A 72,089-nucleotide genomic window follows, 5' to 3' on the forward strand; every position below is an offset into this window, starting at 1 on the left:
CAGCGCACAGTCAACCTGTGGAACTCCTTGCCTGAGGAGTTTGTGAAGGCTAGGACTATAACAGGGTTTAAAAGAGAACTGGATAAATTCATGGAGGTTAAGTCCATTAATGGCTATTAACCAGGATGGGTAAGGAATGGTGTCCCTAGCCTCTGTTTGTCAGAGGGTGGAGATGGATGGCAGGAGAGAGATCACTTGATCATTACCTGTTAGGTTCACTCCCTCTGGGGCACCTGGCATTGGCCATTGTCGGTAGACAGGATACTGGGCTGGATGGACCTTTGGTCTGACCCAGTATGGCCATTCTTATGTCCTTAGGCTGCTCCCTAAAAACTGAGCGGCACAACTCACCCCAGCTTACTCTAAACTGGCTGTCTACTAACTGACTGCTTCTGGGCCCAAGCAGGGGCCTGCTTTCCTACAGAGCCCCCTAGCCTGCCAGCAGGAGCAAGAACCCCCTGAAATTTAAAATGACAACCTACAATTTTAAAATAGGGCAGCAGATTTTACCCTGGACTTTCTCTGCCCTGTGCTGATTGGCTGTTTGTGCCAGTCCTCCTCCAGAGTCTCTTCCCCTCAGCTTCACTCCACACCTGCCTCCTGACCCTTTGCTCCCCAGCCCTGTCCCCTCACCTCCCTTGCCTTCAGTGTCCCCTCTCCCTCCAAACTAAGCCCACCAGAAATATATATATATATATTTTTAAAGTCATTGCACTACATGCCATTTACTGCCACCACATTGATCACTTCTGCACATGTGTTCTACCCCTCTCCCTTGCCTGTGTGTGGCTGGTCTATTTAGATTGTAAGCGCTTCAGAGCAAGGACTGTCTATTATTCTGTGTTTGCACAACGGGGCCTCATCCTTGGCTGGCCCATAGGCATTACAGTTATAAACACGATTAGTAATAATAACATGAAATGGGTCTCATTATATTCACCTACCTCGTGGGAGCTGAGGAGCTAAGTTCATTAATGTTTATAAAGTGTTTTTTTAGATCCTTGGATAGAAGATACATAGGGACCCTTTCTATTGACTTCAGTGGGCTTTGGCTCAGGCTCTGTAGAAATGTACAAAATGTTATTCTATAGAGTAATAACACATGGAGGAAAGAACTGCCCAGCCTCTCAGTTTGGGACATCTGCTGTCAGTTCATATACTCAGTTCTCTGGTTTGCACTCACTCACTGGCTCAAGCCTGGGGTCAAAGGTTTCTTTTTCAGCGTACACACTTCTGGGTAATGATTTTCCAGCTCAAAGAATCTTCTGATGGTAAATGTGGCAATTCTTGTCCATTATAAACTGCCTTTGGCAAATTCAGTATTCACTGCCCCTATTCAAGCACTGACTTTGTTGTTTGTTGATCTCTCCAGATCAAGCAGAATAAACCCACAGAAAGGACTTCACAGAACGTAATTTATATTTGGGGACCAAGGCCCACAGTGTTCATGGTCATATGAGATCCCATCCTGGATGAGCAGAGATGTTACCATTGCCAAATTCTGACTTCAGTAGTTATATTTTGTCTACAGTTCCCCACGTGAGAGCCAACTGGAGAGACCACTGCCCTTCCTAAAAGCCCCCCAAATTAGTGGATCATTTACATTAATTCAGTTGGGGCCCAGCCTACCCATAAGGCCTGGTCATCATTTTGTTTTAGACCTGCAAGAGCAATCTATTCACAAGAGTATTTTGCATCATCAAGAGCAGCTCTTCACTGCTGTGCAAAATCTTTCCAGTGAAGCAACAGACCTTGATGCTGTGCACGACGCTGGGAAAACTGGCTGGTTTGGGGCAGGACCGTTCTTGTCTGGTCTCTACTCTTGCAGTGCCACAGAGCAGCCGGAGCAATGGCAGGCTTTGAAGGCCTTGCAAGACGTGCCCACTCCTGCTTGGTGCACACTGCTCAAAACTGGAAACGGAACTCACCTGGAGCCTATTCCTGCGGCATATGGCAATAAATCCAAGAGAGGGAGATCGCTCCTTTGGGCAGCTCAGCAAGCTAGCTACCACAGAATCAAAGTGAATTTTAAAGGCTGCTTGCTGCAATTTCTAGTTAGTTGCGATTTGGTGAGCTATTAAGAGTTACACAACCAGTGAACCCCGCAGATGGAACTCTGCCCTTGATAAGCCTGAGCAGCTCTGAGCAGCCCATCACCTCTGCTCTCACCCTGGCCTCCCTACCCCGACCCCTCCATTTCTCACTCACCCAGCTTCTCTCCTCTAAGCTTCTCACTCCCAAACCTCAGCTTCCCTCCACACTTAGACTCAGACTATAAGGCCAGATGGGGCCATCGTGATCATCTAGTCTGACCTCCTGCACATTGCAGGCCACAGAACCTCACCCACCTGCTCCTGTGATAGACCCATAACCTCTGGTTGAGCTACTGGAGCCCTCAAATCCTGATGTCAAGACTTCAGGTTACAGAGAATCGGCCATTTACTCTGGTTCAAACCAGCAAGTGACCCGTGCCCCACGCTGCAGAGAAAGACGAACACTGGTGTTATTTCCAGAGGCTAGACAAAGAGCGGTTTCCCCAGGTGCCATAGCTTGTCCTTAGCAGATCACTTCCTGCACAAGCACACAGCCAGGCAAGTCTTGTACGCAGACCTGAGAAGAAGGATGGTCGTGTGTGTCATGTATTTCAGTATCAGTCAGAAAGCAAAAAAAAAAACTGACAAAAAGGGGATGCAATGCATGACAGTTCGTTAGCAAAAGTTAGGCTAACTGTAACCCTAATAACGCAAAATTTGTAAAAGCAAGAATTGTGTAAGGCAAGTAAAAAAAAACTGTGTAAAAAGTTGTTGCGACCTTATATAAATAATGTGTAAAAAATATTGTATGTAGACTAAAGTCAAAACAAGTAAAAAAAATAAAATATCAAAATGGCCTATGTATAAACAAAATGCAGCTGTTGCTTATTATTGTCTGTAATGAAAGGTATAAAGGTTTGCTGTAATTGTTTACCTGTAAAGAGACCTGTTTAGCTCTCTCCCTCTACGCAATTGTTAAAAAAAAATAAAGTATCTAACGTGCTGTACCCAAACAAAAAATAAAAACTCTGTTATTCTCCGACAATCTGGGGGCTCGTCCGGGATGGCAACGCCCGCAGAAGCACCGGCAGCTGCTACGGATCGTTCCCCTTCGAAGCCCATGGCGCCACAATAAAGGTAAAAGACCTTTTGAAATCTCTATTGGGGTGTCAAAGAAGGACTGTCCATGGGGCCGTCTGTCCCTGTTGGGCTCACGCCATCCGAACTTATTGACTGTGCAGCAAGGTCAGATGCAGAGCGGTTCTGGGGAATTGTTTTGCCGCCCCCAATAAGGTAGTTGTATGCGGTTCTGGGGACCTGTTAGTTTGGCCGCCCCCATATATGCATATGAGAGATGCATAGGTATGCACCGGTGCTGAGGGGTTGTTACAGCCTCAAAAGGGGTTGTTACCACCTCATAGTGTGTTAAGTCCAAACAAAGGGGTTGTTTACCGCCTCAAGAGGGGTTGTTACTGCCTCATAGAGTAGATGCATCGTGGTACTTGGAAATAGTACCTGGCAATAGAGGCCTTGGTGTGCGTGTGTGTATGTGTACACCAGTGTAAATTAAGAGTTACCGGAAGACGCCCAAAGTACTCTGCGAAGTTTTTGGCTCGTGACCAGAACTACTCTAACGCAAGCCCGGTAACTAGAGGATCTTTTAGGAGATCTGACCCACGGTGGTCTAACTCGGCCTGGCATCGTCCGGCGAGGAGGCTACCTGGGTCTAGGAGTGTGTGAACCCATCTTCCCTCCCCTTTTCCTCTCTGTGTGAGCCACTGACAGTCTGATCATCTCACTGAATGCAACAGAGTAAGCAGCGCCGTCTCTCTGACACTAGCCGACGCTCTTTGCTAAAGGAAGGTGTAGGGGGGTCGTGGCCATCCTCGTTAGTCTCTCCTGTGTAAGTACCCTGTAGAAAGAAATCCTTAGTTTATAAGCCGCTAGCGCGGACAGGGCATCCTCCCCCCTGTGTGTGTGATTGGAAAATGGGTGGGGGACAGTCTAAGCATTCCCTCTCACCCCCTAAGGGTACCCCAGCTTATTTCATGTACGTACATTACGGTCCGACAACCTGCAGATATTTAAATAATTGGAATCTTTACACGCGTGCAAATCCATCTAAACAATGCCCACTAAAAGGTACCTTCGATTTAAATAAACTTACATATCTCAAAAAAACCCTGGCTTCTCCAAAAGCCTCTAATACGCAGTGGAAGCAATTTGTCTATTGGTGGAAAAAAGCAACAAAGAGACTCCACGAGTCTCGGGTGCGGAGCCTAAAAGACTCCCAGAAAAAATTAAAAACCCAAGTACACAATTTACAACTTAAATGTAAGGCAGCCGGATGTCTTCCTGCTCGAGCAATTCCTTCTGCTCCTCTTTATCCCCAATTAGTTAGGGCTAACAGTAAAAAAAAAACTGCTAAGGACAATGTAGATTTTGTAGACTCTGTTATTCTCCAACACCAGATAAGGACTGGCTACAGAGCTTGCTTACACACACCAGATGTGTTCATCAGAAGATCCTTTAATGCTCTGCTAGACACGGCTGAGGTTCATTTAAATAAAGTATTTTACACATAGGGCCAGTTAGTGGCTGAACAGTATAATACTCCCTTACAATGGGTTTCAGACACTAGACTAGGACTCAGGAGATGTGGGTTTAAGTCCTGAGTTAGCCACAAATTTCTTGGGCAACTGTGGGCAGGTCACTCCATCTCTTTGTGCCTCATGTCCCAGTCTGTAAAATGGAGGGCTGATCTACACTGGGGTGGGGGGGATCGATCTAAGATACGCAACTTCAGCTACGTGAATAGCGTAGCTGAAGTCGAAGTATCTTAGATCGACTTACCTGGGGTCCACACAGCGCGGGATCGACGGCCACGGCTCCCCCGTCGACTCCGCTACCGCCGCTCGCTCCGGTGGAGTTCCGGAGTCAACGGGGAGCGCGTTCGGGGATGGATATATCGCGTCTTAACGAGACGCGATATATCGATCCCCGATAAATCGATCGCTACCCGCCGATATGGCGGGTAGTGAAGACGTAGGAGATATGATATTGATCGCCTTTGTAAAGCAGTGTGAAATATACTGATGAAAAGGGCTATATAAGAGATGGGTATTATCTGTAAAATGGGGATAATATTGCTTCCTTTTCTCCCACAATCTAGCTGTCTTGCCTAGACTGCAAGCTCTTCTGGGCAGGAACTAGCTCCTAGGGTATGTCTACACTTGATACGCTACAGCAGCACAGCTACAGTTGCGCAGCTGTAGAGTAGGCAGTTACTACATGATGGACGGGAGGGGCTGCTCCGTCGCTGTAGTAAATCCACCTCTCTGGGGAATGGTAGCTAGGTCGATGGAAGAATTCTTCTGTCAACCTAGCGGTGTCTATCCTGGGGCTTAGGTCGGCTTAATTACATCGCATAGGGTGTGAAACCTAACTTTGTACTCTAGACCAGCCCTTACTATGTCTATATATAACACATAGCACTATAGAGGCTCTGATCTTGGGTGGATCCTTAAGTCGCTACTGTAAACAATGGCCAGCGGTTTATTTCCTCCTCATAATCTTTTTAAGACTCTTGCTTTGCTTTGTATGGCAGAGCAAACATCTATCACCCTCTGGATCAGCTTGTTCTCGGTGCTTTTGCTCTTCCAATAGTAAGCCACCTCTCTTCAGTACGCAATTCGGTATACACAGCATGTACCCTAACCAGCAGCCTATTGAGTGGCTGAGTGTATGGCTCTGACGCTCAGACTGATATATGGCTGCAAAATGCTTCAATGAGACAGCACGTTTTGGTGAAAATGTTCCAACCAGCTCTGCTGAAATCTGGATTAGCCCCAGTGTTTTTCTAAGTAAGAGACTTTATGAGGGGGGAACAGCCTCGCAAGGACTGGCGGGAGCCATGCTCCACTCTGCTCTTTAATGCCAGCTCTCTGAGTCGTGGTGACCCTGTTCTCACCACTTACTTTTAATATTTAATTGGAGTCCTGCTGGGGGACTTTGCCCACCTAAGTTCCTAGCACCAAAGAGAGTGGACAAGAATAAGGATCAGCTGCATGGTTGCGAGGCACATCAAGAAACAAATTATATGGCAGAGTCATATCCCGGGCTCAGACCAGCATTCTAGCAAGTAAGTGACTTAACTCTGAATTCTCCCCAGAACTATTATTCTGTACTGTGATGGATTGCAGAAAGCTGAATTCACTCAGCCTAGAAATTACTGTGTAGTCTTGTCAGCTGGGGGGCTGCATTGCTCATATGAGAAATGTTTACCGTGTTCTAGAAAGGTAAGTAAAGTAGGAGCAATGGGTTGAAATTAAGAAAAGGGACATATCATCTGAATCTCAGGAAACATGTCCCTAATGGTGAGATCAAGCTGATCTTCCAAAGGACCGCCACTGTGAGTCATTTAAAACTAGACATAATGCACCGCAAAAGTATACAGTATGGCCTAACCCCAGACTGTCCCACAGCAGATGGGACTAGATGATCTAATAAGTCTTTTCCTTCTCTAACGTCTATGATATTTCATTGAAACATCCTTGTATGTGAAACGGAAAGCGTTGTGGCCAAAGGTTTCAAAAGTGACTCGTGCTTTGGGTGCCCCACTCCTTGGGGGCCCAGTTTGAGAGGCCTTGAGGGGGACAGATTTTCAGGAAGTGCTCTGCCACCAAAATCAGGTCCTTTAACGTGTCTTCAGTTGGGTACCCAAAATCACTAGTTTCTTTTGAAAATCTTGGCCAGGCTGTTCTTTTGGAGAATGCAAATGGCTACTGAAATACAGTTTACAAACAAAGTGGAGAGTTTTAATGTGAAAATCTAATGTAGGAATGGTTTCAGTTTTTCCACAATCTTGTATTGTGAATTGTCATTGTAAATAAATAACTTACACCCAAACTGTAGCCAGTTATTGTTTCTATGAGAGCAATGTCTAGAGGACCCATTCAAAATCAGGGCCAAGAAGGTTCAGTACATATTGAAATATCAGTTTAATGATCTATAGACCAGTGCCTGATACTTTTGCTACTTATTCTTGGGGCTTGAATACAGCCATATCTAGTTAACAGACATTAAACTAGACAGACATATTGATGGCAGCAGAGGCATACAAATGCTAAATATCACCTCCTCCAGTTACCACCTCAGTTAAGGAGAGGCAATTGGAAGATCACATAACATTGGGACTAAAGGATGGACTAGACCAAATTGTGCCCTCAGATACAGACACAAAACTTCCATTAAAGTAGTTTATTTTTGCAATGATAAAGAACTCTCCGTCTCTGGTATGTCTTCATTAGGGGATCTCTACCTTACTCTGGCAGAGGGATGGACATGAAGATCCAGTAGGGTTCCAGTAGTGAGAGATTGAAATGACCCAACTCCTGCATCAGACTTAAATTGGACGTAAAGAGCACCTTTTAGCTGGATTTTACTTTGTAAAAGCTAATGTCGCAAAGAATGAGAAAAACGAGCACTGTTCTAGTTTAATCAGTGTTGCCGCTAGCCCTTGCCGTGCCTAGCACACTAGTAGGTACTGTACAAATACTATATTTTTTATTAGTAGCATTTCCCAAAATTTGAACAACCTTTCCCAAATGGTTTCAAGAGAGACAGACATAAAGGGGGAAATCCTGGCCCCAGTGAAGTCAATGGGAGTTTTGCCACCAACTTAAATAGGGCCAGGGCCGGAATTTCAACCCAAATATCTCCTGATGGAGAAAACTCCAAGGGTGAGTTACTTTTACTTCCTCCCTGTAATTTACAAGCAGGCAGCCTGGATAGAGTATGCACAATATCCCAGCCTTTGCCATCTCTCTCCCTTCTCTCTCAATTCCCTCTTTCCCTGCTCCTTTTAATCTGATTGAAAGTGTGGCTGTTTCTAGCAACTCTCAACACCAGGGGTTGGATGAGGATTCACACTTCAGGGTGCATAGCCAAGCTGGGCAGAGGAACTTTTGTATTTTCCTCCTCATTTCCATGCATCTGTAACCATCCTCAGGCTGTGCACTGAGGCCCCAGGTCAGGAAATCATCCTTCATCAAGGCAGAATTTAAGCAGGTGGGATTAACTTGAAGCATGCTGACCCGCTTTCCTGAATCAGAACCGTAAGCCGTGATGGGATGTACAAACCCCACTCTGGGGAACAGGGGGTTAAGGAGCAGATCTGGTCACAGGAAGCTCCGCCCAGCTGCGCCTGCTGGGAGTGCTCTCAATGGAGGTGGGTTTAAAAAGCGGAGCACACTCAGTCAGGGTAGTCATGCAAGCAAGGAGCCCTGCACTGCTCTCCACTCAAAGCCGCTAGCCACTGCAGAAGAGACAGTGGAGTAGCTGTTCGTGAGTGGGGAAGGGAATCTTTTAACCCTCTCCTGGGGGGATGCTGTAAGCCAGGCCGGCAGCATGCCTCAGGAGAGGCCAGGACATGGTTAAAGTAACCAAGGGAATAGGCTGGGTGATACCCTAGCCCAGGTCACATTCCTGAACTACCTGCCCCAGGGTTTCAACCTGCAGGATGAGAGTGCCCAGGTTCCCCTACCATCAACTCCCTGAACTTGAACCACTAAGCACTACTGCCAGCTATGGCTAGCCAGTGCTCTGACCACTCGGGGACAGGGTCTAACAAGATGGTCCCCATCACAAGCTGCACACACTGTGGTAGTATCAGAAAGCTCATGATCTTTCCTATGATATTTCTATCCTGTGACCAGGGTCCCGGGGGAAGTTGAGGTCACACAATTAGGGTGAACTGCAAAGAATGGGGCAGACAATCCCCCAAAACTGGTGGATATTCCAATACTTAGGTTTACCAAGCCAGCATAAAACAGCTTCTTTATTACCCCATTGGTTTCTAAGAAGTCAACAACACAGTTTCCTTAAAGAAACCCAGCCCCAGGCCTCCACCTAGTTACCCAAGTCAGATATGATGAGGATTAATGAAAATCTTATTCATCAGATAAAAATGTTCTACCAATCCCAAAGGATCAGACACATTACCTCTCAGGCTAATAAATATTCCAGATCTTACCCAAATACATGCTTTCAGCCAATTCTTATGAACTAAACTAAAATTTATTAAAAAAGAAAAGGGAGAGAGTATGGTTCAAGATCAATATACAAACAGACACGAGTTCAATTCTTGAGGTTCAGATTCATAGCAGAGATGGTGAGCTTTGTAGTTGCAAAGAGTTCCTTTAGAATTTAGTCCATAGATTATAGTCCAATGTCCAATATCATATTCAGGGTGTTCCAGTTTAGGACTGGGATCTCAATCCTTATGGCTTAGACTTCCCCTGCATGAAACCTTAAGCAGATCTGAGATGACAGGATCAGGACCCAAGGGTCTCTTATACAGTTTTGCTTGACCACACAGTCCTGGGTAAACAACAGGCTTCTGATGTAACCTTCTGTTTTCTAAACCTCACCGGTAATTAACTACATGGATTAACATAAGATAATTTATCCATTAAGCAGTCTATCACAAACTTCAAAGAGATATATAGACAATGACATTATTTCACCCAAGATTCATCTAAATGTTAATATTCCCTTTTGATCGCTGAATCAATGGCTATAGTGACAGACAGGAACTGTCTGTTTACATGGCTAACATTTACAAGATTAATAAGTAAGCACACAATTAGTATCACCTTTAATTTCTAACAATATAGGTTTGCATTTCAAGATTCTAGCCTATCTAACATTGAATGGCCCTAATTACCATTCACATACTTTCTAACATGTCTTTAAAGGTCTGCTTTGGGTTAGTTAGCCTGCAATCTGTTTAACCCTTTCTGGCCATGTGTTATACTTTGTATAAGATTCGTTGCAATTATATAACAGTGGTAGCAACAATGGTTTGCATGATTATATTTTAATTAGATGTCACATGCCCCATTGAATGCCAGAGTATCTATAGAGCCCCATGTTCAACCTTCCGCTGCCCCCATTCAGTCCAACTGATGTAAGGAGTTTGCAGAAGTGTCATGGAAGGTAGCGCTTAGCCCCTATAATATACACTGCTGCACGGTATAAATGGAATGGAGAGATTTTCAAAGGCTTTCCCCAGACTCACGGTGCATTGATTTTGCTTCTTTTCTCTGCTGCCAGCAGGTAGAGAGTTGGAGCAGGTACGGAGGAGAGCATGGAAAGGGTTGATAAGCCGAGGCAGCCTCAGTCCTTTCACACTGCCTTTGGCTCTCCAGGGAGCAGTTCAGCCCACCGAGCAGTGGCTCTAAGAAGAAACTCTGTCTCAGCATTAGTGGCCAGGTGAGCAGCTTTGTTTAACAAAGTCTAAAGATTCTAGAAGTAGCATGCAAAAGATTTGGAAACAGGGGCTTACATGTAAAATAAAAGCATACCCCGCTTTCTAGAGCCTAAACTTAAGACATCCTCCTGTCTCACTAAAGGTAACTCACCCAAAGCTTTTCACACAGGGTTAAACTGCCAGACCAGCTGTGAACCTCCATTCATAAAATAAGCTGGCTGGCAGCTTGTCCCCTACATGAAGGATACCTGGGTGTACCTCTACACCCTCAGATATAGTTCCAGAAATCCATTGTCTTCACTTGTAAACAGGGTACCCCTTGCTGCTTGTTTTTTACTAGAGAGAATCTCCCCTTGAGACTTCACAATTTCATGATTAGCATTTGCTCAGCCTTTAAATAGGTGTTCATTGTGAAGTATATAGTACTCAGTTTACATATAGCCAGACACGTAGATAAGCATCTCCCAACTGTAAGGAACTGGTTTATCACCTTTTGGTGCCCAGCCCCAACTCAGACCTTAAGAACATATAGATACATGACTTCTTACGAATTATCTGCACATACATTTCACAGTGATTGTGATGACCAGTGTGACACAAGCTTTCAGTAGAGACTTTACATGCTACCCTTTGAGGAACTATACCAGACCCATGGGATCCCTGTAACCCTATGCACCCCTCTGCCCTTTGGCACCAGGAGGTCACTGGGTGGCAATCCCAAATTCAGACCCATCCCTTTATCCAAAATTCATATCAAAGCCAGAATTAGTTTTTCATGAAACCTGAGTTTCAAAGGTTTCAGAGCCCCTCTGCCCCACCAAGACCTTTGAAAAACTGGGCATTTCCTGTACAGGAAAAAAATGCATGTATTAAATGAACTGTATAGAAAGGAAATAAAGTGCCACATTCTGTCTTTTGTGTAGGTATCAGAACATACTGGATTGTGAAAGTGCCACATCAAAGCAAGACAACTGCAAGGTGAGCTACAGGCAAACTGGTTATTATACGAGGGATAGAAGAGAGTACAGGCTGACACACTCTATTGTCCTAATGAATGAAAATCAGGCAATTCATAGGAGCTGGCTAGTGCCCTTCTCATGAGGGTTCAATTCAGCTCAAGACTTGGTCACATCATTGGTATGCCCAATGCCCAGAGAATCAGACCCAGGAAAGGACACATTGGGTATGTCTACACCTAAAATGCTACAGCGGCACAACTGCTGCACTGTAGTGTTTCTAGTGTAGATGCTTACTATAGCGTCGCTGTAGTAAACCCTCCTCTCCAAAAAGCAATAGGTAGGTGGATGGAAGAAGTCTTCTGTTGATCTGGTGGTGTCTACACCTGTGCTTAGATTGGCTTAATTATATCACACAAGTAGTGGAATTTTTCAGTCTTGAGTGATGTAGTTAAGTCAACCTAATTTTCTAGTGTAGACCAGCCCCTAGTATTCTATAACATTTTCCAAGTTTCCTTTTATAAAATTCAGTTGGTTTTGATTGAATATATAACAGGCTTTAGGACCTTGCAGAATCCTCAAACTATTAGCAGAATTTCCCACTGGCTAGGCAGCTGGTATGCGGTGACTGCTGTTTATCATGCTGTGATGAGTATGGTCTCATTGTTGACTTGTACTCCCCCATCTGCCTGTATCTACCTATTGTCTCATCTTCTACTTCGATTGTAAGCTCCTTTGTTCTGTGTTTGTACAGCACCTAGTGCAGTGGGGCCCTGATCCATGACTGGGGCCTCTAGGAGCCAGGAATACAAATAATAAACCCACACCAGGGAAACCATTCAACTCCCGTTGAAGAGAGAGAAAGATTTAACTACCCTATTTTCACATGACTAAATTCAAGATTTGAACCCATGTCTGAAGAGGTTAGTTGCTGATCTTGCAACCTGGGCTATACCCATGTGTATTTTTATTTTTTAGTAACTTAAAAAGGAACAAGAACGCAGATCTTCCCTTCCCCCCTTCCATCAGTCAGCACAATGCACTGGTCTTTCTGCATTAGGATGCAAGCAAAGTGTATTTGAACTCAATATTAAACAAACATTTCTGAAACAAATTATTTATTGTTATTATCAAGCATTTAAACAGTACTGGAGATATAGACTCTGATTCTCTTCTCACATCAGCCTTATTGCTTTGTAATTTGATTGACTTCAATGCTGCCATTCCTGATTTACACCAGTGGAAGAGGGAATAGGATGTGGTCCAAACACAGCACTTTACAGAATGCAGAATAAGACAGTCCCTCCCACAAAAAAATATACTCTAGCATAGACAAGACAAAACATAGGACCACAGTTCAGGAAAAGGTGAGCCATGTGCAGATCAGGGTCGCTAGGGTTTATGGAAGGAGTGGTTTCTAGGGAGGAGCGGTCAGAAGGACAGGAGGAGAGTGATTGATGGAAGACTGTTCCAAGCCTAGTAACATGACAGAAGACATGAAGCTGAGAGTGGGTGATGGGGATCAGGACTAGGAGTAGAGTATTACGATCACAGTGCACTCCCTATGGACAGAGCTATGTGGGAGTCTATTTTGATGTATTTTTTAGATCATGGTGAGAAATGTTCTACAACAGGCTTCAGGGGGAAAACCTTCCTTACCTCAAGGCCACATCAACGATGGGTTAAGGAACAAATCCATGGAGAACCTCATCTTCCCTCAAACCAGTAGCACTGCAATGAATTCCAGGAGACTTCAGACCAGCTTCGACACCGGTAAAGCTGCTCCCACTTCACGGCTTACGGCTTTCCCTTTTGCTACACTGCAGACAGCATCTTTCAGTGGCAGTTTTAGGAAGAGTGAAACGGAGTCCAGCATAGTGACAACCACCCAGCCTCTGACCCAGGGGGCTAAACTCTGGACTGAATTGTCCTCTTCATCCCAGAGCAATAGCAGGAGGCAACAATGGAGTGCTGCAACCTCCACAGGGAAGGAATCAGCCAGAAAGGTTAGTGAACTCTCTTCTTCCAAACCTCCCAAGAAATGTATTTCCCTTTGGCCTTCAGGGCCGAACCCTGCTGCCTTTGAACATAGTGGTGAAATGCCAATTGTTGTCAGTGGGATAGGGAAGCACTACTGTAGAATGGTGAGCGGAACTGAGGAAAGGAGATCAGGTTTCAGGAAGGACAGATATTGGTGTGACACTAGATGCTCAGAAAAGTAGGGCTGGGGGTTGCTCCCGGGTGTGGCTAGGAGACAAACAGCAGAGCCTAATGCACGCAACGCTGGCTTCTCTGCATCACTAACACCATGTTTCTTATAACTCACAGTGCTTGCTGCAACACGTATTGCTAGTGAAACAAGCACACTACCAGCTTCCCAAGCACATACCATGTTTCCTGTGGACCAGTTTTTGCCACCTGTACTTACGTGCTCCATGAGCCGCCCCGCTGGGTTCAATGGAACTACTTCTGGAGTATGGTACTACTTCCTGGGAATAATAGTGGCAGAATCTGGCCCTTCATTAGTAATTGGTGGTGTTTGTAAGGGGAAATTTATTAGCTTTTTAGCATTAATTCATGTGACCAGTGAATAACACTGAGGAGAGCCAGGAAATATCCACTGGTGAGAACAAACGCACTTCCACTTGTAGTTTAAACTAGATTTGAACCCTATTCTGCAGCGGGTACAAATCCACTGTGGGACGAAGTCCCCTCCTCCACAGCCCTCCTAATCTAAACCCACGTCCTTCTGACCCGGAAACACAGCTCAGCCTAGGCCATCCGGGCCTCAGTGATTTCAAACGGGCTGTTACCAGCAACAAGGGGCATGTGCCCCAACATCTACTAAGTACCCTGAAAATCCTTGGGTGACCCAGAAAACACAGTCACACAAACGCACTCAGAGTACCTTCATGACAGTCATAGAACTGAGGCCGTACTGGATCTCGTTGTGCATACTCTTTCTGAGACCAACCAACAAAGACAGGGGAGCTGCTTGCCCAGTTTTCTACACCGCTTGGCAGCAGAGACAGTGAAGGAATTGACTATAAATCAAAAAGTCTTGGAAGAAGGGAGTTAATGAGCCTTGACACTTTGGCGGAGGGGGTGGGGGTGAAGCACAAACCCGTAAGCCCTATAAAGAGAGTCAAACAAGATACTATTGCTAGTCATTAGCATCAAGGTAGACGACTCGCCATAGTACTGCTGGATAAGGCCCTTTTGAGACCCCCATGTGGAACAGAATGTAGCGCCGCTGTAGTGTAGAGCATTACTGAGCGTGATTCCACAGGGGGGAGAGGATTCCCTGACTGAGGAGGCAACAAAGGACAACAAAGATAATTCCAGGCATGAGAAATCTACATGCCGTAGGGCCAGGTTAAAGAAAGGGACGGGCTTACCTCTGTCAGAAAGATGAGACAATGAGGTGACCTTAAAAAAGCTGGCAAAACATTGCCCAGGACTTCGGGTTGATAGGCAAATAAAGCTTTCTGGAAATGGCTAAAAAATAAGGGATACAATCGCCAAGGGCCAGATTTTGATCTCTTTACTTGCATGGAGTAGTATTTTACTCACTAAATGCTGTTGAAACCAATGGGACTACTCCTGGAGTAATTTATTAAGGGGGACATAACTGAGGCCAAAATTAAGAGTAAACCGGGTATTGATTTGGTGACCTGAGTTACCCTGGGGGTTAAGTGGCTCTGGAGCATGCTTAGGTGAAGCTGTGACAATGTCGGTAATATGGAGAGGAATCCTTAGTATTGGTTAGAAGTGCCTGGAATCAAAACACTGTCAGCTCTCTGGGGCTGGTGCACTCTCCTGATTATAAAACAATGTGGGCTTGATGATCGCATGCCAAAGTGTAATATGCAGCGGGTCTATCAGAACCGCGATGGGACAATATACCCTATGGTCTAATTGCTTTCCATACATGCCAGTGCCTAGCAAGGTTCCTAAAGTCTGTTTATGGACATGTAACTGTTCAGCTAGCAGCTCAGACTGGTCTCATTCCCATACAGGAAGTGAAGCTCTCCAGGAAAAGTAAGACGCCCGTCGCTAAAGTGCCAGATACAGCCTGTGACTCAGCCGCCGGCAAGCGCTGTGAGTTTCTGATTTATTTTGGTTCCTGGGTGATCTCAGCTGTTCTGCTGCCAGGTCTCTGATTGCGCCGATCACAAAAGAGGGGTCATCCTCAGCTCTTGTGCAAACCCACTGATACAAGTTAAATCAACCCTGAAAGCAGAATTTGACCAAGGTCATTCTTGCCAGCATCAGTGGCAGCTTGGATGGCAAGGAGAGGTAGCTTGATGGGTCTGTCTTCCCTAGAGAGATACGGACACAGTACAGAGTTGCTCTCCAGGAGCCAAAGAAGAGGGCAAATTATCTAGCAAATAAGACATACTGTAAATTACTCAAAGCAAATCAAATGTAAATCTATCATTTCATTGACTTAGCAAGGATGTGTCACAGCGAGGTTTTTTAGCCTCAAAGCATTAGACATTATTATAGTCCAAGTTTAGAAATTGAGAAACTGAGGCACGTTACTCTGAAGTGACTTGCTCATGATCACACACTGAGCCCATGAGGGCAGGGGTGGAATGCAGAAGCTGCTGGCACCTGGGCCAGTGCTCAGTCCACTAGATCATGTTGACTCTCTCTCTACTATTAGTCTCTAGGCTAATGTTTAAAAATAGGTGATAGCAAATTAGTCCATGTTTAGCCTGGATGGGTTTGCACTGTATTCAAGATGAAATAATTTTTCTGTGCTACTCAGTGAGCTATGTGGTTTATTTTGTACATAACTTATGCTTGAACTACAGCACTCTTGGCGTGATTCCATTTCAGGCATTGCACAGGTGATGAATCAGACCCAGTCATCATTGGCTTAAGATAGTATATAGTAAGTGATCCCAGTGCTGTGATCTCAGTAGAGTCTAGCCATTGCTTTTGTACTGTCTTTAGGAATGTACTCAATAGTACAGCTATTTAGGAAAAAGAGCAGATCAGGAGAACATGGAGGTATCTGGTTCCCACCCGCTTTTTAAACAGAAAGGTGGTGGGAATCATCATCATACCTTGCTAAATAGATATTGAGATCTTTGGGATACCATTAATGTTAGCTTCATCATTAATTTTACAACGCCAAGTATAGGAACAAAGCTCATCATCTGGCTGATGAATGATGATACACTATCCGAGGGGGAGCCGTGTTAGTCTGAATCTGTAAAAAGCGACAAAGAGTCCTGTGGCACCTTATAGACTAACAGACGTGTTGGAGCATAAGCTTTCGTGGGTGAATACTCACTTCGTTAGATAGTGTATCACCCATGCATCTATCTTAGGATTTTATACTGCCTCCCATCATTGCAGTAGCTGAGCACCTTCCATGTAAAAGCAATAGCAAAGTCCCCAGTGGACTTCATGGAGTCTCTGGCACTTCTCCCCTACAGGGGTCAGAACGCTGCTTGGGGTAGGCATTGGGAGGGGGTTGGGAAGAAAAGGGGTGTATACATTGTGAGTGACTTACAGCAGACCGGCTTTCTCACAGAGGAAGGCTTAGCAACATTGCCTAGAAATGGTCGGACTCTGGATTAGCCACATCTCCTCTGGGAGATTGTTTCTTCCCTCCACACAGAATGCTTCGTCTCTAGCTCTGACATGCTTCATCTGGGGCTTTGAGGTCTACATTGTCCCAAAGGAGCCCAGCTATATCATTACTATACTCTTTCAATGTTAGCACCCTGTCAGGATCCTGGAAAGGGCAGTCAGGACCAAGGGTCAGAGCGGGGTCAAACTTGAGGCCAAGAGTAGTGGAGAAGTGCACAGTCAAGCTCCAGGCCGGGTCAATACCAAGGATCACAGTCCGAGTCAGGTTTCAGGGTCCAGGTCAGGAAGTGAGGTCCAAATCAAGCCAAAGCCAGGAGTTCAAGAGCAGAAAGCAGGACTAGTTGTGGCAGCTACAGGAGATCAACACTATTGCCTGGACACTTCCTGGAACGCCCCTTTGGTTCATATGTGGTGGGGAGCCAATCAGCAGCCATTAGGCTACTTATAGCTGCTGCGGGATGGCAGCACGGAAGTGTTCACTGCCTGGCAGCTCTGCAGGCCTGGCTTCAAGACCCTCTGGACCTTTAAATTATGCCCCATCTAGGTGCGCTCTCTGCCAACCTGGGTTTGTCTGGAAGGGCTGTGTGGAAAGCTACCATGAGGCCAGGGGGGTGGACTAGGGACAATGGGTCCCGGGATTGCTCTTCTGGGCTATAGCTCTCCCAGACTACAAGGTACCAGAGCGAGCTGTGTTTGATTTTTGAGTCCAGTAACTTGTGGACCTTGTATTCATCATATCCTTGCAACTGCACCAGAGAGGGCAGTGGCTGGGCTTGGTGAGCGAAGGGGTTGTTGATGTAGGGTTTTAGCAAGGAGATGTGGATTCAGTGAGGGAAGGCTCTTGACTGGCAAGATAGAATAATAGAATCATAGAATATCAGGGTTGGAAGAGACCTCAGGAGGTCATCTAGTCCAACCCCTGCTCAAAGCAGGACCAACCCCAACAAAATCATCCCAGCCAGGGCTTTGTCAACCCTTAAAAACCTCTAAAGATGGAGATTCCACCACCTCCCTAGGTAACCCATTCCAGTGCTTCACCACCCTCCTAGTGACATAGGCACAGGGCAGTGAGGCCTAATGGTCAGTATCCAGCGAGGAGAAGGAGAGACTGATTGGCTGGAGGGAGTTTTCGCAAAATAGACCCAGGGGAATCATGACTCCTCCCCCGACCACCAGCTAAGCCCCTGACCCTCGAATGCTGGCACCCGATCAGCTGGATCCGGACCAACAGGGAAGGAGACCCTCAGGAGGGACAGAGTCCACTGAAGGTGGACCGTGGGACTGGGAGAACCCATGACCGTTGCTGGGAGTGTGCCTAGAGGGACACTTTTGGCAAGACTGCCCCTACATGGACTGTAGTTATGGGCAGGGCTGCATAGCCAGCCCTCGGGCCAGGAGAAAGGGTCCAGAAAAACTCATAGTACCAGTTCGGGTGGAAGGGAATCCCCACAACAGCCTTAGTAAACTCGGGATGTAGTCTGACAATTATTCGGGAGGGACTCGTTCCCAACTTTGAACTCTCCGGGACAAGTATACACCTTCAGTGTATCCATGGGCATATACAGCCTTACCCCACCACATGGGTAACACTTGAGATCTACGGCCGGGAAGAAACCCTCCAAGTCAGCGTGGCTCCCAGGTTTGACCTACCCCGTGGTGTTGGAACGAGACTGGCTGGAATTTTGGAAAATCTTGTGAGACCATGGTTGACAACCTCCGGGAGGAGGAGACACAGGATCAACAAGGGGGAACTCTTCAACCACACCAGGGAACCCAACCCAGAAGAAAAACCGTCTCAAACCCCTGAGCCACCCGCCGAGATGTCCCCACCCCCAGGTACAGAGTACCTTGTCGAAGATGTCCAGTGGGAATTGGAGCGAGATGGGGACTTCATACAGGAACAGTGGGAAGACCCATCTTTAAGTCGAGCCTGGGAGCAGGCAGCGACCCCAGATCAAGAGGGAGACGATACACCCCCCCACACACACACAAGGACCATGGTTTGAGATTCAAGGGGACCGCCTCTACCAAGTGGTGCAGGAACCCCAAACATGGGAAGTCATCTGACAGCTCTTGGTGCCCCGGAGACTGCACTGGAGCCTTCTGCAGTTGGCTCATGCAGTACCTTGGGTGGGACACCTGGGTAGAGAGAAGACCCTCCAGAGGATAGCTCACCAGTTTTTCTGGCCTGGCAAACACCAGGCGGTGAGGGATTATTGTGCTTCCCGCCCTGAATGCCAGCGGGCAGGACCGAAAGGAGTATCTAGAGCCTGCCTTGTACCTCTCCCTGTGGTTGGCGTACCGTTTGAATGAATTGGCATGGATCTGGTGGGACACTAGAAAAGAGTCAGACAGGGAACCGGTTCATCCTCATACTGGTTGATTATGTGGCACACTATCCCAAGGCCATTCCCTTACGCACAGCTATGGCCCCTAACATCGCGACGGAGCTAGTGAAGATTTTCGCTTGGGTTGGGATACCCAAGGAGATCCTAACTGATTAGGGCACCAATGTGTCCTCCAAACTGATAGCACAATTGTGTCACCTCATGAACATTCGGACCCTTAGGACTTCAGTGTACCACCCACAAACCGATGGGTTAGTCGAACGCTTTAATGGAGCCCTGAAGTCAATGCTCCACAAGTCTGTAGAAGACGACCCCCAACGTTGGGATGCCTTATTGCCTGCTCTACTGTTCGCTACACGCGAGGTCCCACAAGCGTCGACTGGGTTCTCTCCCTTTGAACTCCTCTATGGGAGGCAACCTCGGGGCACCTTGGACCTCCTGAAAGAGGAGTGGGAGGCACAAGAAATGCAGATCCTGGGAACCACCCACTACGTGTTATGGCTCTGGGAGAACCTGCAGGCCTTAGGTGCCTTTGCTCGAGAGAACTTGTTGCGAGCTCAGCAAACCCAGGAGCAACAATATAACAAAGGGACTAAGGTACGCCATTTTGAGCCTGGAGACTGGGTTCTGCTATTATTGCCCTCTACTGAATCAAAGGTATTAGCCAAGTGGCAAGGTCCCTTTGAAGTGTCTTGCCCGGGTAGGCCCAGCAGATTACCCAATCAGGCTACCAGGGTGACAGAAAGAAGTACGCATGTACCACGTGAACTTGTTGAAAGCCTGGAAGGACAGAGAGGCTTTATTCATCGCACCCTCACCCCTTGAACCGGATCTGGGACCATTAGTAGGAGACCCCTAGACTCTGGGCCAGTGATAATGGGCGAGGACCTCAGCCCCACACAACAAGCACAGCTACAATGGTGCCAGTGACTCCTGTGGGTGGTCAACCATTCAGGCATCTCCAGTATCTTCTGTGGCATGCCGGGCAGGGAGTGGCCAGCTTCCTCCATGCTCTCCTAGGGTAGGCCTTCATCACGGGGTAGGGTGGCATGGGCAAACTATCAAGAACCTGACAAGGGCAGTCAGGACCAAGAGTTAGAGTAGGGCCAAATCTGAGGCTGAGAATAGCAGAGACGTTTGTAGTCAAGTTCCAGGCTGGGGTAGATACCAAGGATCAGAGTCTGAGTCAGGTTTCAGGTCCAAATCAAGCCAGGAGTTCAAGAGCAGAATGCAGGAATGGTCATGGCAGCTGTAGGAGATCCACACAGTTGCCTGGACGCTTCCTGGAATGCCCCTTAGATTTATACAGGATGGGGATCCAATCAGGAGCCATGAGGCTGCTGTCTGTCATACCCCTTGAGGCGGGACTTCCTGTGGTCTATGTCTACAGCTGGTCATGGGTAGTGGAGCACAAGCTGGTTACTGCTGGGCCTTCCACACCCTTACATTCGATGACTGAACAAGCCATGTCTGCCTTCTATACCTCAGCTGGGGATGCTTTCAACATTACCAGTAGGTTGTAATGTGGGCCTCGTGCCAAGACTAAGGAGCAGACGCATTGGTGATACAGCAGTCTAGCGATGGGAAGAGAAAGTCTATTGGATAGCTTGGAGCTGCATGGCGTTAAATTAGCCACTGAATCTGGTACATAATCATCTGGGAGATTTAAATGTTCATGGCATTGTTCGAGATGTTTCTGCTGATCAGCAGTTCACTGTCAAAGAGATTCACATCCATGCAAACACTGACCACAGAACACATACCAAATGCACAAACGGCATCAAAGCACCAGTTGTTGCATGACTCTGCAGACCATCTCTTAGTTTTGTCCTAGACTCCAGTAGCGCATTTAGCACTTGGCGAGATCATGTAGTAAACCTCAGCATCATGAGATGACCATGGCATCGCTAGCCAGAAACCAGGCGATCCAAGGGCTGTTGTGAATGCTCTAGGAGTATGAGTACAGTGAAGGGAGTAAGTGCCAAGGAGGAAGAATGATTATTTAGTGTGGTCCAAAAGGGCATGATTAGGAGTAATGGGATTAAACAGAGCAATGGAAAATTTAGACCAACTCTAAAGAAATATTTCCTAACAGTGAAGTCTGCGGGATCATGCAATAGCCTCCTAAAGGAATTGATGGAAAACCAGTTGCTTGTGTCATTTAAAATTAAAGTGGGCCATGCACTGGAGACTAAGCTGCCGGTGCAGGAGCTGGAACAATCTAGGTTAAAGAAGACTTAAGCATTCAAATCTTCTCATGGGGGAACCTTGACAACTGGAAAGAAGAGAGACAGCAGTCAGGAGAGGCACATGATGCATTGGCTTTTGGGTGTCTGTGTTTCACTCCTCTAACGGACAGAATACACTTATATGTATTTTTTACATTATTCAGGTTTTTTCTGGAGGGTGGGAGTTAACTGAAGGGCAAAGTAGGATGTGACATCAGTTCAGTGCAACAAAGATTTAAATTGGTGTCTGATGTGACTACAAATTACAGCATGTTCAGAGCAACTGCAAAATATATATAATTTCTTCTCTTTTCCACTCCATTTTGTATTCATTTAAGAATGTATCTACAGGGAATTTTCAAAACTCAAAGTGGGGAGAGAGAGAGAGAGAGAGAGAGAGAGAGAGAGAGTGTATAGCTAGATTATATATTTCTTTCCCTGGTGTAAAGTTCACACATCCTTAGTATAGTAGGAACAGACCATAAAATATCCAGCAATCACTTTATTTTTATATTTGTTAGTTTACCACTAGCTTATGAAAGCATTTCTGGTAATGTACCTGTCCTGATCAAGTATCAGGGGATAGCCGTGTTAGTCTGTATCCATAGAAACAACGAGGAACCCGGTGGCACCTTAAAGACTAACAGATTTATTTGGGCATAAGCTTTCGTGGGTAAAAAACCCACTTCTTCAGATGCATGATGTGAAAATTACAGATGCAGGCATTATTATACAGACACATGTCCTTCTGATAGTCTCTCTGATGTGCGGGCTTACACTGCCATCTAGTGGTAGTGTGGTTTCTTCCCTGTACTCCAAATCCTTGGACTGGACCTTCGCTATTGTACAAATCACCTGGCAGAGATTTATGTTGTTCAGTAGTGGAGTGCGGGGGGCTGAGGGAAGTAGTTGCTATTTAGGAGGGAATGTCTCGTCTCTTACTCCCTTGGCTTTGAGGAAACTGTTCTCCACCTTGAGGGAAGTGAGCCCTGTGTCACTCTGCAGCAAATGAAGGAGCAATATTGCTGGGCTACGAAGATGTTGCCAAGTCGTCTTTATCAAGGAGGATGGTGTCTGTGATATCAGGTGCCGACGTGTGGGGAGCGGAAAGAAGAGAAAAATAAGAGGGACTTCTCTGGGCTCTAACAGGTCAGCACCTAGCACACTGGGGTCCTGGTCTAGACTAGGACTCCTAGACTCCAAGGTAGGAGGAAGAAGGAGGATATGGGCCCGATCCCCAGCTGGTGTGCCTCAGCAGCACTCCACTGAAGTCAGTTGAGCTACATTAATTTATACCTGTTGAGGATAAAAGCAAAAAATCCTTACTTGTATTACAAATATTTCTTTAAAGTTAATACATTTCTGGTACTTGCAATAGCACAGGTTATTAAAATAGAAATAATTGTGAAAAACTCATGTCCCTTTCACCATTTTTCCTGTATTTACCCTGTGCACATCTCTTTCCTTGGAGAATGATAAACTGGTTGGTTTTACAGAGGTATCTTGTCTGTTTCTAGTCAATTTCACTCTCGGAGTCTCATGCAAGACACTTCAATGTTTGGATGGCAAACTCTGCTTTTTTGTTTAAACAAAAGCTATTTTCCTATGCAATTGAAACAAATGGCAATCATAAAAACATTTCTATTGCATTTCTGTTTCTGTTTATAAACCTGCTTTTTTGCATCAACACTGACCTGTCTGTGTCTTTTTCACTCTGAATATTAGCTTTGTGGATGGATAGATTGAAGATTGGCACCATTTCTGTTAAGAAAACTGTTGCATCATTTCTATTTGTATGTAAAATATGTATTTTAAAAAGCCATCTCATATACATATCATTTTTGTCTGATCTGATGATCAATTATGCAAACATTTCAGAGGTTTTTGTCAATTGAGTCATATTGGTCTCTTCCCAGTGAACGTCAATAAATGCACTGAATGTTGCTATACATGGACTGTTGGGACACTGTACTTAGTAAAGACCAGATTGTGATACCTTTACTCACTTACTCTACAAATACAACGGGACTACTAATGCTGTAAGGTACTATTTAGTCATGAATAAGGGTATCAAACTCTGGTCCTAATTTAGCAGGACAGAAACCTTGGCCAGAGGCCTGGAATACAGGCAGCTAATCAAATGAGAAGGGCAAGGATTTGTGACTGTCCTTTACACAAGCAGGGCTGTGCATGTGTCCCAGCAAACACAATTACTTTTCTAACATGACAACAGACAACTGAATGCAAAGTCTATTGTAACTAGCCAATAGAGCTGGCTTTCAGTGGTTCGTGTCTCTCACTGTGTCTCAGTTAGCAAGTAACCTAGGTGTTTTAAAATAGGGGATCCAGGTACCTAGCTGTCTTTGGGGCAAGGAAGAAAGGGAGAGTGTAAAAGGGTCTCCCCAAACCCAGCAGACCCTGCCTCTTCTTCAGTTTCCCAACTCCCATGTAAGCTGGCAGGAGGCCAACTCACCAGCCATTTTGTCAATGAAGCTCCCATCATTGTCAGTATTTCATTCTCTTTTCCTCAGTGATTCCCTCATTGTTCAAACACAAGCATGGATCACAGAATCATAGAATATCAGAGTTGGAAGGGACCTCAGGAGTCCCATCTAGTCCAATCCCCTGCTCAAAGCAGGACCAATCCCCAACTAAATCATCCCAGCAAGGGCTTTGTCAAGCCTGACCTTAAAAACCTTTAAGGAAGGAGATTCCACCACCTCCCTAGGCAACTCATTCCAGTGCTTCACCACCCTCCTAGTGAAAAAGTTTTTCCTAATATCCAACCTAAACCTCCCCCGCTGCAACTTGAGACCATTGCTCCTTGTTATGTCATCTGCTACCACTAAGAACAGCCTAGATCCATCCTCTTTGGAACCCACTTTCAGGTAGTTGAAAGCAGCTATCAAATCCCCGCTCATTCTTCTCTTCTGCAGACTAAACAATCCCAGTTCCCTCAGCCTCTCCTCATAAGTCATGTGCTCCAGCCCCCTAATCATTTTTGTTGCCATCTGCTGGACTCTTTCCAATTTTTCCACATCCTTCTTGTAGTGTGGGGCCCAAAACTGGACACAGTACTCCAGATGAGGCCTCACCAATGCCGAATAGAGGGGAATAATCACATCCCTCGATCTGCTGGCAATGCTCCTATTTATACAGCCCCAAATGCTGTTAGCCTTCTTGGCAACAAGGGCACACAGTTGACTCATATCCAACTTCTCGGCCAATGTAACCCCTAGGTCCTTTTCTGCAGAACTGCTGGCTAGCCACTCAGTCCCTAGTCTGTAGCAATGCATGGGATTCTTCCGTCCTAAGTGCAGGACTCTATACTTGTCCTTGTTGAACCTCATCAGATTTCTTTTGGCCCAATCCTCTAATTTGTCATGGAAAGACATGGAGCCCAATCCTCAACTACCCGTTGAGCCCGACGATCTAGCCAGCTTTCTGTCCACCTTATAGTCCATTCATCCAGCCCATACTTCTTTAACTTGCTGGCAAGAATACTGTGGGAGACCATAACAAAAGCTTTGCTAAAGTCAAGATGTATCATGTCCACCGCTTTCCCCATATCCACAGAGCCAGTTATCTCATCATAGAAGGCAATCAGGTTGGTCAGGCATGACTTGCCTATGGTGAATCCACGTTGACTGTTCCTGATCACCTTCCTCTCCTCCAAGTGCTTCAAAATTGATTCCTTGAGGACCTGCTCCATGATTTTTCCAGGGACTGAGGTGAGGTTGACTGGCCTGTAGTTCCCCGGATCCTCCTTCTTCCCTTTTTTAAAGATGGGCACTACATTAGCCTTTTTCCAGTCATCCGGGACCTCCCCCGATCGCCATGAGTTTTCAAAGATAATGGCCAACTCCTTTAGCACCCTCAGATGCAGCGCATCCGGCCCCGTGGACTTGTGCTCATCCGTGGGATCAATAGGAATCAAGGCAGGTAAACCAGGCCCTGCCCCCTGGGTCGCCTGAGGTTTTGGCCAATTTTGTGTTGTGTGTTGTTTAAAGTGCTATTGTGGCTTTTTGTTTTTACACTGATGGTGGTATATTATGGTTACATAGTGATTGTGGTCTATTATTTGAATGCATGAAAATGCTCTAAGCAGAGGCGTATGAAATTAGCTGAAAAACATCAATTTACTTTCGACTTTAACTTAAGCTGATCCAGTATTTAAATTAATGTGAAAATCTCTGGATTTTTCAACTGTTTTTGTTTACGTGGAATTATTCTTCTTCTCTCTCAGGGAACAGATGAATATTAGATTCTTTTCCGTGTATTTAAAACTAATTGTATAATAATAGCTCTTAAATTATACACTGGACAGGGACTGAATTAACTATTTGGTGATTTGTGCCCCAGCTGTTAAAGTCAAGCTGCCACTGGTAGACACTCTTAAGATGGGATCTCAGCCAAGCAGCTACCGGCTGCTGTCTTCTCCGGCAATGTGGAGCCGCCCGACCCACACCCTGTTGTGCTCTGTCCTTGACCTGGTGCCTTCTCAATGCTCACTGCCTTTTCCTCTTCCCAGCATCCGTACGAAATTAATAGGTTGCAGCTCCACCGTGTGTCCTCGGTGTTCCCCAGCTAGCCTGTCACTCCATTTGCTGACTCTTGCTTGTTATAGAGCTTATGAATAATCTAGTTAGCTGAGCTGGTAAACATCTGACAACCCCTGCCATTTCCATTCCTGTGAGTCAGAACCTGGCTGGTAATCAATGAAACATATATTGCATGCTTACTCAGATCCCCGGCCTTCCCCCTCTCGATGTCTGAGTTACCCCGTGCGGGGATATTTTATACGAGACTCTACCACTGCATTCTAGTGCCTTACTCAGAGACCACCTCATGCATGGCATGCAGTATCTTGTTGACATGGGAGATTAATGACTGTGGTCTCTGAACGATAGTTTCTCCAGGGCTCTTTTTTTTTTCTTTCAGGTACTCCTCGCTTAACGTTGTAGTTATATTCCTGAAAAATGTGACTTTAAGCGAAATGATGTTAAGCGAATCCAATTTCCCCATAAGAATTAATGTAAATGGGGGGGTTAGGTTCCAGGGAATTTTTTTTCGCCAGACAAAAGACTATATATATATACACACACACACACACACACACACACAGTATAAGTTTTAAACAAACAATTTAATACTGTACATAGCAATGATGATTGTGAAGCTTGGTTAAGATGGTGAAGTCAGAGGGTGGGATATTTCCCAGGGAATGCCTTACTGCTAAATGATGAACTAGCACTCGGCTAAGCCCTCAAGGGTTAACACATTGTTTTTTATATAGCCTCATACTCTACAAGGCAACATGAATGGAAGGAGGGAAGACAGCATGGCAGACAGAGAGACACACACCCTGTGTGTGAGAGAGATGCGCATTGCCCCTTTAAGTACACTGACCCACTCTAAGTACATTGCCTTTTTAAGTAGATCAGCAAATTGAGACAGCAACTGCTGCTATCAAGCAAGCTCCCTCCATCCTGAGTCCTGTCGTGTTCACCCCCCCCCCCCGCTCTATGGAGATGGGGTATGAGGGGGGCAGGATCAGGGGGAGGGGGACACCCTGATATTAGCCCCTAACTTCCCCCCGCCCCCCACATGGCAAGCAGGAGGCTCCCAGGAGCAGGTCCAAGGCAGAGGGCAGGAGCAGCACATGGCAGTGTGGGGAGGGACAGCTGAACTGCCTGCAACTGCCTGCTGGGCGGCTGCCGTACAGGGAACTTAGGGGAGTGGGGAGCTGCCGGTCCACCCTGGTTCCAAGCCCCCACCAGCTAGCTCCAATGGGCTGCTCTTTCTGCAAGCAGTGGACAAAGCAGGCAGCTGCCAAACAACGTTATAAGGGAGCATTGCGCAAATTTAAACGAGCATGTTCTCTAATTGATCAGCAACATAACAACGAAACAACGTTAACCGGGACGACTTTAAGTGAGGAGTTACTGTAGTTGGATTTCTATCAGTACTGAGCAATCTTAACTTTCTTCCCTGATTCTAGTCTATCGAGGGAAACAAAAGAGCAGTTCCTAGAGGGGGTTGTTCTTGTGAGACACAGGTCTGAACCCAAACCCCTGGATCTCAGCAAGCGGCTAGTAAATTGTGGCTTAATTGTGTATTTAAGGCTCTGGCCAACAGTTAGGGTGGTGAGGATCTGAGCCACTCCAGGAACCACAATAAGAAAGGAGAAATATACAGTATTGTAGGGCAGAGATACCCAACGATTGTAAAAAGGGATTGAGCAACATGCATTGGAAAAGTAGCATTCTCAAGCTATTTGGCCATTGCCACAAGGAAAATAGGCCCACTGAGGACCAAAATCTGCCCTCACTACAATTCCCACTGAGTTCTTTATCCTTATTTATGTTAGCAGGGCCCCACTGTGCTAGGTGCTGTACAAACACATAGCAAGACACAGTCACGGCCGCAAAGACTTTACAATCTAAATAGCGAAGGAAGACAAAAGAAGTCTGGGGAACTGAGGCCCATAGGGTTGAAGTGGTTTCCCCAGTGCCACACAGGAAATCTGTGACAGAGCTGAGAATGGCAGCCATCTTGATTGCCAATCCACTGTCATGTCCAAACTTGTCCTTCATCTCTAGATGGTGGTAACCTTTCTACCTATATTTCTAGTGGCCACATTATACGAGCAGTCTCTTCTAGAGCAAGCCTACACCTTACAATTCCTCAGCGGGTAAGTTAGAGCAACTTAGACGCCTCTAAGACGTCAGCAGAATGGGTGAAACGAGATCAAAAAGGAATCTGAGGCTAGGTCTACACTACCCGCCTGAATCGGCGGGTAGAAATCGATCTCTTGGGGATCGACTTATCGCGTCTCGTCAGGACGCGACAATCGATCCCCGAATTGACGCGCTTACTCCACCAGCGGAGGTGGGAGTAAGCGCCGTCGACTGGCAGTCGATTTTGCCGCCGCTTTTGCCCCTATTCGCGTAGCTGAATTTGCGTATCTTAAATCGACCCCCCCCCTGTAGTGAGGATGTAGCCTAAGTGTAAAGGGACTAAGCTAGTGCACTTTCTAACTTATACATCACCTCTGAATCTGGCTGACAGGCATAATTTGAAGGTGGACCGAGAGTCGAAGGCACTCAGACCTGCACAGGATTAGCTCCAGTATTTTTCACTCAGGCCAACAATTCAAAAGAAAACATGAAACCCACATAGAACACCTAGGTGCAGTTGTAACCCACACACCTTCTGGGTGTGGTGTTCTGGCCCATCTAGTTGCACCAAGACCACTTAAAGAGAGAGGTAAAATGAGTCTCCTCTACAGCCTTAGCTAAACAACCAGTTGGCTTTTAGCTCATGCCGTAGAGGCTCATGCACTAAGCTCCAGAGGTCCCAGGTTTGATCCCCCCTGCCAACGACCAGGGTCTGTTGGCATTACACAGTTTTCTACTTAGGGGGGGAAATTCCTTGCTGACCTCAGCTAGTGATCAGTTTCTGCTCTGAGGTATGAAGTCTGTCCACTCTTGTTGTTTGTATTCTAGCTAGGATAATGATAGGTGCTAGTGTTGTTTATATGTAGCACCCTTTTCCACAGTCTAAGAAGAAGAAAGGAAAAAATAAAAGGCAAAAAATATAAGCTAAATAAAAAGAAATGGTTTTTAACCAGTGGAACTCATTGTCACATGATATTATGTAATGTAGTGGACTGCCCAACTGGCCTTCTCTGTATCATTCCTTATTTTATGTTCCTCTGCCATATCTCCTCTTGCTGTTCTCTTTTCCAAACCAAAGAGTTCTAGAAAAAAATACACATCCATTTAAAAGCTAATTAGGAATCAGCTTGTGTTAATTAATACTTGTTGCCATTGCTAGCTTTTAACATAGTAAAAATCTTGTGACAGTCACAAGGTGCCAATGCCGTGGCCCAAGGACCCTTGAGAATGACTCAGGAAAGTGCCTCTTCTCTGATGCGCAATATTTGGAAGCTTACACATCCCTTTACTGAATTACCGTGGGGCGGTGCTGAATGAATAAGCCTATCAGCATTGCAAGCTGCTAGCCCAGTGACAACTCAAGACTCTCCCCCTGCCATAGCTGCAGGAACTCTTGATTGACTCAGCCTGATGGAACAGCAACTTCCGTATTCCCTAAAATAACCCATTTGGCTCATCCTCTCAACTTAGCCCAGCACACTGTGATAAAATCAGCTGTCAGAGACCAGTCAGAGACAGAGAACAGGATCAAGGGACACAGACTGGAGCAGGGCTTCTCCATAGGAACTTCTGCTGGGATTTTCTACCCAAAAGACACGACTGGCTGGAACTCTCTGTAAGTAATCTTTTGCTTGGTGAGATTCTAGTGAAGATTTGCATGTATTATGTGAACAATGTACCATTGTAAAAGGCCCAATCCTGAAGTTCAATGGGCGCTGAGGGCGCTCAGCCCCTCACAGTATGAAGCTCCAAGTGAGTTTGCTGCCATTGGAAAGCAATGAATTTTGTCAGCCTGGAACCTAGTAAATCCAGATCTCTGTGGTCTCTTTTCCTAGGGAGGTTATTGTGTCTGTACCATGGGTTCTATTTTCTGTCTAGTGCAGCAAAATGTTGACTTGAGCATTATGGGAGGCTTGAAATGGAGAGAGGGCTTTTAACATGGTGACAAAACCATTCCTTCCTTCCCCCAAGGTTGTCACAATTTCTAGCATCAGTGCAGCCATTTTAAATTCACGGGACAAGTTTCTCAGCTTCAGTTACTTTAATGGAGCTACATCAACTTATACTAAGGGGCTGGCCCATTGTAGCAGTCAGATCAGGGGTAGAATCCATGCTAAGTCCATGTATTCTGCACATCAGCTAGCCAGATGGTGGTGATGGATAGATAGATTAGATAGATGATGATATTGTAAGAGGTAACACCGCATGTGACTTGCTAATTTGCATCTACGTGGCATTTGAGGACTGATCGGGATGAAACAGGTCCCACTTCAATTTATACCCTTCAGGAGCAAGTGGCAGCATAGATTTTGCCAAGGATAGAATCTGATTCCCCCCTCGTCGCTCCCACACGTCAAACAATGAAGAAAGCATTTGTGTGTCCATATCCAGGGATCATTCATGGGGCCCGCTCTTGAGAGGTGCACAGCTCCTGTCTGAAGTCAGTGGGAGCAGCGGTTGCTCAGTACCTCTCAGGTTCAGGCTTATAGGTTATAACTTTTGGAAATCCTTTTGTCACTTCTATTCACTTGTCCAGCCCAGTAAGCGCCTTTGAACAAGCCCATAGATCTGTCAGATGCTTTGTAGCTTCAATCTCTCTCCTGCACTGCTGCATCTCTTTGCTTATTTGTTTAATGGGCACCAGAGCTGCAGCTCTAAAGTGCAGGTGTTGTCTAATGGGTGGAGCAGGGCACAGAGTCGGGAATCCTAGGATCTAGTCTTGATTCTGCCACTGACTAACTGCATGGCCTTGGACAAGTCCCTTAACCTCTTTGCTCCAGCCCCTCAGTTGGTGTGAAATGGCGTAGCTCCACAAACGTCAGTGGATTTACATCAGCCGAAGACCTGGCCCGGTGTGTCTCTAAAAGAGGTGTACAACTATTTATCCTGTCGTCGAGCAGTTTTAAATCATCAGGCGCTATTGACATGCAAAATATGTTCTTCATTCATTTATTCTCTTGCTGTTATCATTTCTTTCTGGGATTTACCCACTGGCATTCTGCCAACTCCTGCAAGGACAACAGGGCTGCTTTTTCCCCTCCTAGTCACTGGCTAAAAACAGCTTCAACAGCTTCTTTTTAGTAGAAAAATGAGAAAGAGAGAGAGATTCCATCTGCTATTATAGCTACTTAAAGAGGGGAACAAAATGCGAAGAAGCTCCCCCGGTCCAACACCAGGTGGTAGACGGTTCGCTAGTCTAAGTGAGAGTAAAGAGAACCTTAGGCTGTGGGTGGGAAATGTTATGATGCACATTCAGGCCCATAAGTGCCTTGAACTATTAGTTATTTCTAAGGAAAGGAAACAAACGAAGCTCAAGATGATTCCCTGAGGCACATTCCTGAAAAGCTGAGGGCTCATCTACTCACAAAAGTTGTACCCCTGTAACTATCCCGGGATAGCTAAAGCAGTACAACTGCCCCTAGTGCGGGCACAGGTACATCAGGCTAAAGGTGTTTTATACTGGTACAGCTTACTTCTGCGTGGGACTGGGAATAAGCTATACCAGTATTAGGCACCTTTATACCAATAGAACATGTCCACTCGAGGGGTTGTAATGGTATAAATGTAATCAGTAACACATCACACCACTAACTGATATAGCTATACCAGTTCTAAACCTGTGTGCAGACCAAGTCTGAGAGGCACAGAGATAGCTGGAAAGTAGCAAAATATTATTATAATTAAGCACCCAACACTACCCATAGGAGATTTCTGGCTAACATTGATTTCACTCCACTGATTTTGTCCTTTAGCTCATCCTCTCAAAGATGTCATAGATGAAATCCCCACAGAGAATTCCGTAGTGTCAGCTACTAACCAGTAACTCATTCACTGGTGACTCCCTCAATGTTACTAAGTACCACCCTCCCCCCCACACACACTTCCTGGTCTCTAGAGATCTCATTGCCTGGCACAGCTCAGGCCCTCTTTATTCTACCCCTACCCCAAGGAATGGATTTCCCAGGAGAATTTTTCTCTTTTCCAGGCAGGAGCTCTCAAAACGGCATTGAGAGCAGCTGGCTTTTGAAAAAGGAGATACATTCTGGAAGCTATACATGTTTGTATAGGTAGCAATAGATCTGTGTATATGCACCTTCAGATCTCTATGCAAGAGCCCTTTGCTGCAACTGCTGTGAGGAACTGGCCAATTCACGATGCCTCGATTAAAGGGCAGAATCCCCTTCACATCATGTTTGACTGTAAGCTCTCTGGGGTAGGGGCCACGTCTTTGTACAGCACCTAGCACAATGATGCCCAAAAATGAGTGGTCCTGTGGTGCTACTGTAATATAAATAAACAACAAATAATAACAATCAGCTTTTGTCTGTGGACTTGAAATGGTGCCACAAACCTAACCCTGTTATCAGAACTGGATGCAAACACATCCCCTGACCTGTGCAGAAGTTTGGGGCCCGGATCAAAAAATGTGCCTTTCACTATTATATTCTAGAACACCGACATGAAAAAAAGCAGGATTTCTCTCTTCTGCTCTTTTATAGGCAGTCCTATAATCACTTCATGGTGATTAGAATGAAGCTGCCTTAAAAGGCAGGGCATTCCTAGCACTAAAGGCAATCCTTCTCCCCATTAAGCTGTGAAACCAATGGCCAACTCTGCACTACTGTTCTGAGTGTTGTTGTCAGAAGCAAAGATATTGCTACAAGATATTGCTACGAGCCTGCTACGAGCTGTAGTTTGGCCACACACAGGGTGGAAAAACCTTTAGGAATCAACTCTTTGCTCAGCTTGAGTTCACACCAATGAGTCAAAAAGCACCACAGAAGGAGACTATAGGGCTTGTCTACACTTACCAGGGGATCGATCCGCGGCGGTAGATGCATCGGTGGTCGATTTAGTGGGTCTAGTGAAGATCCACTAAATCAACCGCAGATTGCTTTCCCGTCGACTCCTGTACTCCACCTGAATGAGGAGCGCAAGGGGAGTCAATGGGAGAGTGTCTCCAGTCAACATTGTGTAGTGTGGACCCCGCGGTAAGTAGATCTAAGTATGTCAACTTCAGCTAGGTTATTCATGTAGCTGAAGTTGCGTAACTTAGATCGATCTCCCCCCATAGTGTAGACAAGGCCTAAGAGAATAAGTTATCAAAACTGTCACATCTAAATAAAGATCAGTTTTCCATTGGAAGAATGATCCTGTGGATGTAGCACTGGATTGGGGCTCAGGTGAGCAGGGTTCAGTTCCTAACTCTGTCACAGACTTTCTGTGTGACCTTGGGAACGCCACTTAACCTCTTTTTTAACCTGGAGATAATATTCCTTTTTCCGTCTTACTATTTAGATTGTGAGCTCTTTGGGATGGGAACTGACTCTCCCTGTATGTAAATACATCACCTACCACAATGAGGCCCTGATCTTGGTTGCAGGGTTTCAGAGCTAAAAACAACAGTAATAATAATAATTAATGATTGGTAGTTAGCTATTAAAGAGATGTGGTCCTGCTAGTAAAGGCAGGGGGCTGGACTCAATGACCTTTCAAGGTCCCTTCCAGTTCTAGGAGATAGGATATCTCCAAAAAAAAAAAAAAAAAAAAATATGTGTATGGTAGAAATGTAGAACAAAAGAGGCAGATTAAATAATATTAAGAGGATCCATTTGTGATCACATTTTAGACTAAAGTCCATAAAGGGTTAAGAAATGATGAATATATGTTACAAGAGTGCTACAGACAAGAGTAGCTCATGTGATAGGCGGTTCTAAGCACATTAGAAGTGTTATAGAAGGGTTATAAGGCATGGTTATGAGCAACTTGTTGACCTGATGGAATCTATAATAATTTATTAAACTAATCATTTATTTCAACCCTTTATAAATGGAAGCTGACTACAAAGTGTGACCCCACTGGTAAAAACAATTGTGAATCTGCAGCCATAGTTTCATCCATCTAGTCAATTAAAATTCAGAATCCCTGGAAGGCTTGCATGGGCGTGGTTTAAAGCCCTCTCTAAGCATGGATCTTTCTAACCAGTTGCCCCCTTGCCAGCAACCCCCCACCCCTTCTCCAGTCTCCAATGCCACCAGCAGCTGTTACTTGGGGACGCGTCTTTGCATTTTTTGCACCCCAGGAATAGTGTCTCTGCATTCCATCAAGCCTGAATTTTTACAAAGACCAAAAATAACAGCCCAGTGCTTCAAAGTGACTCTAGTGTCAGTCTGGGGCTGCGTTTTACTGAGTCACCTCGGGACCTCTTTAAATGGCATGGGAGAATTAAACTGTGATATGCCACCTGCAAAGAATTTCCGATTCAAGTTATATGGCCAGGATTTTTCAGGAGTGACTAATGACTTGGTTGCCTCAGTTCTAAGGTACCCAACTTGAGATACCTTAAAAGGGACGAGGAGTCCAGTGGCACCTTAAAGACTAACAGGTTTATTTGGGGTTTTTTACCCATGAAAGCTTATGCCCAAATAAATCTGTTAGTCTTTAAGGTGCCACCGGACTCCTCATTGCTTTTGTGGATACAGACTAACACGGGTACCCCTCTGACACCTTAAAACGGTGACTGCAGGGGCGGCGCATGAACCGCTGGCTAGGGGAGGCTAGCCCCCAGTCCTGCTCCTTCCACATGAGGCCCCACCCCTTCTGCACCCCTGGAACCCAGAGCCCACCACCACGGCCGCTGGCCCCCACCCCAGACTGGCTAGTGCCCTCAGCCTCCCCAGCCCGGGAGCGCCAGGAGGGAGAGCGCACGGCGTGGCCCCAGCCCCTGGAGCTTAGCGGCAACACAAAGGGGGACCCTGGGGGCGGAGTGTGGGCGGGGCCATGCCTGGCTGTTTGGGGAGGCACAGCCTCCCCCAGCCTCCCCTACCTGCCGCCCAAGGGGGCCTGATTTTCAATGGTTGTGGATTTTCTGAAAGGCAGGCCCATTTAAGATGCCTCAAACTGAGCATCCAAATTAGTCATGTTTGAAAATCTTGGTCTTTTAGAATATATTTAAATCCTAACTTGTTTTGCTCATAACACCTTAGATTATTTAAGCTGAAAGAATTTCCTTTCCACCAGAGCTGCTCCCTATTTACTTGTTTTGCATTTCACTCTGCTCTTTTGATTATAGTCAGTTTCACTTTCCAGCTGACATGTATTTAGCACAATGTTGCAACATGATTCTAAGGCACTAGCACAAGGTTACTATGCAACAGGTGGGTTGAAACCTCTGCAAAAGGATGTTTAAATCCAAGCTTTTAAAAAAAAAGCTGATTTATATTTTATTTTGGTAAAGATTTGTATTATTATAATACATTTGTATCTATAACAGAGCCCAGAGACCAAAACTGATATCAGAGCCCCATTCTGCTAGTTGCTGTGCAATCTGAAAACAGTGTTACTAGCTCACTTACTTTTATTGTGGGTCTCGTGATAATTAGTGTTTTCCTTAAAGCTCCAGTTGCTGGAATCATGTGACTACGTGAGCATCTCAGCTTTCTTTCTTTTTTAATGGTACATTTCTAGTAGGGTGACCAGACAGCAAGTGTGAAAAATCGGGACAGGAGGTGGGGGATAATAGGAGCCTATATAAGAAAAAGACACAAAAAATCGGGACTGTGCACCCTAAAGGGTGAAAAACCAGAAAGGAAAAAAAAAAAACCCAAGATGTATTTAAAAAAAAATCTTCATGATTTTTAAGCCAATTTCACGATTTTTTGGGAACAGACTCATAATTCTTGACTATTTGTGGTTGGCAATAATGAACTATCCCATGCTGGCCCATCCCTAGAAAGAGCCCAGCTTGAATTTCAGATCCCAACTGGACTTTGCAAAACTGGCAGTTAGAGGGAAACAGGCGGTTTGCAAACCAGCAAAAACCTGATCCAGAAGTCCTGGAGCAAGAGAGAGAGAATAAATAGGCAGCCTCTGGACATCAGTGTTCCCGATACTTTCCTGCCAGCAGCCTCACTTTAAGCAGCTGTTTCCTGCCCTCCCCCAACGCTGCCCTTTCTTCTCACATTGGCAAAATCAGCACGTGGCCTTTGAATGATTTTTCTCATGTGTCCCAAACGCTCAACAGCAAGTTGGAGTTGGGCAGTCAAGTCAGAAATAGCTGAAATGCACTTTTATCCACTGCTGAGCTGCTTGAACAAAAACTGCCTGTGCCCCTTCCCCCCTCCCCCACCCCGCCCCTTTCACGCATTTTCCACTAGTTCCAGGGGTGTATCCCCAGGATCACTTCCCCTTTCAGCCCAGCTGCTGGAACTCCTGGTCCTCAGAAAGGGAGAGTGATTTAGACCACCTGGTCAATCCTCTGAGCTTCCCCTGCCCTCCCCCATCTGCTTTCCACATAGTTAGTATTCACCGCAGTGACAAAAGGGCTCCTACAGCAGCTGTTAGGCACTGGAGCTGGATCATTCCATGAGGAATGTGGACCCAGCGCGGGGTTGAACAAGGCCCATCGGCCTTTGCTCAAAGTGACGGGATCAAGGAACTGACAGCAGCACAATGGGCCGTCAGAGCACAGAATGGAGGAAGAGATTTGAACTTGTTCCCATTGATTTAACAGGGCCAATGAGCGCCTAGTCTCCCAGATTAAGCTGCCACACTGGCTTCTTCTCCAGCTATTATTAGTGCTTACCCAGCTATGAGAATTCCACAAGACCAGCCACATGAGTGGCGCTCGCATTTAGCAGGCCTTTTGTCGGGGGACTGATTATCTCCCAGTGAAGCAGGGGGAAGGGAGTGATTCAGCACGACTGACTTACAATGCTAGCGACAGGTACATGAGCCATTAAAACTGGGCTGAGGGCAAATTGCGATTCTGATGCACAAACACTGAGGGCTGGTGTCACTGATCAGCGCTGACTCCGTCTCATGGAGGCTGATGGTGAGTTTCCCAGGTTTCACTGACGCACAGGGTGGGTGACATGGCGAGGTTGATGGACGTGGAGGTGGGGGGAGTGGCAAAGAACGCTGCAGAACACCCCTCCAGCCTGCCACACAAACACACCCCTGGAGAGTCTCAAGCAGCTCAGAGGACCCAGCAGCTGGGTGACTCAGAGCCCTTCCCATGCTGCAAAGAATAGCTGGGAGTCTAGAGATTCTTAGTAACAAAACCAGCCAGCTTAGGGTACGTCTATACCACCCGCCAGATCGGCGGGTAGTGTTCGATGTATCGGGGATTGATTTATCGCGTCTCGTCTGGACGCGATAAATCGATCCGCAAATCGACGCCTGTACTCCACCTCGGTAGGAGGAGTAAGCGGAGTCGACAGGGGAGCCGCGCCAGTCAACTCGCCACTGTGAGGACGGCCAGGTAAGTCGCACTAAGATACTTCGACTTCAGCTACGCGAATAGCGAATAGCGTAGCTGAAGTTGCGTATCTTAGTTCGAACGCCCCCCCACTAGTGTAGCCCAGGCCTTAGAATACATCAAAGACCATACAACCATGTGGGTTACACTCAGTCGCTAAACTGCTTCATCCACGGAGTTACCCCGTCGCTCGAAGTATTGAGAAACAGAGCGGGCAAATGGTAGAAAACATACACCTCTACCTCGATATAACGCTGTCCTCGGGAGCCAAAAAATCTTACCGCATTATAGATGAAACAGCGTTATATTGAACTTGCTTTGATCCACCAGAGTGCGCAGCCCCGCCACCCCTCCTCCCCCGGAGCGCTGCTTTACTGCGTTATATCTGAATTCGTGTTATATCGGGTCGCGTTATATCGGGGTAGAGGTGTACCGTGGAGAACAATCCTGCGTTGGCAGGTAGAGGAAAGAGAGCTCTTTGCCAGCTCTGATTTCCACAGACCTGTGAAAGGGCAAGCGGCTCTTCGTGACCACTGCACGTTCAGTTTAGTGAGGCACAGTGCACATCCGCTAGTGACTCAGGGTTCACTAGTGACTGGCAAAAACAGGGCTCAGAAAAGCCTGCTGGAAAGAGTAACCACCTATTTCCCCATGGATGGGGATACACCATGCAAGGCGAGGTCTCTAGTGGCTATAATCAGCCACACTTTCAGAGCAAGAAGAGGAAGCTATTTTGCCTGGCATTGCTGGCTTGCGTAGATGTGAGTTTACTGAGCTCAGAGCCCAGTTTCACACTTCACATCACTGGATGGTTCTTCTTTGCTTTGTAAAAACAAATTGCAAACGCATTAGCTGCGGCACCCCCGCTTTAGCCCACCTGGCAGAGCTCAGATCCCATTACACCATCCCACGGTACAGTAAGAGGCAGGGAAATACAGAGTCACCACTATTGGGATGGCCAAGGTGGGGTTCATATGGTGGCACAAAGGGCATTTGCTTAGCCGCTGTGTTTGTTCAGTGCAGATGATTTCAGGAGCAAAGCTGACGACATGCTGTTGGCCGACCATCCCAGATAGACTAGGTGCTGAGCTTGCAGCTTCTTTTTTTTTACTAGGTGATTCAGTCATTCAGTAATTCACTGGGGACGGTGGTGCTAGCCGGTCTGCAAAAAAGTCCTAGCAAGAAAGAGGATGGACACTAACAGGTGGGTGGCATTGTTTCCCTAAGCACATAATGGTTTAAGTGGAATGAGAAGCCAACCAGGGTTGCTGGCTTATTTAAAGACAGGTTTTGTCTCAGTGGCAAAAGAACTTTGTTTTCCTTTACTCGGATTCTGACTGTTGGATCTAACATAGTTATAGAAAGAAAGAAAGAAAGAAAGAAAGAAAGAAAGAAAGAAAGAAAGAAAGAAAGAAAGAAAGAAAGAAAGAAAGAAAGAAAGAAAAAGAATTTTGTATTGAGTTTTGCATCATCATTACCTTTTTCCTATGTAGCTCTGATGTTTCCTTCATCTTGTAGTGTTGCCTTCACTAGAAGGCCGTGTGTTCTGGTGGTTTTAGCTACAGTGTCAAGTGGTTAAATGCTTGTTTGCGCTTATGATTTAGGGCTTATCATGACACCCCCCCATGAAGTCTAATAACTGATCAATTAATATGAATGAATATAATGCATCATTTCCCAAGCAGGGGAAAGCGTAGGTTTCTCAGGTTCTGTGTTATGCAGCTTTCCAGGGTCCTTGTAACATTGGGAGACTCTGATTCTAGCTTTAGAGACTGAGCACCAGGCTCAAACTTGCTTTAAACACAGGTTTGACAACAGAAATATACGAGTCAAACTCTACCCTGCGTGTAATTTAACTGATTTCAGTGGAGTCACACCAGGGATGAATTTGGTCCTCTCTTCTGAACTTTGTGGGGCAGAGTCTCAGCAGGTGTAACTCAGAATTGCTCTGTTAACATGAATATGTCTACACTAATTTACACAGCTGAGATTCTGGCCGTAGGTGTGTGTGTTTTATGGTAAAGATGAATTAAATGATTGGAAAAGTGGTAGACTAATGGTCACTAGCTAGAGCTGGGCATAGCTCAGACAGGCACTGTGCAAGGTAACCACTGATACACTTTGCTGATACTCAGCAGTCCGGCAGCACCTCCGGCTATTCCACTTCTGGGCCACTGCAGACTTCTACCCACTACATCTCAGCTCGCATCTGCAGCTCTCCCGCTGTTGCTGCTCCAGGCCTCTATTGAACTGAGGCTGCCAGCTGGCCCAGGCTGAAGGTTATGTCGAACAGGAGAACTAGATGACTACCCAGAGGTGTTTGCGGAGCTACTGAAACTGTAGCCTCTTCCCAGATTCAATTTATAAATACTCTACCACATTCCAGCTCCACTGGAGCCAATGGGCATTCTGATGTGGTCTACAGTGGGAACCAAATCAGGGCTAGATCCTATGATTTTACTCAGGTAAAATTCCCAGTGAAATCATCAACAGCAGATTTTCCTAATCAGGATTGCAGGGTGCAGCCATCACAGAAGCACATTTTTAATGAGCTAGCCGGTGAGGATGCCTGTAGTGATCAGAGTATCAGGTTTAAAATCCCTAGCCTCCCTGGGACCACAGCTGGTTCTATTGTTTTATTTATGTCAGCATCTGCCCAGTACTACTGGGACGGCTGTAATAAATCAAATAAATTCTAGTGGGGTCAGCCTGGCCAGCGGTGGCTCCAGGCACCAGCGCTCCAAGCGCGTGCCTGGGGCGGCAAGCCGCGGGGGGCACCCTGCCGGTCCCTGCGAGGGCGGCAGTCAGGCAGCCTTCAGCGGCTTGCCTGTGGGAGGTCCGCCGGTCCCGCGGCTTCGGCGGCAATTCGGCGGCGGGGACGCCGAAGCCGCAGGACCGGGGACCTCCCACAGGTAAGCTGCCGAAGGCCGCCTGCCTGCCGTGCTTGGGGCGGCAAAAACGCTAGAGCCGCCCCTGAGCCTGGCCCTTCATCTAGTGAAGGTAGAACATTGAGTTCCATACAGTTTACAAGAGCTTTCAGAGGAGATGTTGCGCTCCAGGGTCTCAAACATTTTAACCAGACGCAAGCAATTCCATGGCAGTTTTTGTGACCTAGGGTTTGCCCTAGTGTTTTAGCCAGAGGTGGCCACCTTGCAGTAGTACGATATGTTTATAGTTTGTGAAGTGCTTTGGGATTCCAGTTGCTGTCTGAATGTCAAATAATGAGACCCCGTATAATACGCTGTTTAATAATTGCAGACAGTTTGTAGCCTGGCTTTCTGGTTATCGGAATGAATTGTTGTTCCTCAGCTGTGTGGGCCATTATCTATAATTAGCAATCGAGAGAGTGGCTGCTATGCGTGTTGTCCTGCAAAGCTGTGGGTCATTGCATACTTTCCATGCTTTCAGAGCACACAGCTCATGCTGCTGTTTTTAACTCCCTATATCTAAGGCATGTGGTTTTCGGGCTGGTGATAAGCAAAGAGCAGGTTTGCAAATCCCAAGCACTGTAAAAGAAAAAGAAAGAAAATGACAGGGAGAGACTTGACTGAAAGTCCCATATCTAACTGTCTCCATCATCCAAAGAGCAGTCCTTCGGTCTTCCATTCAGTGGATCTAAATGCTTGAGGCACTCGGGATAAGAATTTTGCCACATGCTAGCAATGGAGTCGTTCATTTCTGCTAGGCATATGATTTAATCTACTATCAATCTCAATTAGGTGGTAAAAAATGTGTTATGTCCATAAACTCTCTGGGACGAGGACTATCACTTTGTTCTGTGTTTGCACAGCGCCGAGCACAGTGGTTCCTGGTGCATTCCTGCGGCTCACAGGCACTACGGGAATACACGTAATAAACAATACTATGCAGTACCATCAAAATACAAACCTAGGATCAGGGGGGCTGGAACAATTTGTGTAGTGGGGGTACTGAGAGCCATTGACCCAGACTGTAAGCCCTGTGTATGATGGAGACCACTTCAAGCCAGGGGGTGCAGCGCACCCCCAGAACCCTTAGTTCCACCTTTGCCTAGGGTAACCAATGCAGACAGCACATCCCTGGATGGCTTCAGGATATAAAATATTTATGCGACTCCATAATATTAATTTCTAAAGGGGGAAACCTGGACCCACTAGCTGTAGGCCGTATACCTAAATGTCACGTGGCATTATCAGCCCAGCTATATTTATCTTTTTATCAGTCTGTTTGAATTCATCATTTTAAATTCGGAGATTTCATACATATGTAACCCACACACCTCCTGGGTGTGGTGTTCTGTCCCATCTAGTGGCACCGAGACCACTGAGAGAGAGATTAATGAATCTGCTGTACAGCCTTAGCTGGGACCACGTGGCTTTTAGCTCATGCGGTAGAGGCTCATGCACTAAGCTCCCGAGGTCCCAGGTTCAATCCCACCCACCGAGTCTGTTGGTGTTACACATACATAGACTGTTTCTTTGCCAGGGGAGGGGCTGGAGGGAGTGATGAAAATTAAGCTCCACCCCCAATCCTAAAGCCTGCCTGCACACCTAGGTCAGGTCTACACTACAGAGTTAGGTCAAAGTAAGGCAGCTTACATCGACCTAACTCTGTAAGTGTCCACACTACAGCATTGTTCCTGCCTATGCAAGGCCCCCACTACGCCAACCTAATAACTCCACCTCCACAAGAGGCGCAGTGCGTAGGTCAAAGTCATCAGGATGATGCAGTGTCTGTGAGCCCCGCTGCCAGGCTGTAGGCTCCATACAGAGCCCCAATGCCAGGGGCTGACAGCCCATCAGCTATGCGTGGCACTCAGAGCTGAGGGCTCCACACAGAGCTAACAGCCCGGGCTGTCCACACTTCACACTGCCCTAGTTAAGTCTGTGCCAGCGCTCCTAGTGAGGACACCACAGTGTGGACATGAAAAACCATAGTAATTACTGGAGTGGCTGTACGTCAACCTAACATAGGTCGACTTAATTATGTAGTGTAGACAAGGCCCTAGAACAACTGGGTGCTTCTGCTCAAAATGATCAGACGCGAAACAGTTAACAACGTTGACAGTGATACTGTTGTGTTAGGGTTCACCGCCAACACCCTGGTGAGATGAATAGGGACAGGCCACACCTCCAAGAGCTTTTTTTTTCCCGACTGTGCACCTAGACACAGGATGATGCCATTCCATTGCTGGGGGAGAGGCCACATGTGGAAGGTTGTCATCACAACCAGAAGGGCTAGAAACTTTTGTTTTTAAATGAAGGTGCTACTGGGACCACCAGATTAGTGCTAGCTTGGCATTTCGACCCGTACCAGCTCAGTCTTACTCCTGTTTATAGGACTGGGACCATTTAGGCTGGGATTTGCAAAGCAGCCTTTGAGAGTTTGAAATTCAAGTGTGTTACCTGCACCTAATTTCCTATAGGCCTTTTTAAAGATCTCCTCTTTAATAGGCATTTCAACGAGCAGGGAGAATAAGTAGGGCAACACCATGACCCTTGGTAAATTGTTCCCATACTTAAGTACTCTCACTGTTAAAAAATTATACTATATGTCCAGTCAGATTTGTCTAGCTTCAACTTCCAATTGTGTGGTTCTTGGGGACCTGACTCAATGCCTGGGGCTGGCAATGCTGCATAATGAACCAAAAGGATTATTATTATTATTAATTCAGCACCCTCAATATGCGTACAGTGGTCACCTGTAAAAACCAAAGCAACCTTTACTGCACTGCAGTAGTTGGGTTCATTGTGGTATTTCCTATTCAGTAGTTCAAGTAGAAAACACTGTAAATACTGCAGTAAATTCCAGTGCAAAGCAAGGTGCTGTGGTCCTCTCTTGTACTGAGAGGAGAAATAAAATCTTGGCTAGCAAGGAGAGAAAATACATATGTCCGTATGCATTCATATGTGGACATAGCTGTGCATATGGGCTGTGGTGGCAGAGAGTAAAGGTTCTTCTTGACATTTGGGATAGCTGCTTCCTTACTCATGACACAGCAAAATAGAAATACATTGGCTGGAACATGGAGTGATGGATCTCTTTTGGCAAGGTCCAATCGGCCGCAACAGGCGTCTTCATTTCAATATCCATCTCTCTATTAGGGTCTCACCCTGATCTCGTCTCAGTCAGTGGCAAAGCTCCCAATGACTTCAGGATCAGGCCCTTAGCTACAAACACATGCCCTGGTTGGGTAAGTGTGAGCAGGGGAGAGCTAGCTGGAAAAAGAAAGTGGGCAAGTGGGCAAGCAACAGACTGTGGCCTTCTCCGTAAGGCAATGTTGGAATTATGTTAGCAAATGCTTGGAGTGGATCCTGGGAGCTCAAGGAGGAGAGCGGATATATATCATAAGGGAGGAAGGATGGTCTTGTGGTTAGGGCATTAGACTAAGACCCAAATCGAATTCCCAGCTGTGCTCCTGACTTCCCACATGACCTTGGGAAAATCAATTAACCTCTCTGTGCCTCAATTCCCCATCTGTAAAATGGGGCTTATAATATTTCCCTACCTCACAGGAGAGTTGTGAAGCTAACTGCTTGTGAGGGGCGCTGGTAGCATAGTGATGGGGCCATAAGAAGGGGGTGTTGATTAAAGTTTAAGTAAATAAGAGTTTCAGTGCCTCCCCACCCTCTCATTTCTGGCAGTTGCATTCCAACATTAAGGTGGCATTGCCTTAGCTCTGTGAGGCCTGGGCTGGCCTGTGTCCTAGAAATGCAGCTTTGCTGACAAGACAACAGAATGAGGAGACTGCTTGCAAATATGTCTCTTGCTGCTCACAGGTGGCAGCCAGGATGTGGTGTCTCCTTCCAGCACATGGTATGGAATAGGCAGGACCTGGGACTAGATGGCCCAATGCTCCATTCCAGTATGGCAGTTCCAGCACCTCCTAGTTTCCGTCTGATCTTTCGCTCTCCCCAACCCATATCTCACAAGTTAATTTCCGTCCCCTTGAGAGTTTGGGAACTTTCAATGTCTCTTTCATAACCCAAGAGGAATCACAGTTAAGAAGGAGCCTTGTGATCAGCAGGGCTCCCCATCTGCCACACATTTCACCCTGGGCTGCTTCCCTATCCAGTCGCAGAACATGCAAACAGGCCAACGACGTGTCCTTGGAGCTGGGAGCAGGGTCCCCTAGCCTCAGCGACTGACCACCCAGTTCCTCCCCACCACTGGAGACCTGAGCAATTGGGACAGAAGTTGTTGAAGAGATTGGGTGGGGAGTTGCTGAGGCTCCTGTCAGGGACCCATGCAGTCATTTGTCTCCCTTGTGCATAAGGCCAGCCCACTTTGCTGCCTTGGCACGCTGGCGTATATCTAACACACACCTCTGTCCCTGTTTCAGATGAGCGGACACAGTCAATTTTAGACAACACTAGACGCATACTGCACCAAGGACACGGGAAACCCTCCTCCCCCTCCGTGAAGGAGCGGTCAGCTCTCTATCTGTCTGAGACAGCTGCTCACGCAGGCAGCCTCCCAAAGTCTGTAAGTATCTCATGCTTTTCATTCCAGTCCCTCGTAGGAGTCACCAAAAGCATCTCAGCAATGTCCATTCCCAGCAACTGGCCATAACGAGGGGAAAGAGAATAGGTTTGTTTTAGATAGATGATGAAATTAATCCTCCAAAAATCACCATCGTTCTCTTGCCAAGGAGCTGTAAAACATATTAATTTACCATCGATGTATATATGTAAGCCCCTGGTAGAAGGTTTATTTGTTATATTACACATGTATGTACGCACACATATATTGTATATACATTATATACACGCAGCCACTCATATATATATTGTGTATATATATATATATATATATATATATATATATACACACACACACACACATTATTCTATATCCTCTATATTTAATAACCTTCTCCAAGTACAGTGCCTATGTTAAGCATCTACAGTTCTCTTGCAGCTTCAGCGGCCTGTGATATTGTTCACGCCCATCCCTACATTCTTGTGTAGTGTTGCTGCGTGCTGTTAAATTGGTGCTGTATTCCACCCCAGAGGTGACTGCATTCCAGCAACAAGTAAAGTCATCCCCTGGCCTTGATGATCTGATCCCACTTGCACTGCAGTAAATAGCAAAAGTCCAATAGACTTCAAAGGGGCCGGATCAGGCCCTGTAGGATACAAATACAGTCATTTGTAATATGCACTGGGGCTTTCAAAAGGTGCCATACAAGGGTCGGATCCTAACTGAGGCTGAGCACCCGCAGTTCCCATTGACCTCAAGGGATGTGGTGGATGCTCAGCACCTTTCAGGATCAGGCCCTACGTAAATCCTAGTGGATAAATCAATTTCAGGCTGGAAGGGAAAGTTTTTCTATGACATTTACTTGGATCCCGTTTCCATCAAACACCTCTATCAAAACACATCATTACATCCTGTGCAGGCAGTGCAGCAGCACACACAACACTGGCGCACTCTAACACAGTGCGAGGAGAGGCTCTACACTCAGGCTTCGTCTACATTGGAGCTGGGAGGTGTGACGCCTGGCTCATGTAGATAAACCTCGGCTGGCTCTGCTCAAGCTAGCACCTAAAGTAGCAGCGTAGCTGGGCGGCTTCTCGGCCTCACCATCTGAATACAAACCCACCCAGACCCCCTGGCACCGACATGGGCGGCTAGCCCAAGCTGCTGCCTCTGCTCCCACAGCTATGCTACTATGGTCCATCTACCAATGCTGGGAATCACATCTCCCAGCTCACATGTGGATGTATCCATAGCCAAGTTAAGCCTTAGGGTAATCGTCCATACTGAGCGGCAGGAAGTCTGAAGCTTTATTCATGTCTGTTCCCTTACACACAAATGGGCAGGGTACCAAAAAGGGGCAGGTACAGCTGAGAACAATGGTTTAAATATGATCTTTCTCAAGTAGCTTAGCTACCTGGTCCCCTCTCATGCCTGCTCCTAAATCAGAGTATCATTGTAGCCCCACAAAAATGCTCTCATCTGGGCAGGTTCCGATTCCCGTACACTCCCCGTCCTTTGTACTTACGTATGTAATGCTCCGTGCCTCTCCTGTGAATGAACGTGTCCACAGTGCACTTACCGGTCCACAAGGGCATTCTTGGTTTTCCATTATAACGCCTTCTTTTGGGTTTTGGGTTGGAAAACATAATTCTGAAAGAATAAAAAGTCTAATGTAAGAACTAGTATGTTATACACACACACACACACACACACACACACAGAGAGAGAGAGAGAGAGAGAGAGAGAGAGCATATGAATGTGTGCAGTTCTATATAATTATGTTTTATTTCTCTTTCAGAATACCACAAAGGAGAGCGCTGCTCATCCTCCTGACAGCCAGAAAGCAAGCAAGGTAGGACATGCTAAAAACACGTGTGGTTGTCTAACAAAGTCTTTGTGGACTGGTGTATAGTGTGATTTAACTACCTGTGCTTGACAACGAGGAGCACTCTCATGCAGAATATGGAGGCTCGACACCTCAACTGCTCAGCCATATTTAGAACTTGTCTATGGGGTTCAAAATCACCTTACATAAAAAGGATCCAGGAATTTAGAAATATGTCAGCTCATATGAAACGGCAGTGTTTTGCAACTTGCCATGAAATATACTCATTTTGGTCTTTTGTTACTAAGGTTCAATGCATTTTTTTTTAAATGGAAGTATTTGTGTGTTTAACAGAGTGACGTAACATTGCACATAACCGATCTTGAGTGAAAAAATATGCAAAGTTTAATGGCATGCAAAGGTTTCTGCTTGTGTTGAAAGATGAACTCCTAGAATTATGGTCTCTCCTAGGTAACGATTAGCAGCATCCGCTACCTCCCATTGGTAAAATCTCCTTTAGATTATAGTATATATAGTAAATCTCCTATAGTATAGATGCTGTACGTTCAACATAGCATTATGCCATACCACAATCAAACTTCACAAGCTAAACTACTAGGGAGCAAAGTCAGTGTATAAGCAGACAAAATTCTAATGTCACACATAGATGCAACTCCCATTCACTTCAATATAAATGTTTCCATGTAACCGAGAGCAGAATTTGGCCCAATAGGTCTGGAGGGAATCTACTGGCGTAACTTACACCTTCTCCTGGCCCCTCAAAGTGTGTATGTTATACCTGCTTAGATTTCCTTTTCCCTACTTAGTCCCCTCCTTATGTATCATCTCTGAATTTGGCCCACCAAGTCTAATTGCATCTTAACTGGTTTAACTCACATGCTGAGGAGCCAAAAGGCAGGACCTCATAAGGAAAAGCAACGAGGAGGAGGGGTTAAGGCAGTGGAAGTTAAAGTAGACCACACATTACTTTATTGTACACCTTTGCACATTTTCTTCTGGCTCCATGATGTGTAAGTTACTCTCCCTTACAGATCACAAGTAGGCATGAGGGGATCTCACTTACACCAACTCTCATTTTGGCCCAATACCTATGACATTCCAAGTTAAATGTCACTTATCTTAGGTCTCCAATCTGCATTATGTTTTCCAAGCATATTAACTATCATTGTTTCACCTGGAGCTATGGGACACATGGTCAAGCCACAACAGAGGAAATCATTAATCCAGTCAAGTTTTCCTTCATTCTGGAGGTGGAGGTTGCACAGGTTGTAACAAAAGGCTTTGGCATAGATAGAGAAAGACTAGCTCTGATTAAGACCCATCTTTCTAACTACTTCATGCAGCGTTCTATCCACCCAAATATACAGATGGTCTTCACACATCATCATAGTCACTGAGTTCTGCCTCCTCACTGGGTCTTCTCCCATCTGATTACCAGGGAGCTTCCTTCTGAATCCCTAACTGGGTCTTCATTCCCCAGGCCCACTGCAGTACTGCACACCTGGGAGAGATCTAAGCATGGCATTAGCTCCCTGCTATTCAGACGTGCCCCCGTTAATATTATTCTGAGGCTCATCCTCTCTTGCTAACACTATCCAGATCCAGTCTCTCTATTACTCTCTAGCTGACTTTAGTTGTGGGGATTCTAGACTATAACTGCTAGAAATGTGTGGATTGATTTAAACTGCCTGGCTGTGGAAAGAGATTTAACACCATAACCCCAAGCCTGGAGAGTTTGCTGTGGCGTGATGCTTTTGGGTGCTGTGTGCTGCTGAATCCAAGGTCTGGAATTCATATTCAGTAGGTGCATGGGTTTTCCTCACTTGTTTGCTGTTCTCACTACTAACGAGCACCGGACTAGTGGGGAGAGATAATGCTGACGTTTAAAACTGTTTCCCCAAAGATGGCAGAGCTTCAGAACCAGACGTCATCTAAAGTGAATGGCAAGAAAATGGAAGAGGTCTTACCCCCTCCTCCCCTGCAAGACTCATTCCAGGCCTCTACTTCCCTGGATTCAAACCCACTGCCTCCCCCTAAGGAATCCTTCTCAAAGTTCTACCAGCAGCGCCAGGTGAATGAGCTGAAGAGGCTCTACAGGCACATGCATCCTGAGCTGAGGAAGAACCTGGAGGAAGCTGTGACTGAGGACCTGGCGGAAATGCTCAACACAGAAGATCCCAGTGCCCAGGCCTCCGTGAATCTGGATGCAGTGCTCCCGGGGGAGGTTCAGTCCATGCGCTGGATCTTTGAAAACTGGACGCTAGACTCTATCGGGGAGCATCAAGCCACCAAGAAGTTGGCAGAGGAGGAAACCATCCCAAGCGGGGATGTGAAAAGCACCTCCAAGAGGTTCGAAAGCCAGTCGTTAAATGGAGACAGGCTGTCTGCATTGACCAAAGCGCCCACGACAGACCACACCAAAGGGGACGTGCGTACAGCCCGGTGGCTGTTTGAAACCCAGCCACTGGACTCATTAAACAAAATGTACTCAGATGAAACAGACGTGCAGGAGGCAGTTCTCAAGGAGCCTGTTCAAAGAGGGGACGTGAAAGGTGCCAAGCAACTCTTTGAAACCTACTCCCTGGACGCGCTGGGCCATTACAGCTCAGTGGAGGAGCAGAGTATCCTGCAGCTCAAATCAGAAATCCAGGAGCTAAAGGGCGATGTCAAAAAAACCATCAAACTGTTCCAGACAGAGCCACTCTGTGCAATCAGAGACAAAACTGGCAACATCCACGAGATCAAATCCGTCTGCAGAGAAGAAATACAGAGCAATGCGGTCAGGACAGCTCGCTGGCTCTTTGAGACTCAGCCACTGGATACCATCAACAAGGACACCTCCAAAGTGAAAATTATCCGGGGGATTTCATTAGAAGAGGCAGGAAGAAGGGATGTCAGTGGAGCAAGGTGGATGTTTGAAACTCAGCCACTTGATGCGATCAAAGAATTGACAGTGGAAGAAAAGGATTTCAAGGCTTCCATGGATTTCGTTGAAGGGGCAGATGTCAGTAAGCAGCGTCTACTTTTTGAGACCCAGCCTCTTGACTCTCTGAAAGGAGAAGTCTCAGACAGCGGCCCAGCCAAGGAAGAAGTCATCGGCGGTGACGTGAAATCTACACTCTGGCTGTTTGAAACCCAACCAATGGAAACCCTGAAAGATCATTTTGAAGTGGGCCATTTAAAGAGAGTGGGGCTTTTGGAAGAGGAGAGGGGGGATGTGAAGCAAAGAAAGCATGTCTTTGAGACCTGTCCCCTAGGCAGCATCTCCAAGGCATCCTCTGAAGACCCCCTCTCAGCCTCTAATGTACAAGAGGTGATGAAGGGAGATGTAAAATCTTTCAAGAACCTGTTTGAGACTCTCCCATTAGACAGCATTAAGCAGTCTGATGCTGAGCCCATCACCAAACAAGAAGAGGAGATACCAGCTGGGAACGTCAAAGCCAACCAGTTCCTGTTTGAGATAACACCTTTGTACGCCATCAAAGACAGCTTCGGAAACTTCCACAAGGTCACCTCTGTAAGCAGAGAGCAGGTCATGAGCGGCGATGTCAAGAACTACAAATGGATGTTTGAAACCAAACCTTTGGACCAGTTTGATGACAGCACCGAGAAGGTGGATATAATCAGAGGGATCACAAAGCAGGAAGTGATAGCTGGCGATGTCAGAACAGCTAAATGGCTCTTTGAAACCCAGCCCATTGATGTCATCCATCACCAAGCCAACCAAGCAGAACAGCACTCCTCGGTGAAAAGAGAGGTTACTCAGCGGGGTGATGTGAAGACCTGCAGGTGGCTGTTTGAGACACAGCCCATTGACACCCTGTATGAGAAGGTGGAGAAAAAGCAGGAAGGGGAAAGCTCTGTACCACAGGCTGACGTTAAGTCGTACACGTGGATGTTTGAGACCCAGCCCCTGGACTCCCTGAAAGGCCAGGAGGAGCAGTATTTGCAGGTCAGCAAAGCATACTGCCAAGATGACTTACAAGGAGTCGACGTCAAAACTGTCAGACATCTGTTTGAGACTGAACCACTGATCACCAATGCCTCCAGCGAGACCGACTCAAAGAAAATGGTCAGGTACTCCAGCCACGTGGAGATACAGTCCGGGGAAGTGTCTCGGGTGAAGGAGTTCTTTGAAACCAAGCCCTTGGATGTACCGGGTAAATTGTCTGCAGCCATGAAAGAGAATGGCGTCCCTGCAGATGGGAACATTGAAGCTGGATCAGTGCACAAGTTCACCTGGCTCTTTGAGAACTTCCCCATGGATACTATAAAGAACAACACTGAGGGCATCCAAGAAATCCCCCCAGAGAAAGATATCGAGGGCGGGGACATCGGAGGCAAGAGGTTCATTTTTGAGACCTACTCCCTAGACCAGATTCATGACAAGGTGGATGAGACGGAGATCAAGAGGATCCAGGAGGAGACAATGAGCAAAGCCAGCATCAAGTCCTGCACCATGCTCTTTGAGAGCCTGCCCCTATATGCCATCCAGGACAAGGAGGGGGAATACCATGAGGTCACTTCAGTGAAGAAGGAAGAAATAATGAAAGGTGACTTGAAAGGTGCCCGGTGGCTCTTCGAAACCAAACCTCTGGATCAAATCAAGAAGGAGGAGGAGGTGTTCGTCATCAGGGCTGTCACCCAAGAGGACATCAAGAAAGGGGATGTCCAGTCTGCCCGATGGAGGTTTGAGACGGAGCCTCTCGATTCCTTCTCTGGGGGGAAGAGGTCTGTGGCCAGGACAGTGGATGATGTACAGAAAGGAGATGTCCAGTCCAACAAGCAGCTTTTCGAGTCTCAGCAGGTAAGCCAGAAGAAATACGTGAGGATGGTCAGCGTCAGCGACGTCAAGCAGGGCGACGTGAGGACGTCCACCTGGCTTTTTGAGAACCAGCCCATCGATTCCCTGAAGGGAGAGTCTGAAGCGAGCTCCAGCATGACCACTGTGCAGAGAGAAGACAGCCAGAAAGGGGATGTGAAGCGCTGCACCTGGCTGTTTGAAACTCAGCCCATGGACAGTCTCAAAGACCCCGAGGGGTCTGCCAGCACCAATGCCCCGGAGGTGGTCCCTTGTGCTGATGTGAAGAGCACAACGTGGCTGTTTGAAACCACCCCTCTGGATAAACTCAGCTCTTCTAAACACAGAACCGAAACTGAGGTGAAAGAGAGGACAGTGAGGGAGACTTTGGAAGGCCTCTGCGCCTGCCAGGCCATCCAGCATGACGGGATCCTCATCGAAGCCAATGACGTAGGGAGTGTGAGGATGGTGAAGTACCAGTTCAGCAGGCAAAGTACTCCAGAGATCCAAAAGGAAGAGATTGTGGGAGGCAATTTGCAAAGGATCATGCTGCAACTACTGCACAGGACCAATGTGGAGGCCCAGGGGATGCTGGTGGAGGAGGACGAGGAGGGCAAGATCAAAGTCAGCCCGCTGCAGCTACTGGACCCGAGCGAAGCCGATAAAAGCAAAGAGGAGTTGAGGGATGATGTTGCTAAGGCTCTCCAAAGTCTCCTTAGCCAAGATGCCTCCATCAAAAAGGGAATGGTCATGCAAGAGACAGAGGTGGGGTCAGTGAAGATGACTATCTACTCCCTCCTGCACCACTCCGTCCAGCAGGAAGTTGTCAAGGGGGATGTGAAGTCAACTATAGGGAACCTGCTGGCTTCCTCACAAGAGCAGAGGATGATGGCAACCGTCAAACGGGAGGATAACGAGAAGGGGAATGTCCAGTTGTACACCAGCTGCATCGAGAAGGGAGACCTGGACTATCTAAAGAACCTGCAGCGGGAGTCCGAGATAGAGTCCCTTGTCTCCTCTCAAGCAGAACAGGAACCAGCTGAACTCATCCAGCAGGATGTGCAAGGGGCTAATATGCATGCCTGGCAACAGGACGAGCCAGCAGAAAAAGTGACTGCAGATGTGGGACAAGGGGGCATTAAGGGGGCTAAAAGAGTGCTCATGTGTGAAGGTGTTAGCAAAGAGAACATGTTAGAAAGAGAGGCAGTGCATGCAGGTGACACAGACTCCACTGCGCAGTGTCTTGGGCACACCCTGAGCCTGCCCCCAGGGATGGGAAAGGAAGATATTGTGTGCAGGGATATTCAGGCGACCACACAGTCACTGCAAAAGGCTAAGAATGGCAGCAAGAAGGCAGAGAGAGAGGAGAGAGTCTCTAGAGATGTGAAGGAAGTGAAGATTGCACCACAGGGAGCAGCCTCCACCAGAGTGGCAGCTCAGAAAGATGACATGGCCAGAAGCCAGTGTTCAGTGGCAGGGGAAACCAGCCAGACGACAAAAAAACTGGAGGAGCAGGCCCTTGGAAGTGATCTTCAAGCCGCAATGCAGAGTTTGAGGCTGGCCACAGCTGAGGCGAAAAGCATTCAGCACCAAGTCCAGAGCAAGCGCCACAAGAGCACGGAGGAAATCCATCTAGCCTCTAAGCAGCAGGCATCCAGCATTTCGGGGCCAGTGCCCCTGCAATCAACTGTTCGCCAACAGGAATGTGCACCGGCCAAGCAGCATCAAGCCAGCGCCACCGTCAGCGTCCAGGAGTCATCCAAGTCCCACGCAAGTGTGTCTCAGAAGAGCATGATGTCTCACAAAAAGGTCAGTACTTCCGAGGAAGTACAGGGAGGACAGCATTTGTGCCAGGAAAGCCAAGTTGTGCCTAGTGCAGATGTTAGCGTTAAGGATGGTCTGTATACTGCCAAGCCAGTGAAACCCTATGTAAACCCTTTTATTGAGTCTGAGTACAAAGAGCAATCAGTGCAAGAAGAAAGAGAGCAAGATGTTATGCTCAGAGGGGATGTAAAGACAGCTATCAGAGCACTGCAAAGTGCTGCGACAGAACAGAGACAAGTAGAGAAGGAGGATGTTGTTCGAGGTAACTTAAAGGCCACTCTTCAGTCGCTGGAGAAGTCTAACGTTAATGTCTCCAAAGGGGATTTTAAAGCCGCTATGATATACAGAAATGCAGGGCAGTCATATTCCATATGTAAAAAGGAAAACGAGACTCAATCAATTAGTAACCAGACAGCTGTAGTGGCTTCAGGGTCCCAGTCTGATAATGACTTTCCTCCTCCTCCCCCAGTTGCTGTGATGAAAACTAAGTGTTGTCCACCCATGACACAAGCAAGAGAAGCTGCCCCTTCCCAACCAAGCAAAAAAGATGAAGCCGTGGGATGTGCTGCATCCATGCATAACGCTCTCCCTAAGACCTTCAATCCCACCTCCACCAAAGCCAATGATCAGAGGCCTTCAGAGAAACCAGCGATTCTCCCCAAACCGGAAATTACTGCCCCACCAAGGAGGAAACCCATTCCACCTCCAAAACCTGAGTGCTTCCTGCAGGAGGCACCTTCACACCCTGCAAGCAACAGTAAAGGGAGGTTCACAAAGCTAGTCCCACCCCCACTGCCTCCTAAACCTCCAGGCCTGAGCGAGCTAAGCAGAGCAAAAACCCCACCCATGAATCAGGCTAAGGACTCGTGTTGTGCTGATGCCTCAGCACAAGTGGGATGTGGGGACTGTCACTCAAAGTGCTGTACCCCTCAATCACCAATGGCCAATGCTGTTACAGTAAAGAATCAGAACTCTGAGAAGAAAGCACCAAAAGACATCATCAAAACACCTCTTCAGATAGCAGAGGAAAGGTACAAGGCAATCAAGGAAGAACAGGGCAAGAAAGAGTCAGTAGACTCTAAGACATCAAAGCCACTTAAAAATAGAGTGACTGGCTCTGAAACAGAACAGGTGATGACCAAAGAGAAGGCAGCAGCTCCAAGGAACTGCTGTCCAGCTGAGGAAATTCAGGGACACAGACTTTCATCTGGCCAAGAGAACAGCTGCACATTAACGTCAAAACAAGAATGGATGGATGGATATCAGGGAGGTCTTACTAACCCCGAGAGTGAGAATAAGCCAAGTACCTCTCCTAAGAATCAAGCTACCCTTCTGAGAAAAGGATCTGCCACAGCACTAAATGCCTCACCTAAGACAGAAAGTGCAAGCATGTCTAATACTGATGGGTCATGGGATAATCAGAGCACCACCCAAAAAACAAATCAGAGAAGACAAAAAGAGCCTTCAGCATCTTCCCATCAGCATTCCAGGGACCTCTTTAAGGAGCAGCAGCAGGAGAACAGCAGACAAGGGGGACATCTTGAAATGAAGAGGGAGCAGCTTGCACAGAAGCCAGTGGTGGTCATACGAGAAAAGCCCTGCAGAGAAACGGAGGATGAACGTCGCAAGAGACTGTCTTTCCACAAGGAGGAGATCATGAAGGGCAGCGTCAAGGAGGCTATGGAGATCTTTGAGAACCTGCGGAGGCAGGAGGAGCTGCAAGAGATCCTGACCCGAGTGAAGGAGTTTGAGGAAGAGACATTTAAGGTGGATGTGAAAGCCCTGAAGAGCTTCTTTGAGAATGTCCCAGAATGGGTGGTGCATCAGAAGCCTCACCAAGTGACGCAGCAGCACAAGGCCGAGAAGGCCGAGCAAACGGCGAAGGAAGATTCTGACAGCGTCTCCTCTGTGGAGCTGGCTTTTGAAGACCTAGAGAGGGCAAGTGCTGAGATCATCCACCTGAAGGAGCAGACGCTAGTTAGGTTGCTGGACATTGAGGAGGCCATTAGGAAAGCTCTCTATTCCGTTTCTAATCTAAAGTCAGAATCAGACATAGCTGGGCTCTCTGGGCTCTTCAAGGAGTCTCTGGGGAACGCCCAGAGCCCTACAACCAGCAACAATATCCGCAAGATCAGTATCGTGTCCAGCAAAGCCAAGCAAGAGAAAGCAGCACAAGGGACGCAAAACGCAGCATCTGTGGGAAGTGCAAATGGGTCAGAAAAGACGGAGATGCCCAAAGGAGAGTTAGAGGTCCCCTGCATCATTCAGCAGCGCGTAAATTCTCCATCATCTCCTTCCTATATCTCCATTGAGTCTGCTGCCAGAAAGCCTGCAGAATCACCCAGGATGGCATATTCCCCCTGGGATGCCCCCTTACCAGATTATCCCGACATGCCAGGAAAAAGGGACACATTCACTCAGGACATCTTTAACTCATTAACTCGCAAATCAGTGGGGTCTGGTGGATGCAATCCAGCTCCCTTGGAGAATGAACAGGAGCCCATCCAGATGAAGATAGGATCAAACTCAATTAGGCAACACCATCTCAGCAACCCTGAGCGTCATCTCAGTGGCAACAGTGACAAGGAGAGGTGCGCACCGGACTCATCCAAAGGCAGCTGCCATGGTGCAATCAAAGGAGGCTTTTCTGACTACAAAGCTCCCCTAAACATCTCTAGTCCACAGAATCCAAGGAGGCAGAAAAGCATATTAGAACTGCAGACAGGTCCAGATGGATCCAAGCTTTACGGAGCCACCAGAACTGTGACCGAGCAGTACGAGGAGGTGGATGAGTTCGGAAACAAGATCATCACTTCATCCACCACTGTCACCAAGCAATCAGAGACCCAAACCTCCTCTACGTGCAATGTGGTCTCTCCTCCCCGGTATGAGATAACCGCCTCGCCCCTCCTTCGGAGGTACCTAAACAGCCCAGGTGAAGATTTCCACTCCAATGGCAGCTTCCAGGAAACAGGGGTGGTCTTTGTCACTTTTGGCAACTCCAAGCCAAAGAAATAGAAGACTTTGAATAGTGGGAGATGCTAACCAGGTAAAGAAGAAACAATGAATTCACTGATTTAATAACCACGTGACATACAGGAACTCCACCGAGTTTTGTGATTCTTTTAGGATATTCTCCTAGTGTTTGGCGTACAAATACAATTCAGGGCCAGCACTTGTGGTAAACAACATCCCAGGCCTCACTAACCTGACAGACTTGGAGTTACCCCACATCTGAAGAGCTGGGTCTTCGATAGCAGCACAAGCAAGAAAATAAACAAATGGGTGTTTTAGGGTGGTTTCCTCACCTCTGAATAGTGTTTGCGGGTGTGTCCAGGACATCTCTGAACACAGGCAGGAAAAAAGGACAACTAGAGCCAGCCAAAAGAACTAGCCTGTCTGGGTATTTTGGAAACAGACTCATTTATCCTACCTTGTCCATCTCATTCTGATATCAGTGCAGACCTCCCAACAAGCATATGTTATCTCTCTCTCTCTCACTCACACACACACACACACACACACACTCTCTCTCTCTCTCTCTCTCATGGATGTGTTGGAATAGTTTTTGCTTAGCTATTAAAAGAAAGAACATCTTCAAATTGCTTTTGCGGGGGTGGGAGGAGAGATACTTAGCAGAAACCAGTACATAGCAAGTATTCAGTACTACCTAAAACTGTATAAATCAGGATTTCCAGAATGTTTGTCAGTGTCATTCCCCCTAAGGTGGCCATGAAGAAAGATGCTCTAGTTAAGACTGTATCAAGCTCAACTAAAGAAATAGATGGTTATTGCTTTCCTTTCTTTCTTTTTTAGACCTGTAATTTATTATTCATTATATACAAAATCTTTTATTTTAGTGTCCATGCATTCTTATGTTTAATGTTTAAATCCATTTTGAAACTTTGTAAAAAAAATTTCTTTTTATTATGAACTTGTTTTGTACATTCTCAACTCAATATATTAGATATTTTGCCCCCCCCCTTTTTTTTTTTTTTTTTTTTAATTTTTATTGCTGCATTTTGAAGGTAAATATTACCTCTGAAAATACTCTGGTCTCGTTATTTTGTTTTGCCACATGTTTGATTCAGTTCAAAGTATTTAGAATGCCTCTGCTTATGAACTAGTTGAGTCTTTCATTGTCACCACCAAGCTTTATCAATGGAAGCTAAAAAGAAAACAGAGCCAAAACTGCTAAAAAAAAATAAAAATGAATTTTCAACACAAATATATTACCAACAACAACAAAAATCCACAAAAAAAGAAGAATTTTATTATTTTTCCACGTTTTTGCTCTTTTACAACCATATTCTTTTGAAAATTCAGAATTAAAAGAAAAGAAAAATTCTGCGTACTTTGACCAGCTATAAAAACATGAGCAAAGAACGTGTCTAACGTTTGATAAGTTGATTGGAGTTACTTAGGGCTACCTTGTGATTTGGTCATACAAGACAGCAAGAACACCTCTTCGCTGCCGAGTTAATTCGGGTGATCGGCATTCAGCTCTGAGCCAAGCCTGGTGTGAGCAGTCACACTACAAAGCCACATCCCCGTTAGTGTGTCCTTGCTGGGTGCTGCACTCACTCACATGCCTCACTAGGACTTCTGGGGGCATAGCCCATGGCTTTCAGAGCTACAGTGAATTGAGCTGCTCTGTGATCCTTTTCCAGTGACTTATGGGAGAACTTGTCTGTTTTTCTGGGCACAGTTGTGGGAAGGCGTTGGAGGACTATCAGCACTGGAGTGGTTTAGCCTGTGTCCTCACTGCAAAGTATGTGGGTTACCTGCCTGAGTAAGCAGCACTTGGGTTTTGGCCTATACCCCAGATGAGCCAGCTAGCCCAGGTGTAAAGCACCACCAAACTCAGGCCAGAGGGGTTTGTGTGTGGATTGCAGCTGGATTAGGGACAACATTTGCGTCAGAACCCTCTGTGCAGGCTGCTCAAATCTTGAGTTAACAGGCCTTCTCTGGAGCAGGCTCCAGCCCCATTACTCGTTGGCCAACACCAAGGTGTAGCAGTTCACTGCTAGTACAGGCCAGCAGCAAAATTGCTCCCTCTCCCTCAGAGCAAGGAGGAAGCAAAGGTGTTGCGACTCAGTGGGGTGTCTGTGCCCCTCAGGGCTACATGTGGGGCAGTGCAGCTGATGCCCTCTGCTAAGGTGCTGCCTAAAGTCACAGTCTAGCCCTTTCTCTGGAAAGGAAAAGAGTTAGTGGGGATTTTTCTCAAGATGTGTGAGATCATGGAGGATCTATTAAAAAACTAACCCAGCAGTGCAGCCTAGTGGTTAAGGCCCTATGGATTCTCTTCCCAGAAATGCCAGTGTGCATGTTGGGTGACCTTGGGCAAGTCACTTCGCTGCTCAGTGCCTCTGTTTCCCCTTCTGTAAGATGGGGCTAATGACACTGATTTATTTTGTAAAGCACTTTGAGATCTACTCATGAAACGCACAGTATAACAGCTAGGAATTATTATTGTTATTATTATTCTTTCTACCAATTCCCCTTTGAGATAGAAGGGGTTCTGACACTTACACTGATGATTAACAAGAAGAAGAAAAATGAAAGAAAATATCTATTCCTGCCACATGTAGTTAAATGTATGGAACCCGCTGCCTCAAGATACCCAAGGGAGTTAAAGTGGCTAGATTAAAAGGGCAGGGTTATTCTATGCTCACCTAGCACTCAGTGAACTGAGATAAGGAGAAAGGTAATCAGACTTCATACTTCAGGACATAAGCTGCTCAACTGTGGGGAAGCCAGGAAGAAACCTTGTCTCCCATATACGGTGTTGCATGCATTGGTCAGCTATGTTATGGCTGGTTTATTCCTTCCTTTGAAACATATGGCATTGGTCCCTGCAGAAGGTAGGATGTCTGTCACATTGGGTGGACCAAATGATCAGATGCAGAATGGAAACTTATGGCAGATACATTAAGAAGGAACACAGGGGCTCATCCAGTGAGTCAATATTGTCATGTGGTGGGGATCTGAGTTCACTCCTCACTCCTTGGGGAGCAGGGTCTGAGAGAGCTAAGCTCTGGAAGGAGGGAGCACCTCACATATAACTCTAGGGTGACTCTTCCAGATGACATATGTAGTAGCGGCCCCTGATAAGCTCCAGCCAGAGCCTTGATGAGCCTTTCTTGGAGCACAGGAGGAACCCTTGACATGGAAAAACAAGTGTAAGCCAAGAAGGAACAGCTCCATCCCTTAGAAAGAATGCACACACACCCAAGAGTGATTTTTAAAAGTGGGAAGATAAGGGATTTGGCTTTGGGCCATGTTAAATTGAAGTTGATGGTGAGACATCCAGGAGACAAAGTCAGAAAGACAGGAGGCAATAGGGCAGTTTCAATTCTGGCCAGAACCCAGAACAACAGAGATACACAAAACAATAAAGCAATGGGCAAAACCACATAGGTCCATGCAAGACACCATCCATTGAGTGCACCTGGTCTTGGGGGATAAAAAGATACCCAAGCATTTTAGCTCCTCCAGCATTGTTTTGTTCAGGATCAATTCTGTAAACAGGACTAACTGGGTTTATTTTGATTTTTTGGAGTTGCTGTAGAAAATGTTTCCACGCTGCTTTTCTTATTCCTCCTTGACACACTATTAATTAGTTTCAAGTTCCCCAGGCATCTGGTTTATTTTATTTAATTTTAAAGACAGCTGCAAAGCTGCTTTAGCAAACTGCGTATTGCTTGCATGGGCGGTGTATTCTGGTTCCACAGAAACTCAGGGTAGGTCTATACTTACCTCCGGGTCCGGCGGTAAGCAATCGATCTTCTGGGATCGATTTATCGCGTCTTGTCTAGACGCGATAAATCGATCCCGGAAGTGCTCGACGCCGGTACTCCAGCTCCGCGAGAGGAGTACGCGGCATCGACAGGGGAGCCTGCCTGCCGCGTCTGGACCCGCGGTAAGTTCGAACTAAGGTACTTCGACTTCAGCTACGTTATTAACCTAGCTGAAGTTGCGTACCTTAGTTCGAAGTGGGGGGTTAGTGTGGACCAGGCCTCTGATAACCCCAAATATCTTGCACTGCCAGCACTTAATAAATAATCATCTTATTGTTTGCGTTGCTGTTTTTTATGGGCTTTTCCAGTGCCTCAGTGAGCCATTTATGAGGCTGAAGTAATTTGAGAGGTCTTCCTTTCAAGCTATTTCCATCATCCAGGAACTGAAATATCACGACAAGATAGATGTTGCATTATTTCAGCTCTATATGTGGCCTCTTGAAGCATGAAAAGAGCCAAAGAAAAACAAATGCAAATACCTGCAACACAAATACATGTTGAAAAATCAACACATTCTCACTGCCTCACCACCATTTGAGACCCTACAATAACAAACCAGTAGAGGGTTTTTCCTCTCAAATTCCAAGCAAGTTTGCATACTGCTTTCGGAGGTCTTTGGATACAATGCATTATGTTGGTCAGAATATTTGCCCTGCTGCATCTGTCTGCAGAGTACAGCGATCATTGTAAACATTGTCTAGTTGCAAGATGAAATTCAAAAAAGGCAAGTGCAGATTATTGCACGTAGAAAAGAAAAATCAAATGCACAAATACAAAACCATCTAGGCAGTAGTACTGTGAAAAGGATCTGGGGGTTATAATGGATCACAAATTGAATATGAGCCAGCAATGTGATACAATTACAAAAAAGACTAATAACATTCTGGGGTGTATTAACAGGAATGTCGTATGTAAGACACGGGAGGTAATTGTCCCACTTTCCACAGGCGAGGAGGCCTCAGCTGGAGAATTGTATCCAGTTTTGGGCATCACACGTTTAAGAAAGATGTGCTCTGATAGACATACTAGAAGACAGCAACAAAAATGATGAAAGATTTAGAAAACCTGACCTATGAGGAAAGGTTAAGGAAAACTGGACATGTTTAGTCTTGAGAAAGAAGACTGAGAGGGGAATCTGATAACAGTCTTCAGGTATGTTAAGGGCTGTTATAAAGAGGATGGTGATCAGTTGTGCTCCACTGAAAGTAGGGCAAGAAGTAATCAGCTTAATCTGCTGCAAGGGAGATTTAGGTTGGCTATTATAGGAAAAATTTTCTATCTATAAGGGTAGTTAAGCTCTGGAATGAGTTTCCGAAAGGAGGGTGTGGAACCCCCATCATTGGAGGTTTTTAAGAATAGGTTGGACAAACACCTGTCACATCTGGACTAGGTTTATTTGGTCCTGCCTCAGCACAGGGGACTGGACTAGATGACCTCTCGAGGTTCCAGCCCTCCATGTCTATGATTCTATGAAAGCTGATGGATGGATTGACTGGGGCACAGGAGGGTACGTATCACACTTACTATGCAGACCCAAAACTTCCAGTCATGACTGTGTCCCTTTAAATAATATCACAGCAATGAAACAACGAAAGGAGAGAGGGACAGGCTGAAGTGCCATCCTTTACTCAGCTAGTTAGGCCTACAATGACTGTAGCAGCATGTAGAGTGCATGTCCCATCAACCATTGATAGGACACTCCTGTCACATTAGGAAACAATAGAGTATAGAAGAGGTGGAGTCTGTGCCTGAAATTTGAACCTCCCAACTGTTACCAAGTTGCATCACCATCTCAACGTGAGTTGGCTGGAGTTTTGTCATCTGTGAAATAGGCTTGGGAAAGGAAAGGGGTCTTTGAATCATGCTCTGGCCCCAGACTCAGGTCTTTCTACTTTGCTCTTCATTACTCAGCCCTAAGAGAAGCCAGACAAATTTCACATATCACTAAGAATGGACACGGCTCCAAATCAGAAGCCTCTAGACTAGCTCAACTAAAGAAACATTCTGCATGCCTCCCAAATGATTATTAAAATTACTTCCCAACTCCATTAGTCAACCCAAAGACCTTCACCTGTAGCCCAACTAAATATATTTGCTTCAGCCCAAGGGAAAGAGTTGAACATGAGGAGCCTTTCACACTGCAATCAAGTCCACTGGCATTCAGGATTGGGAGGGCCTAAGCGACGGTTCTGTTTCTCACACATTCATACCCAGGGGCACTGGGGAGGCCAGTAACTAGTAGAAATACTGGATTGATAATCACAGAATCATAGTAGCTGGAAATGGAAACAACTTACTACTCATTGACTCTGTGCCCTACAAAGAATGGATCTAATCCCCCAATAAAGGAGGTATCAAATAGTAAAGTTATACCACGCTTGATCTTAGCCAAAAGGCCAAAGCACCTGTAATGCCAAAGACCATAAAAGCTTTGTGCAATTGCTTTCCTGCTCAGAGCACCTGGTGACAACGAATACTAACGGCAGGCTGTAGACTTGAATTAACTGCCCAAACACTTTGATAGCGCAGAATAAAGGTTGCCCAGGACTGCCTCGTGCCCTTTCAGAATGTGGAAAGTGGCTAAACTTAAACCTCTGAAAACCAGGAAATACAAAGTTATGATACATGCCAACTTCTGTCATTTCCTTTGGACTCCTTTTTCCACAAAGATACAGCACTTTGAGGAGTGACATTGATAGGTGAGATCCCTTGGCTCATGTAGATTGGATGAATTATTGTCAAAAGTTGACATTTGTTTTCTGTGTTCATTTTTCATGATAAATGTAAGTTACTGTGTTGACTGAGGACAGTATCTGGTATCTCATTAGTCAGTGTTGACCATAGACTAGTTCTTAGGCCATGTCTACGCTACAGGCACAACAGACTAGCTCTAGCACTATAGCTATGTCGCTGTAACCCAGTAATGTAGACGCAAACTACATCGACAGCAAGGGCTTTTCCATTACTGTAGGAACTCCAACTTGCCGAGCAATGGTAGCTAGGTTGACAGAAGCATTCTTCCATTGACCTATCTGCGTCTACGCTGGGGGTTAGGTTGAGATAGCTAAAGTGCTCAAGGGTGTACATTTTTCACATCCATGAGCACCTCAGCTATGTCAACCTAAATTTGAAGAGTAGACCACGCCTTAGAATAGGGCTATTATGGGCACCTTTCCTGATGTCCAGCAATCCCTTTGATCATACAGCCATCGACAGTCTCCGCTACTTGCTTTCCTTTGATGACACTCAGTCCCATTGTTCAAGAAATGGGTAAGGCGCATGAGTCACGATTACATTACCCTTACCACATTACCCTTATCACTTAGGGTCTTTCATCTTCCCTCTATTTAATTAATGCTGTTTTCCTTGACAATACTTCTAAAGTAAAACTGGAGTCTGTGTGGATTTTAGAGCACTAAGGGCTAGTTTATACTGGCAACATTAAAGCGCTGCTGCTCTCTTTGGAATGCTGTTCTATCAATATCTAGTTCTAGGCAATGAAAACCAGGTCGCAACATCAAATAATTGGGGAGGGATAGCTCAGTGGTTTGAGTATTGGCCTGCTAAAGCCAGGGTTGTGAGCTCAATCCTTGAGGGAGCCATTTGGGGCAAAATCAGTACTTGGTCCTGCTAGTGAAGGCAGGGGGCTGGACTCAATGACTTTTCAGGGTCCCTTCCAGTTAAGAACATAAGAACATAAGAAAGGCCGTACTGGGTCAGACCAAAGGTCCATCTAGCCCAGTATCTGTCTACCGACAGTGGCCAATGCCAGGTGCCCCAGAGGGAGTGAACCTAACAGGCAATGATCAAGTGATCTCTCTCCTGCCATCCATCTCCATCCTCTGACGAACAGAGGCTAGGGACACCATTCTTACCCATCCTGGCTAATAGCCATTTATGGACTTAGCCACCATGAATTTATCCAGTCCCCTTTTAAACATTGTTATAGTCCTAGCCTTCACAACCTCCTCAGGTAAGGAGTTCCACAAGTTGACTGTGCGCTGCGTGAAGAAGAACTTCCTTTTATTTGTTTTAAACCTGCTGCCTATTAATTTCATTTGGTGACCCCTAGTTCTTGTATTATGGGAATAAGTAAATAACTTTTCCTTATCCACTTTCTCCACATCACTCATGATTTTATATAGCTCTATCATATCCCCCCTTAGTCTTCTCTTTTCCAAACTGAAGAGTCCTAGCCTCTTTAATCTTTCCTCATATGGAAAAGTTCTAGGAGATAGGTATATCTCCATATATTATATTATGATATTTCCAGTCAGGCATCCCTTTTTAAAGAATCAATAGAGTGCAAAGCTCCCACTGCACCCTTATATCTGAGCTGATACAGCTTTCCATGGAACAGTGCAAAGGTTGGTCCCCCTCAGTTTGGGAGGAATGCTATGAAGGACTAGAAAACTAGTGGGATTATGACATCATTGCAGACTGGGAAACAGAGAAGGGCTGGGATTTTTCATCAGATGGCACGTACTTTTTTTTGCTCGCTTGTTAACACCTGCTTACCTTGTGAAAGACTCAGACATTCAACTAAGGGCTGAAAATGCTCTCATTTTAGCTCGCCTGGCCTCCCAGGAGTCAGTCATCCAGCAAAAAGCAAAATGACTTCATATACCTGGTACTTTTAAGGTAAAAAAGTAGAGTCTAAAATGATTATGCATCAATTAAAAATAAAGAGCACAACGTTTTCCCCCTTATCAAGTCCCATTTCAGACACGTGTGGGTGTGATGTTGTAATGGAATAGTCCTTGGTGTTGCCTTCGGTCAGGACTGAAACTGTTGTCCCCAGGCCTACTCCCCCTAAAAGGTAGGACGTACACTTGCCTCAATCTCTTACAGGTTCCCTAGGGAATTACATTCCGCAAACTGGGAAACCTGCCAGCAGACACAGAGCGCAAGTGATCAGAGAACAGCAGCAAAACACACACCAGAGCCAAATCAAAGCAAACATGGAAATCCTTTCAGGAAAAATCAGATTTTCACTCATTTGACCAGTGGATGTTGGCCCGGGCTCTAGTTACTAAGTCACTGGTGCAATGAATCAGAGAGTTAGGCTTTTCTTGAGTTCAGGGGGTCAGCTCCTACCAACCCCTCTTCCAATCTCCGTGAAGTCTCTGCAGACTAGGCTTAAGAAAGGATTCATCAGGCGGGATGAGCTTCTGCTGAACAGTGTCACTGTGAAAACAGATCTCAATGAACTACCTACTTTACAGACCACCCTGGCAACTGCCCATACAAACTACTTGTGGCTACTTCAGTAGCTGAGCTGGGGTCTCTGCTCCTTTGCTCCCCAGAAACAAAGTGGTGAGGGGTGCGATAGGGCTGTGCAATGCATTCCAAAGCCATTCACTGGGACAGTTCAGGTAAGTTAGAGTTTGCAGAATCAGGCCTCAATATGGGGCTTACATTGTAAAATATGGGCCATAGTAAAACATACTGGATGAATGTGCGCCCCGGGCTTGTTACTGTAGCTAATGGAGAAATAACATTTACATTTGCTGCCTTTGTGTGATTTTAACTACACAACCTATGAGAGCATTTCTTACACTGGGGATTGGGCCATCTGGTTTTAATAGGGTTACTCTAAGAGTTTGCAGGATCAGGTCCTATGTGTGTCGATTTGTCTTTTTATTCACTCAAACTTTTTAAATGGTTCTATCCGCTTGTGGGGGAAAGGTTCAGGGCAATTCTTGTCGCTTCCTGACTCATTCACCCATTCCTAACTGGGCCCAAACTCTGATCCTATACATGACAGCAAATAGCTTGGACCAACCAGGAATTTGAGCGTTTAATAAAAAAATTAACATCATTTGTAATATGACGAGAAAGGTCAACAGGAGGAGCCAAATCAGCAAAATGATGTTGCATGTTTAATTGCAGGTGTTGGGGTCACAGTGTTATTTAACTTTGGGTTTGTCATTTCAGTCGATGATGAAGGAGGTATGTTCCTCATGCCTCCAACCTGTCTCTTCTATGGAGTGTGTGGCAGCCAACAAGGTCCTTCTGCACCACTCATGCTTCTGCTGCAAGCTCTGCAAGAGGAAGCTAAGGTAAGTAGTGGGACTAGGTGCCATTTACTCCTGAGGGATCTCAAAGTGGTTTACAAAGAGTGGGCCCAGCAGTCCCCTCCAGTAACTCTGGTAGGGAAGAGCTCTGCAGCGGTCACAGAAAGGGGAGCAGTGTTTCTGTGATATAATCTCTCTCCCCGTCCCTGGAGCTTGAAGACTGCCCTCCTCAAACACATGGTGCCAGGGCTCTGTGGATCAGGAATCCTGCTGAAGGCAGGTGGGGCTACAAGCAGGAAGCAGCTGCAGCCCCCAGGCATGCTCCCCATAGACTTCAGCCTGCACCTCAGCAGACATCTGTGTGGGAGTTAATGACATTTCAAGCAGCACGGACTCGTACTGGGTCTCCTGAGTACAGCACAGCCATGGGGTGAGGCAATCAGGGACAGTGAACATTCCCCACCCCCAAGCCGCCATGGGGTGAGGCAACCAGTGACAATGCAGCTCCCCAGATGCCAGGTGGTGAGGCAGCCAGTGACAGCGGGGCTCCCCCACCCCCATGGGGTGAAGCAGCCAGTGACAGGGCTCCCCAGCCCCCATGGGGTGAAGCAGCCAATGACAGCAGAGCTCCCCAGACACCAGGTGGTGAGGCAGCCAGTGACAGCGTACGTGCCCCCCCTCCTCCAGCCACCATGGGTTGAGGCAGCCAGTGACAATACGGCCCCCCCAGCCGCCATAGGGTGAGGCAGCCAGTGACAGCATGTCCCCCACCCCCAGCCGCCATGGGGTGAGGCAGCCAGTGACAACGCGGCCCCCCCAGCCACCAGGGGACGAGGCAGCCAGTGACAGCATGGCCCCCCCAGCCACCATGGGGCGAGGCAGCCAGTAACAACACGGCTGCCCCAACCGCCATGGGGCGAGGCAGCCAGTGGCAACGCGCCTCCCCCCCCCGCCGCCATGGGGTGAGGCAGCCAGTGACAACGTGGCCCCCCCAGCCACCAGGGGTCGAGACAGCCAGTGACAGTACGGCCCTCTCCAGCCGCCATGGGGTGAGGCAGCCAGTGACAGCATGGCCCCCCCAGCCGCCATGGGGCGAGGCAACCAGTGACAGCGTACCCCCACACACAGCCGCCATGGGGCGAGACAGCCAGTGACAGCGCGGCCCTCTCCAGCCGCCATGGGGTGAGGCAGCCAGTGACAACGTGGCCCCCCCAGCCATTAGGGGTCGAGACAGCCAGTGACAGCACGGCCCTCTCCAGCCGCCATGGGGCGAGGCAGCCAATGACAGCGTACCCCCTCACACAGCCACCAGGGGACGAGACAGCCAGTGACAGCACAGCCCTCTCCAGCCGCCATGGGGCGAGGCAGCCAATGACAGCGTACCCCCCCACACAGCCGCCATGGGGTGAGGCAGCCAGTGACAGCACGGCCCTCTCCAGCCGCCATGGGGCGAGGCAGCCAATGACAGCGTACCCCCTCACACAGCCACCAGGGGACGAGACAGCCAGTGACAGCACGGCCCTCTCCAGCCGCCATGGGGCGAGGCAGCCAATGACAGCGTACCCCCCCCACACAGCCGCCATGGGGTGAGGCAGCCAGTGACAGCGCGGCCCTCTCCAACCGCCATGGGGTGAGGCAGCCAGTGACAGAGTGGCCCCCCCAGCTGCCATGGGGCGAGGCAGCCAGTGACAGCGTACCCCCTCACACAGCCACCAAGGGACGAGACAGCCAGTGACAGCACGGCCCTCTCCAGCCGCCATGGAGTGAGGCAGCCAGTGACAACGTGCCCCCCCCAGCCATCAGGGGTCGAGACAGCCAGTGACAGCACGGCCCCCCCAGCCGCCATGGGGCGAGGCAGCCAGTGACAGCGTACCCCCTCACACAGCCACCAGGGGACGAGACAGCCAGTGACAGCACAGCCCTCTCCAGCCGCCATGGAGCGAGGCAGCCAGTGACAGCGTACCCCCCCACACAGCCGCCATGGGGCGAGGCAGCCAGTGACAGCGCGGCCCCCCAGCAGTCATGCTAACCAGGGAGAAGGGGCATGCCAACAGGTCACCACAGAGGCATGTATTCCCTGCTGAGGCTGTGGGAACTATGGGGCTTGGAGCAGCGTTCCCAGTGGATCCTGGGCTCTGCGAACATTCCCTCTGCCTTCTCTAAGGCTCCCCAAGCTCCTCATCCCTGACGGAAGTATTAGGAGGTCACTGAAGGGTGAACCATGGCATTTCCTGGGCCCTTGCCCTCCTGCAGCTGGCTTTACCACAGGAGGACCCTCTGCACTGTTACAATAATACTCAGCATAAAGGAATTATTTTACCTCTGACATGCAGCCACCTCTGGAGTGGAGACTGGCAACCAACCAGCACACAATGCATTGCACAACAATGGCAAAAAGGGGAAAGGACAGCAAGGTGAAACCTTGCAAAAATGTCCTGAGATCTTTAAGAGGTGACAGAGCATCAGCTTTCAATATCTTTCACACACAGTACATTGCTTGCAACTTGGTTTATTGACCTAGATTCATAGTTCTCAATGCCAGCGGGGGCCATTCTGATCATCTAGTCTGACCTCCTACACAGGCCATTGAATTTCACCCAGTGATTCTTGCATCAAGCCCATATCCTGTGGTTGAGCTAGAACATGTATTTTAGAAAGACACCCCAATCTTGCTTTAAATCCTTCAAATGAGGGAGAATCCACCACATCCCTTGGTAAACTCCATGCAGCTTACTGTGTGTGAGAGGATGGATGGCCTCATCAGAAGGGTGAAGGACTTAGCTGAACCAATTGGGATTTGAACCAGTGTTGTCAGAGTGCCACAATATTTCGAAAGCCGCTATTTTAGCCCTTCCAGCTGGACTTGTTTTTAAGGAACCATAAAGAGCCACTGTGAGTTGGCTCTGAGATTCCCCAGCCTTAACTCCCATAGTAAAATGACTGCAGCTCAAATGTTACCATATAGTGAACATTTCTAGGGCAGAATAGAATGGAACCTCTTCATTATCAGGAATAACACTTATTACTCTAGACTCCTTCATCCCCACCCCACAAAGACCTCCCATTGTCCCCACTCTATATTACTGTAACGTACTGACATGCTGAGTTATCATGCAAGATCACGCTGTGCTTAGCCCTGCTCCAGAAGGAAGGAGAAGATGACACAAGGAGCTTTCCCCTTTTCTTTATTCTAGCAGGTGTTGATGTAGGATATTTTGACCAGTCCATAGGATACTGACGAAGTTGCAGTAAGAAGAATGAACACTTGGTAGGAGGTATCCTCTCCCAGGCACATTTGGAAATGACACCTGCTATTTGTTGCAACAGGGTCATTCCAAAAGTAAAAATACACACATTGCTCTTGATGTGTGTCATTAAGATCTCGGGGCGAGAGTCAGCCACAGGCTAGGGTTGCCAACTTTCTAATGTCTGAAAACCGGACACTACAGCAGGAGCACAGGAACCTCCCATTGCCCATGCTCTGCCTCTTCCTCTGAGGCCCTGCCCCGCCCCTACCCCGTCTCTTCCCTAGGCCCTGCCCCCCTGCTCATTCCTCTCCCCCCTCCTCGTTGTCAATCCCCTACACCTGCCTCCTCCCCTCACAAGCTGACTCCCTCTGCTCCAGGGCTGGGACAAGAACTGCAGCCCCCTGATGTGGAGCCTGCCTGCCCATGAGATGCAAGTAGGAGGCACCCCTGACTGAGCAGGGACTGGTGCGAGTTGATGACCTCCCCGTCTCCCATGGTAACTGGACTTTTGGTGTCCAGTCAGTACATCTGACTGGACACTGCACAGGTCCCTTTCGAAAATCAGATACCTGGCAACCCTAGCAACAGTAGGACTGATCTAGCAGTATACAGAGGGGAGGGAGATCACAAACCAGCTTGAACCTCAAGATGGGGATCTGTGGGCCACCTGGGAAATCTCACAGCCATCCAAAAGAGGTGGAGACACCAGTTTGAGAACCTCTGTTCTACATTGTGTGGTGCCTGGGTCAGACATTGTTAGTGCTTAACACATGCACAGTGATAATAATCAGACTTAGTTGGAAAATGGGCTTTTTTCTGCGGAAAATTCAGCAACAAAAATCATATGTTCTCCTCAGAATTTTCCATGAAAAATTTGGCTTTTTTGGTGACAAATTGAAAAGAGAAATATTTCAATTTGGAAATGCTGCTGTGGCTTCTCATGGGAGTTGTTGTTTGGAGGCCTCTTGCTCCATTCTCCTCTGTAGCTGGGCTTCCTGGTCAGACTACATCTCCCATGATACACCGAGGTCTCCCCCATGGAGAGGTGAGACATTTGTGTCATGGGAGTCCCCGCTCATGGTGCATCAAGGGAGATGAAGTCTGTTTGGAGAGCCTGACTCATAGAGGAGAATGGGGACATGAGGAAATGGAACTACAACTCCCATGGTGCACTGCAGCAGGATATCCAAATAGAAATATTTCGGTTTGCAGGTGTCTGGTTTTTTGACCAAAAAAAAAAAAAAAAAATTCCATAGAAACCAGAAACTTCTAGTGAAAATTTTCATTTTAATCAAAAACCAAAAATGTCCATCATAAAAGTATTTTGACGCAAACCTTTCAACTAGCACTAATAATAATTCTTTCCCTCATACATAGTACTCAACTGCTGTCCTGATGTGTGTTTTACAGCTTGCATAACTACACTGCCCTCCACGGGGCGTTTTACTGCAAAGTCCATTACCAGCAGCTTGCCAAAGCCAGGGGAGGAAGCAAGAAGGAAAAGATTGAATGCAAACAACAAGATCAGCAGCTACACGCAATGCTAACACCAGGCCTAGGATCAGAGCCCAGGAACAGATATAACAGGGCAGAAAAGAAAATTGTGGAGACAGAGAAACTGCAATCCAGATCCTTTAATTCACATCCACATCTCAGCTTGGGGCCACCTGATGGAATGAGGCAGCTGCGCAGTGAGTTTGTCTCGAGAAACCAGCTCAGAACTAGCTGGCCGCCTTTGAAAAAAACCTCTGCAGAGGCAGCCAGAAACCCTGACAAACCTGGAAAGAGTGAGGGGCGAGACACCGCATTGAATTTACAAACCTACCAGGCTGCGGGCAGCAGAGCAGATGGGGTTATGCTCAAGACACGTGATGGGAAATCAATAGCAGAAATGGCTGTGAAAAAGAAACCAAGCCTGTTACCTAGGGTCACCTTTCTAATGGAGGCAGGGCCAGGTTTTTCCTGGGTGAAAGCAGGGGGTGGGAAAGGAGCGCTCAGAGATGGTAAAAAGAAGCTGGGGTCCATGGAGGGACACGTGGCGAGAGCTCCGAAAGGAAAGCAAGAGAGCAGAGTATCAGAGAAAGTTGCTGTGTTCCAGCAGAGTAAACCCAGACTGGAGAGTAAGAGTGTTCCTGCCATCTCGCCGTTAGCATTGGTGCCTGTGAAACCTCCTGCGCATGCTTCATTCATCTCCCATTCAAAAGCATTAAGCGCTACTAATTGGGCATCTACAATAGCTGTTCAAGCTGGTGCTCCCTGTACTGCAAAACTCCCACCGAAGGATAACAAGCTTAGTGTAACTCGCTCCACCGAGGGCCTGTTTAATGAAGGAAACATAAACCTTAGCATAGCGAGAGCTGAATCTGTTCCCCAAATTATCGTTAATTTGCCTGAACTGACTCTATCCATGAGTTCCAATACACAGAACCAGCAGCATCCCGAGGATACTGGGAGTGGCGCACTGGCCTCTCACGTACTAGGAGAAGCTGAGACGCACAGCGTTGCAAACATGGTACCAGAATGCGGAGCAGGGGGTTACATTTCTTCCCAGCATAAGCCTGAAGCTCAGATACCTCCAGCTGAACATGATGCTGTCAAAGGCAATGAAACAACTTGCCTCCCCAGTAAGTCAATGACGTCTTACACAGTGGCTGGTTCACCAGAGCTGGGAGTTTTGTTGCCATTACTCCAGACAGCTGAGCAGGTGCA

General features: G+C 46.8%; 1 protein-coding gene across 1 annotated transcript; it reads left to right on the plus strand.

Moving 5' to 3' along the window:
• The first annotated feature begins 10,182 nt into the window (after positions 1-10,182).
• XIRP1 (xin actin binding repeat containing 1) lies at positions 10,183-56,333 on the plus strand. Its single transcript, XM_065399745.1, has 7 exons — positions 10,183-10,307; positions 11,229-11,283; positions 12,869-13,267; positions 15,281-15,362; positions 44,705-44,847; positions 46,643-46,696; positions 48,594-56,333. Exons 1-7 carry the CDS (start codon positions 10,183-10,185, stop codon positions 56,331-56,333), a joined length of 8,598 nt encoding a protein of 2,865 aa, XP_065255817.1.
• Positions 56,334-72,089: the final 15,756 nt, after the last annotated feature.

This window comes from Emys orbicularis, chromosome 2, assembly GCF_028017835.1.
Source record: "Emys orbicularis isolate rEmyOrb1 chromosome 2, rEmyOrb1.hap1, whole genome shotgun sequence".
In the NCBI taxonomy this organism is placed as follows: Eukaryota; Metazoa; Chordata; order Testudines; family Emydidae; genus Emys; species Emys orbicularis.

What these genes read in the sequence shown, in the direction of transcription:
- XIRP1 (XM_065399745.1), top strand. Translation starts at nt 10,183, where the DNA reads ATGGAAAGGGTTGATAAGCCGAGGCAGCCTCAGTCCTTTCACACTGCC. An exon ending in GTCTCAGCATTAGTGGCCAG is followed by an intron (nt 10,308 to 11,228) that starts GTGAGCAGCTTT and finishes TCTTTTGTGTAG; the next exon opens with GTATCAGAACATACTGGATT. An exon ending in ACAGCCAGAAAGCAAGCAAG is followed by an intron (nt 46,697 to 48,593) that starts GTAGGACATGCT and finishes GTTTCCCCAAAG; the next exon opens with ATGGCAGAGCTTCAGAACCA.